Source organism: Poeciliopsis prolifica, unplaced genomic scaffold, assembly GCF_027474105.1.
Source record: "Poeciliopsis prolifica strain line A6 unplaced genomic scaffold, Auburn_PproV2 SCAFFOLD083, whole genome shotgun sequence".
Classification (NCBI taxonomy): Eukaryota; Metazoa; Chordata; class Actinopteri; order Cyprinodontiformes; family Poeciliidae; genus Poeciliopsis; species Poeciliopsis prolifica.
Window position 1 is genome coordinate 1,476,516 of NW_026562458.1, and position 72,089 is coordinate 1,548,604.

At 40.3% G+C, this 72,089-nt stretch overlaps 1 protein-coding gene across 3 annotated transcripts; it reads right to left on the reverse strand.

Moving 5' to 3' along the window:
* Nucleotides 1-29,075: 29,075 nt before the first annotated feature.
* LOC129353022 (nuclear factor 7, ovary-like) lies at nt 29,076-55,542 on the reverse strand. Of its 3 annotated transcripts, none has more exons than XM_055022240.1 (2): nt 55,465-55,507; nt 29,076-31,043 (listed from the first exon to the last, which is right to left on the reverse strand). In XM_055022240.1, exon 2 carries the CDS (start codon nt 31,024-31,026, stop codon nt 29,638-29,640), a length of 1,389 nt encoding a protein of 462 aa, XP_054878215.1. In that variant the 5' UTR covers nt 31,027-31,043; nt 55,465-55,507; the 3' UTR covers nt 29,076-29,637. The 3 variants fall into 3 exon arrangements, 2 of the variants coding, with proteins under 2 accessions (XP_054878215.1, XP_054878214.1); XM_055022239.1 differs by lacking the exon at nt 55,465-55,507 and adding an exon at nt 31,115-31,237; XR_008604968.1 differs by lacking the exon at nt 29,076-31,043 and adding an exon at nt 55,069-55,393 and having other exon boundaries at nt 55,465-55,542.
* Between the last annotated feature and the right edge of the window lie 16,547 nt (nt 55,543-72,089).

The window sequence follows — 72,089 nt, forward strand, 5'->3', positions numbered from 1 at the left end:
CACAGACATACAGTGAACAGTTTGACTCCCTCTAACTAAAGTTACAGAGCCACTAATGTGACGAGAAGCAGTTGATACAAAACAAAAAAGAAAAGGTCATTACTTTAACTATACAGTTGGTGTCGGGCTCCGATGAATGATCCATTTCTTCCAGCATCTGTTGTATTTATAAGTGGCAAGTCTTAATGAAAAGGTCAGTCTCTCCATTCTGTGAATTTCCTCAATTATGTCCTTCCAGTCCGAACATGATGGTGGTTCCACATCAAGCCACCTGCGAGTTACAGCTTTCTTTGCAGCTGCTAATAGCATCAACAGGTGATTTCTATCAGACGTCTTCAGTTCCTGGGTAAATTACCAGGAAAACCACAGGAAACCCACAGCGTCAATTTAAGCCCATTTTAATATGGATTTCTTTCATGACTTCTGACCAGTAGGGGGCGATCTTAATACATTCCCAGGAACATGAAAATGTCCTGCAGACACATTCCCACAGTTCCTCCAGCATTTTGCCTTTTCAGTGTCGTTACAATGTTTGCTTTTAATATCAGGTGCAACAAAAACTCATCATGAATTTCCAGGAAAATTCCTTCCAGGCTGGAACTTGAGGTGTGAATCACAGAATTGCATATATTTAACCAAACATCATCAGTTATCCATATTTTGGCTTCTTTTTCCCATTTAACCTGAAGATATGTTGTTACATTTCCTCTCTGCTTGTAGACATGAGTTGCAGGAGCCAGATACATTACTACTCTGGACTTAAGTAAAGGATACTGGCAGGTGGCACTGGCACCAGAAGCCCGCAAGCTGACTGCATTCAGAACACCATTTGGTATGTATCATTTTAAAGTGATGCCATTTGGCCTGCAGGGAGCGCCTGCCACCTTTCAAAGACTTATGGATCATGTTTTGAGGGATGTGTCTAGTTTTTCAGCAGCTTACTTGGATGATGTGGTTGTGTTCAGTCAAACCTGGAAAGACCACATGTCCCATTTAAAACAAGTGTTAGCATGCATTAGAGCAGCAAATTGAGCTACTGTGAGCTTATGGAGAGTGGGGAGGAAATGTAATGAAGGTCTTCATTATGTGTGTGAAAACATTTTAAATGTATTGAATTGTTTACTTAGATTGGCTTACCTCAGTTCTTTCCTTATAAGGATTCTGGGAGAGACCAAATATAGAGGGGGAGCAAAGCACTGTGACTTTTAGAATTTATTAATTGGATTGATATTTATAAGAGTATTTTTAGAAATGAAATGATTGCTATGAAATGAAGTGTTTAATATTATGTGAAGATGTATTGTCTTGTTTGTGTATATGTATTTTGTTTTATCCTGCTTTTTGGGGGCTGTGAATTGGTGCAGCCAGGGACTATAAAAGCTGACAGGTTGCCCACATGTGGGTGTGGCTGCTGTGGGAATGCATTTTCCCCTTTGTATGCAGGATTGTTTGTTTCAATGTTGGTGATTAAACACTGGTTGGTCTGCACTGCATCTCTCTGCCTCAAGACTCCTATTTTAAAGCCTGCCGCTAAGGGTCATTCTAACACTTCACTATGTTTTAGAAAAATGTCCCATTTTCATAAGCCAAAAACAAATCCTTTTAACAAACCATGCACCTGCTGCACTGTTTCAGAAAGTTATAAATTACGTCATGTTAAAGGACAATCAAATATTTAGAAACATCACATACTTTTAAATAAATCTTGTCACATTTGGACCAATTACTGAATCTGCTGCATTTTTAACAGAATTATAGACATTAACTGACATATCATGAACACATGTTTAAATTGAACAAAATTGTTAAACATTTTAATTGATATTTGCCATGGCTCTGCAACTGACTGTGGCCACTGACATCTGGTCCTTGTTAGTGAGAAGGCTGACATTGCATGCTGTTCACCAGTGCACTGTATTCTGGTGGGTAACTTGACTCTGCAGCTGTGAGTCTTCCAGATGTGCATCAGTGAGGCGTGTTCTGTGTTGGTTCTTCATGAAGTTCATATCAGAAAATGCTGATTCACAGAGAAAGGTTGAACCAAACCGGCTGGCAGCCTTCAAAGCTGCTGTGCGAACACCGCTGTACTTCTCTGTGTCAACAAGGCACCAAAAGTTTGGTGCAGACCTGTGGGCTTTGAGGAGGAGCTCATTTTGCAGTGTTATGATTTCAGTCTCCACCTGTCCAGCATCCAAGCTGAACATTGCACTAAGTTGCTCAGCAAAGCAAGTTGTGTTCACATTCATGAAAGGATTGGAAATAAATGACACACACGTCTCAAGCTGATCAAGCCCATAAAACCTATTCTCAAACTCCTGCCCAAGTCTGTTTATGACTTCACAGAACTTTTCTGCAACTATTTCAAATGTCTTAGATGCAGAAGTGTTGTCTTTCAGCACAGACTGCACAGAGGGAAAGTGCACCACGTTTTTTCTCTGTAAATGACATGTGAAAATGTTGGCTTTAAATGAATTTAAAGCACTTATCATATCAATGACAGTCTTGTCTTTGCCTTGCAGCTCGTAGTTCAAGTGATTCAGTTTCCCAGTAATGTCCGTCAAAAATGCCAGGTCAAGTCTCCACGCTGTGTCCTCCAGCAGTGAGACATCTTCACCTCGGGACTGCATGAACTCTTTGATTTCATCCAAAAGTGACAAAAAACCAATTAAAACTCGCCCCCTGCTGAGCCATCTGATGTCGGTGTGTAGCAGCAAGTCACCATATTCAGCTGACATCTCCTCCAATAGCAACTTGAAAATTCGGTGCTGTTTTGCTTTGGATCGGATGCTATTTATCATTTTTACAATGGGACTCATCACACGCTCAAAGCCGATCACTTTTGCACATAATGGCTGCTGGTGAATGACAGTGATGATGCAGAAATGTGGGAAAGTCTGGGTCACCTTGACAGTGAGCGATGAAACCTGTATGTCGGCCGATCATAGCAGTTCCCCCGTCTGTAGTCAACGCTACCAGCTTTTCCATCGGCACCTTTCTGTGTATGAAAAACTCCTTCACCGTTTTAACAATGTCAGCTCCCCTTGTGGTTGTCTTTAAGGGGAGTAACGTCAGGAGTTCCTCTCTGGTGGAAAAATCTCCAAAGACCATCCGGACGAAAATCAATAGCTGCGCTGTACTGCTGCTGTCCACGGACTCGTCGCACTGGATGCTAAACCACCTGCACCTCGCCAGATCCTGATCCAGCTGATCAGCCAAGTTACCAGACATAACTGACACTCGTCTAGCATCGTAGAGGCCCCCAGTTGTACGTCAGAGAGAGTGGAGATCAGATCGGCTCCATTTCTCTCATCCTTGAGAACAGTGTTAGCAATAATAATCACTGCTTCTTTGACAACTTCTCCGTCTGAAAATGCCTTCTTCTTCTTTATCAGAAAATGTGTAGCTCTGAACGAGGCTTCCGTTGTTTTTTGGGACTTTTTTGTTGGTCTTTTGAAAAAAACGACTGTTGCCTCCCCAAAGCTGCCTTGAGCTCCCGGGGTTTTTCTGTCCGCAATGCGCTTCCGGTGGGTAGTTAGCATTGTAGCTTTTATGACATGTAGTGAAGTGTCTCCACATTGTGCCGCTTCGCCACAGTCGCCCCGCAAATAAGACACACACAGGTTCCCTTCACACACAGTTGTAAAAAAGAACTCCTCCTCCCATTCGTTTTTAAAATGAGAAGTTTTCCTTCTTTTTTCTGCCATCCGACCAAAAAAACAACCAACCAAATCAAAATCTAATCAAATTTTATTTGTATAGCTCATTTCAGCTACAAGGCATTTCATAGTTCTTTACATCATAAACACAAAACACAAAGTCATGCAACATAGAATAAAATGTCAAGTGTTTTTTTTTTTTGTCACGGAATCGAAGCGCCTGTTTTCGCCGAACTCCGCTGTCCGTTTAACCACGGGTATTCGCCGGGCCCCGTTGCCCACAACAGGAAAAAAAAGTACATTGTTACATATTACATTTCAAATAAAGTTCTAGACAGGTGAGTTTTTAGTTGAGATTTAAAAGAAGTCAGGGTTTCTGCTGTTTTACAGTTTTCTGGAAGTTTGTTCCGAATTTTTGATATGTAACCGGATCCGATCTGCGTTGTGCTGGTTTTAAATGATCAGGCCGTGGTTCACCTTTAAAAGGGTTTATTCTGACAAGAATAACAAATAGGAAATAGCCGTGTTACAGGCTGCCCGCTCCAAGCCCTACATAAACAAAAGTACATAACAGAAATTAACTTAATAAATCTATAAATAAACTGGATGTATTTAGATACAAAATAAATAAGACACACCTCTCCCACAGGACAACATGACGAAAGGGGAGGGTCTAAGGGACGCAAACATTTAAAGGCAATACCACAGAGGAAACAAAAGGGGAGGGGCTTCCGTTCTTAAAGTAACACAGTTAAAACAATAACAGAGATTTTCAGTCAGGTAGGAACCCATACAAATAACCAAAGAAAAACATTTTGAGTAATTATAACAACATATAAATTCAACCAGGTTACACTCACGCCCCTAGAATTACACAAAATGAAGGAAGCAGTGGAAAAAAAACTTAATACCAGGACAAAATACTTTTTTTCAACAATGTAACACATCAGCAAAACAGCTACCCTACAGTAGGGTCAGGATACTAGAGATTGCTTGACGCCTAGCAAAATCTCACAATATCCTATGGACAGCAAGAGGTGCCTTTTACACCCCCCCGATACAGAGTAAACATATAGATGGTACTGAAGCTTATACAACCCAGAAAAGAACAATCCTAGCCAGGAATCATTCAGCAAAAATTTGGAAATCACACATCAATAACATTTTGAACATTACTCTTATCATAAAGCGCCTCAATAACAGCCATGGACTCTATCAGTCGACAAACTGGTTTAATAACCCTCCCAAAGCGTGAAGTCAGGCGGCGAACACATCCCCTTCCACACTGTCTGGAGGATGAACAGGACCAGCATCATCAGGATGAGGTAAGGAACCAGCGGTTGCTAGTACTCCAGTTTCCATAGAGGAGTTCTCAGGGTCATGAGGCAGGTCACTAGTCCCACCTGATGGAGCCAAGTACACATCCTGAACCCAAGCAGCAGTACGGTCATCCGCATCACTGCAGGGTAGAGATTCAGGTAGGGAAGGCTCAGCAGGACCAGCATCAGGCGCCTCACTGGAACATTCTGTTCCGTATAAATCAGGAACTGGGGGGACTCTAACCACACTGTCAGTATGGTGGTTCACATTTCCATCCAATGTCATCCCCACAGGTAAAAAGGTCACATCAAGAAGGAGGTTGCGATGCACCACACGCTCATTGCCGTGACGGTCCCTAATATGGTAGATATGGAGAGCAGGTTTAGATGCAACCACCGTGTAGATCACAGGCTCCCATTTATCAGAAAGCTTCCGCTTCCCTCTGGCTCCCTTGTTTGCCACCAAGACCTGATCTCCAACTGACAGAGGGTGACCCTTGGCTCTCTTGTTGTACTGGTCACGTTGATGTCTCTGCTCTTTACTGGTGCTCTTCTCAGCTATTAGCATGGCAGAGCGCAGATCTTCAACCAGTGATTTGACATAAGTGTGGTAGTCACAAATAGTGTCATCATGAAGAACATTTCGAAAAACGAGGTCAACAGGCAGCCTAGGAATCCTCCCAAACATCAGATAGAACGGTGCAAAGCCAGTGGTCTTATGGACTGCAGTTGTAAACAAAAGTCAGAGACTGGATCATCTTAGGCCATTTATGCTTCGAACGTGGAGGAAGAGATCTCAACATGTTGCCCAGGGTGCGATTGAATCTCTCTGCAGTCCCGTTACCCATTGGGTGGTAGGGTGAGGTGTGTGATTTGCTGACACCACTCAACTCCAAAAGCTCAGCAAGCAATTCACTCTCAAAATTTGCGCCTTGGTCCGAGTGAATACGCTGGGGAACCCATACAAATAACCAAAGAAAAACATTTTGAGTAATTATAACAACATATAAATTCAACCAGGTTACAGGTGCATAGATGCTGAAAGCTGCTTCTTCTCTCTTGGTTCTGGTTCTGGGGATGCAAAGCAGAACCAGAACCAGAACCTGAGAGTCTGGCAGGTTGATACAACAACAGCAGATCTTTGATGTATTGTGGTGCTAAACCGTTCAGTGATTTATAAACTAACAACAGTATTTTAAAATCTATTCTTTGAGCTACAGGGAGCCAGTGGAGGGACTTTAAAACTGGTGTTATGTCTCTATCTTCCTGGTTCTAGTGAGAACCAACCAACCAACACTCCCATCTGCGCTGCTCTATAATAATCCTCTAGATGGGAAAAGCCCATCCACCAATTTCTCTTCATAGTTGTAAAGTTTGGAGTTTTACTCTCGGTTTTGTTTAGATCAAATGTCAGATTATTCTGTCCCATTGGAGGAATTGTTTGTCAGGTATCTTTATAGGCAGAGCCTGAAAAAGATAAAGGATCTTTGGTCAAAGGTTCATCTTTATTATATCTATTCCATGATGTAAGTTAATGGGTAACAAAGACCAAGGCTGTAGATCCGCCTTCATCTCTGTTGTCAGTGGGATGTAATTGCATTCAAACAGGTTGCATAACTCTACAGGGACTTTAACTCCCAGATATTTATAGATTTATTGAGCCACTTGAACCGGGACATTTCCTGAATTCTTGGTGACGGTTGATAGTTAAATGAGAGAACTTGTGTTTTCTGTAAATGTGATTTATACCCTGAGTAAGTGCCGAATGTCTTGACCTTCCTATGGTGTTAGGGTCCATATGGACTCGTTTTGAGTTTTGACATGCATAAAAATACTTCATACATTTGTTTTTTGCCTTGAAACTTTTTCACTTTGTAAGGGACTACCATTTAAACAAAATAAAATCAGTTTTTGTTGTTTTTTTAATAAATTATAAAGTGCTCTGGTGGAAAAAAAAAAGACTTTTGTGGTGTTCGGGTCATTTTAGACCCGGTTAAAATTTTTGATTATAAACAAGACAAAATGCCAAAAATGAAATTATAAACACACAATCAACCAACAGCCTCTTCCTCCAACCACTTGAGCTTCATTTAGGGCTTTTCTCTTTGCCTTTTGGAGAACAAACAAAGGGAGACGTGTCCAGGCATGTCAAGCCATTTGAGTGTAGAGGTGGTGACTTGCAGAGAACACATCTCCAATTCACAGGATGCAACAATGAGGATAAGATTCACTGTAAATGAAGCTTTGGATCACATCTTTGCTGCAAATGAGGCAGAGGACACACAGGATTTTAGCGATGGAGATGAGCAGGCCTCTGAGGACGAAGATGATGTGGAGTACCAATTGGAAGAAACGGATGTTAGGCCAAATTGGCCCACAGTCCGTCTTCAACACAAGGGGGAGCAAACAACTCGAAAAACCCAAACAGCGTTGCGGTCAGGTGAAAGGTATTTTAATCAAAAGAGTCACAAGTAGTGGCACAATAAAAACTGTTCTTTATAAATCCAATGTTCCATAAAAAAAGTCACCCGTTGAAGGCCCCAGGTTGGGCTCCGCTTATTTTCTTGTTCGTGGCGGTGATCTATGTGTAGCGCGCACTACAGCCGGCCGCACAGCGCTCCACCACCGCTCCACTCCTCGGCGTGCCACGCCCCCTTACGTTTCGGTCCAACTAGAAGGAAAGAACAGGAAAGCGCCAGCATCCCCGCACCAGAACTCCGTCGGAAGACGTGCTTTTTGCCAGCACTCTGCAGGATCAGCTCGACCAGAAAGGAACTTTACTTACAGGCGCGGGCAGAGGTTACCCTCTGCCCTGATCCTCTGTACTGGGCCGTCTGTCCAACTCTCGATCGCTTGTGCCGGATGAGCGGCTCCGTCTGCTCCCCACAGCGTGTCAGTTCCCGTGGCTGCAGAACCAGTTCTCTCTCTTCTTCTTCTTCTTGTTGTGTTTATTGGCGGTTGGCAACAAACTTAGAGTAGCATTACCGCCACTTACTGGTATGGAGTGTGGCTCGTGTTGGTCTAACGCTCTCTCTGTATATATATACCTATATATATTCATACATACACCTACACAAAAAAAAAAGAAAAAACATATTTATATTTATACCTACACATACATACTTACATCCATATTTATATTCTACTCATCACTATCATCCATACATTAACTCTTATGTCTACTCTATCAAATTCTACTGAATATCTTAGTTTTCTTTAAAAATCAAATAACTATTTGTATATGTTTGCTCTCAAAACTCTTCCTCAAAATATCTATTAATTAAATTTTTCCTTAATACTTTCAAACTCTTTTTTCATATATCTCCTCTCTCTTTCATATTTATCACTTTCTAGAATAACATGTTCTATGTTTCCCATTCTCCACAATACTCACATTTACCAGTTTCATGCTTTTGAATTCTAAAAAGTGAGTAGTTAAGTCCTGTATGCCCAAAACTTATCCTTGTTATCACTCTTTCCTCTTTTCTATTTCTTCTTCCCTTTCTTCTTTCTCCTACCATCTTCTGAATCTTATAAACCATCTTCCTGTTATTTCTTCATCCCACCTTTCCTGCCACTTTTCCCTCAGTTTTTCCTTAACTCTACTCTTTCCTTCAGCTTTACTTGTTTTAACTTTAATGCTAATTGGATTTTGAATTGCCCCTTTTGCTAATTTATCTGCCCTCTCATTTCCTTCTATTCCAATATGTGCTGGAACCAAACAAATTAACTATCACCCCCATATTTTTTATTCTATATAATGTGTGAAATATTTCTAATAAAATGTCCATTCTACTATCCGATTGCTTGTTTTTAATACTTAATAATGCAGATCTTGAATCTGAACAGATTATTGTTTTTAATGGTTTTATCTCTTCTACCCATTGTAAAGATATTAATATTGCCATCATTTCTCCTGTGTTCACTGATAATCGTCTGTAATTCGTTTTCCTATTCTTATATTGAATTCTGGTTCTACAAACGCTATACCTACTTTTCCAGTTATTTTTGATGCATCTGTATAGATTTGAATATACTGATAGTAATTGTTTAAAAGTACCTGCACTGAACTACTATCAATGATGAAAGATTTATCCTGTTTCTTATCCATTATTGTCATATCTACTGTTTTTTCTGGTAGAATCCATGGTGGTTTTACTGATGTTGGTGTTTTATGACTAATTTCCAAACTACTCATGTTAAATTCTTTTATTTTGTTTCAATTGTCCATCCAAGACTCCCCATTTCTTTTGTTTCTTTTCCCAACATGGTTTTAAAATTTTCCTAGCCGGATGATCAATATTATTGCTTTGCAAATTTAACCAATAATTTAATTCCAACCTTAATCTTCTTAAATCTAACGGCATTTCTCCCATCTCTACTTCCATTGCTGCTCTTGCTGTGGTTTTAAATGCTCCAGAACATAATCTTAATGCTTGATGTTGTATTACATCTAATTTAACCAAATGTACTTTCACTGCTGAACCGTAAACAATACAACCAAAATCTATGTTAGCTCTTATCATACCTGTATAAAACTGTCTCAAAGATTGCCTATCTGCTCCCCAGTCACTGCCAGCCAAGCTTCTCAAAATATTTAAGATTTTCTTACTTTTATCGACAACTTTCTGAATATGTACATTCCATTTTAGTTTATCATCAAACCATACTCCTAAAAATTTTATACACTTTACTTGCTCTAATTCTTGACTATATAATTTTAATTTTACTTCCCTGTTTATTTTGTTCCTAGTAAATACCATTACTTTTGTTTTTTCAACTGAAAACTTAAATCCCCATTGCAATGCCCATCTCTCTAGCTCATTAATAACATCTTGTAATTTTTAACAATGAAACCTAAATTTTTCCCTCTTTTCCAAACCGCTCCATCATCCGCAAAGAGTGAACATCCCATTTCTTTATCAATACCTTTAAAATATCATTTATCATATAGAGACAATAAGGGACTTATTATACTCCCCTGTGGTGTTCCATTTTCTACTCTATATACTCCTGATGTTACTTCACCGATTCTAACTTGAATTTTCCTACTTAGTAAAAAGTCTTTAATCCATTGATATATCTTTCCTTTAATGCCCAACCTATATAATTTAATTAATAATGTTAAATTAATTAAATTAATTTAATTAATTTAAATTAATTTAATTTAAATCATATCATACGCTTTTTCTATATCAAAAAATATTGCCACCACATTTTCTTTATTTACTTGTTTCTAATTTCATGCTCTAGACATATTGTTGGATCATTAGTTCTCCTCCCTTTTCGAAATCCACTTTGATAATTTACTATATACCCCTTACTATTTAAATAATATACTAGTCTATTGTTAATCATTTTTTCCATTATTTTACATAAGTTTGATGTTAAAGCTATTGGCCTATAATTTTCTGGTTTTGATTGATCTTTCCCTGGTTTAGCTATTGGTACTATAATTGATTCTTTCCATTCCATTGGTAATTTCCCCTCCTCCCAAATTTTATTATATAATTTCAATATTATCTCTTTAGATTTTTCACTGAGCTGACTTATCATTCTATACCATATTTTATCTTTACCTGTATTTTTAAGTTTTGTAAATGAAGAGTTCAATTCAGCTTTTGTAAATTCAACATTTAACAAGTTATTTGCTTCTTCTTCATTCTGCAACACATCTTTATATTTGAGTTTTGTATTTTCTCTTCCTTTTCTTCCCTCCTCACTAATATTATCTGAACTGTGGATTTTACTGAATGTTCTTGCCAATATTTTTGCTTTATCTTCATCTTTAATTATATTTATATTATCTACTTTTAATATAGGATATTCAAATTCTCTTTTAATGCCATTCATTCTTCTAATCATTCTCCAAATTTTTTCTATTTTTGTTTCCTTCCCTATTGTGCTACAAAGTTTTTTCCAATATTCTCTTTTTGCATTCTTAATTATTCTCCTTACTATTGCTTGCTTTCTTTTATAATCAATTAAATTCTCATATTTTGAATTACCTCTTAATACCTTAAATGCTTTGTTTCTTACTTTTATTGCTTCTTTACATTCATTTGTCCACCATGGTGCTATTTTATTATAATTTTTACAACCTATTTTCTTCATAGATTTATCTGCTGCTTCCAAGATTATCTCACAAATTTTTAAATTTATTTCATCTATATTCATTTCCATATCCACTTTTTCTAATTTTATTTGACTTAAAAATCTGAATTTAATCCAATCTGCTTTATTAAAATCCCATTTTTTATTGACCTTTATATTTTTATTATTTATATTTAATCCTACTCTTATTGTAATGGGATAATGATCGCTACCTATTGTTGTATTTTTATCAATGATCCATTCACAAATACTCGCTAAACCATTTGAAACTATTGTTAAATCAATAACTGATTCCATTCCTGTTCTTACATTAAGTCTAGTTCCATCATTAATACATACAAGATTTTTACTTTCTATTAATTCTTCTATTATTTTCCCATTTCTATCGTTACATTTACCCCATAATGTACTATTAGCATTAAAATCCCCACACCAAATTACTTTTCCTTCCAAATATTCAGTTAATTCATCCATTATTTCAATTGATAATAATTTACATGGATTATAAAAATTTATTATTTTAACTTTACCACCTTGTTCCCAAATTTCAATTATTATATATTCAAGTTCTTTCCCTAAAACCTGATATTGTATCCCTTTTTTTACAAATATTCCACATCCACCTCCTCCTCCCTCCTGCCTATCTCTTCTTACACTACCATATCCGTTAATCTCAAAATCTAACGTTGCTTTTAGCCATGTTTCCTGAATACAAATAATTTCTGGTTTTTCCTCAAGACTATCAATATATCGTTTAAGTTCCTGTCCGTTAGCAATCAAACTTCTTGCATTCCATTGTAATATTAACATGAATTATTTCCACCAGATGTTCCTGGCTTCCCGTCTACCTCCAATTTTTTCTTTATGTTCTCCCATGATCCTTCTTTAAACCCCAGAAACTTTTCAGCTCCCCTCACTATAATTTTAATCTTCTGGGTTTTATTCTTGTCTTGGTCAGTACAGTTGATGACATATGCCATAAATAATATTAGTTTTTCTACTGATATCACAACCTTTTCCTCTGACTGTATCTCACTTTGCAGTGGAATTTGCCTCGTTTTTTCAATCTCTCTTATTTTCTGTTCTTTCACATTTTTAACTGCCTCTGCATAGCTTATATTTTTAGTCATTTTAATCTGTGTGACTTCTTTTGCTTTCTTCCTGACTTCACATCCTCCATATGTAACTCTATGATTCCCTCCACAGTTACAACATTTTTCTTGTACTTCTTCTTTACATTCTTCTAATTTGTGATCTTCTCCACATTTTGGACATCTCTGCTTTCCTTTGCAAACTGCTGCTATGTGTCCATATCTTTGACATTTAAAGCAACGAAGCGGTGGAGGGATATAAGGCCTGACCTGAAAACTGAGATAACCTATTTTGATGTTTAGTGGTAATTCTTTCTCTTCGAATTCCATGAGTATTGACAGACTCCCCACTCTCTCCCCGTTTATTGTTTTGGACAATCTCTTTAAGTTATTCACTTTTGCACCAACTACACTTTTCTTGATTTTATCAAGATCTTCATCTAGAGGGATCCCATAAATCACTCCTCTAGTTTTTTTATTTTCTCCAATGATTCTTTTCTCCAACACATTCTTTTTACAAATATTCTCCACGTTTAGAGCCTTGTTCTTTTGTTCTTCGTTTTTACCAACCACCAACAGATTCCATCTCTCAACATTTTTACCATTTCAACATCTCCAATTTTCTTTTTTATTTCTCTTGACACCACAATGGGGCTGATGTTATCTTGTCCTTCCTCATTTTTAAGTTTTAATATTATTTTAAATTCCTCCCGCACAACTTTCCTCCTAACTATCCTTTCTTCCTCTGAGCTACTTTCTTCCAGTTCTCGTTTACTTCCTTGACTTTCACCAATTTCTTTTCTTTCATCTATTTTGTTTCTTCCATGTTCTCTCCCTCTTCCTCTCCCCACTGGCGTCCACCCATCAAAATCTATATCTTCCTCATCTCCTAACTCCATTACCAACCGAACCATTCACATACCAGTTTATGCTCCATCCGTCTTTTACAATTTCAATTTGTAATTTGTTTTCCGCCTTCTTCCTCCAACCGTCTCCTCCGACCTCGACCTCGTTCTCTCTCTTCTTCCCAGCCAAGCTCCCTTTATTTTGGCTCTAATCAGCCTCTGCTGACACCTGTCTGGGTGGCCAATTAGTGCGCCCCGCCTCCCGAGACAACCACCTTCAGTCCAGGGTGTTTGGATTGTCAAAAGGGGAAAAGGAAAAAGAAAAGCAACAACCCAAAACAATATACATGCAAAGCAAACAAAAAAAGCAAAAATAAACCATAAACGAAAACAATCATTTTCCCCTGTTCAACACGGACACAACTGATGAGTCTGAAGAGGAGGTCGCTGGTGCTGAAGCTGCTCCTGCTGAATCATTCCAATCCAAACGTGGCAACATCCGTTGGAGCACAGTTCCTCCTGATGTGCGTTGAAGGACAGCTGCTGCAAACATCATCAAAATGACCCCTGGGGTCACGAGGTTTGCTGTGACAACAGTAAGTGACATGAAGACGTCCTTTGATCTTTTTTTGCCATTGTCACTAAAAAAAGTCAGAATTGCTATGACAAACCTTGAGGGGAAAAAAGTCTCTGGGATGCATCAACGTCAGAAATATTTTCTGGCCAACAATGTCTATTCGGACCTTTCAGATGATCTCAAGAGTCCTCAGATTTGACAATTGAGACACCAGAGCAAAATCTGACAAGCTTTCTCCCATCAGGGATGTTTGGGAGAGATGGGTGCAACTCCTTCCACTGATGTTCAACCCAAAGTTCTATTGTGTGGGAAAACAAGACTTGTTTTTGCCCTTTTCTTGATGAATATATACGGGTCCAAAATGACCCGCTAAGACCACAGATGGCAGCAGAAAGCTAACACCAGAGGAAGGTTAAGCAAGGAAAGAAGAGGAGGCAGGATGACGTCCGAGCAGTGGCGGAGCCAGAGGGGTGGCTGGGGTGGCACTTGCCACCCCCAACAGACCCCTTGGCACCCCTACTGCCACCCCACTGGAAATGGTCATTTTAAAATATAATACTTATGAGATCCGCAAAGATTTGCCAGGAAAACTGTAATTTCCGACTGTCCGTGAAGGCAGCCCGATGCCCGACGCTGTTCATTGGTTAAACTGACATGTGGTTCCTGCTTGATCCAAAACACATCAACGGCTTTAGAGTTACACCGTCCAGGAGTTTTACAGGTATTTACATTTACCGCTCAGCAGTAACCGCTGTTACCTTCCTAATGAGAGGCGGCACTTGTCATACATTTCTAAAAAGAAACAAAATGGTTGTGCACCGCTGCATAGTGCCTCATTTATTATATTAGCCATGCTAGTGCTGATAGGTCGTGTTTTAGACAGATTCTTTTAACATGTTTTAGTGACATGCTGCCCTGTAATGTTTTATTTCTCCCAGCTCTTGCTTGAAATGTGTGGTAAGAATATGTGAAAAACCATTAAGTTTTATAATGACTGAAATGTAAGTAGGCTATGTCATATGAAACCTAACTAGTTATATTAATTAATTTAATTACTCTATTTTTAATTTAGTATTATTTTAGCGAGCTACAGAAAACTAAAAACTAGTTTAAATAATAGTTAAAATAGTGTCTCTGCCAAACAGTCATGGACTCTAAATACCAGGCTCTTATTTTGTGTAGAGCCCAAATGAAGAGAAAAGGGAAAATCTCCCAGTTCTTCTTAAGAGGCAAACCCAGGACCAGGACCAGGACCAGACCAGGATCAGGACCAGGGCCAGACCAGGACCAGACCAGGACCAGACCAGGGCTAGACCAGGACCAGGACCAGGACCAGGACCAGACCAGAGCAGGACCAGACCAGGGCCAGACCAGGACCAGACCAGAAACCAGACCAGGGCCAGACCAGGACCACGGCCAGACCAGGACCAGACCAGGACCAGACCAGGACCAGACCAGGGCCAGACCAGGACCAAGACCAGGACCAGGACCAGACCAGGGCAAGACCAGGTCATATTCTGGGCTCTGAGTTTACATTTGCATGTTCACTGTTCCATAGAGCCGTTTAACGTCTTGTTTTGGTCATGGCAAATCTTTGTTAAATAAACCATTTTAATTTGAGTGTGAGAGAAAATATTTGTTTCCTTTCGTTCATCATTTTTATATGGACCCGTCTGATAAAGCCTTGCTCACCCTTTGGACTCCCCTTGGAAACAAGTCGAGCTCCGCCACTGGATAAAAGTAAGAAGCTAATTAAATCACTTTGATGTCTCAAACACAAAGTGCAACAATAATGCAAAAATAAAAAAATGAACCAGAAATAATTTTTCATTGGATTCAGAGCAAATCGATCAACATCACCATCTGAAACTGAATTAATAGAAGAAATCACTGATGCAACAGATAGTAAGAAATTATCTGCAGGGTTTTCATGGATCTACAGAAAGATTTTCACACAATAAAACCTCAGAGAAGAAATGAATGGAAATAACATTTATTACAGTTCTGCAGTCATTTCATACATCATCTCCCTAAAAATGGAAAACAAATTATACAGAGATGAAAAGTACAAAACTTCTTCCTCTGTTTTTTGTTTCCAAACAAAAACTAAAGTCAGACTAAAGAATCAGAAATGAAAGATTAACGCTGCCCTCCTGCAACAAGATTCAGTTTCTGCTGCTTCACAAACATCATGTAGAGTTTATCATTGTTCTGAAACCTTTATGGTAACAAACTGGATGATAATCTGGATTATGAAGCTCTGATGAACCAAAGTGTTTGGAACTGAACTGAACAGAAAGTCTCTAGACCAGATTAAAATCTGCTGGGATTAACCATGGACAATATGGACTTGGATTATTATCACAGGATTTTCTGGTATTTACTGGATCATAAAAGTGATGATAGAAAGTATAAACACAGCATTGATCAGGGGAATAGTCAAAGCAACACTAATACACTTAGCAGGAAGTGAAAAGGTCATTTCAGATTCATTCAGTAGTTCAGTTTTATCACTCAGCAGCTAAAAAGACGCATTAATTAAACATGTTGACATTAATTTCTGCTGTCATGGAATCAATAGTTGGAAAGTCAGAGATGAAGAGTCTCCAGATGATCAGATCATCTCCAGTTTCCTCTTTAAAACTCACAGTTTCAATCTGATCAATAAGTTTTGATTTGGATCATCAGAGCTGCTGCTTGATCACTGAGATCTTCATCGGTTCCATCTTTAAAGTTTTATCAGTGGAGAAATATGGAAACATCTTGTGAGTGAAGGTGTGTGTGAAGGTGTGTATGTGTGTTAGTATCCAGATCAGAGAAGGACAGCTTTCCTCTGTCCCAGTCCAGATTCACTCTGATCCTCTGGAGATTCTTCTGGACGGAGAGACGAGTGGAAGGAGCTGGTAGAGAACGTGCTGAATATTCACCTTCATAGAACCATATAAACAACAATCCAGACTCTATGATTCCCTTCCTCTGAACAGATTCTTCTATCACACCAAGTTCCCAGTATGAACTGTCTCCAACATCAACATCCCAGCTGTGGTTCCCTGAGTTAAAACCATCAGAACTCAGAACAGACCAGTAATCATCAAATCTCTCTGGATTATCAGGAAGCTGCTGTTTCTTTCCTCTAGTCAAACTGGTCAGATCTTCAGACAGATGGAGTTTTGACCCAGCCGTGTTTGGGTCCAGAACCAGAGGTGTAGGTCACCATGGTCTCCATGTTGCTCCAGATGTTGAAGGCCAGGTTGCCCAGATGTTTGGCCTGGTCTATCAGAGCTCCTGAGGCAGCTGTGGATCCTCCAGCAGGGGGCAGCGCTGGACTCTTTCCACTGCAGCCTTGTAGTTGTGCAGGAATGAGACGTCTTCAGCTCTCAGCTCCTCCTCTGTGGCTCTGACTGTGTCTGAAAGAGCTGCTATCTCTCTGCTCAGAGCCTCCATCTTCTCCTTCATCATCCCTCTCTTCTGCTCCTCTTCCTCCCTCAGTGCAGCCAGCCTGGCCTCCTCTTCCTCTGCTAGAAACTGATGAAGCTGCTTAAACTGCTCCCTAATCTGCCTCTCTGTGTGTCGGGCCTGGACCTTCAGGTGTTCTGCTGTCTGATCAAACTCCTCCTGAACTTTCTTCCTGAGCTCCAGCTTCTTCTTTAAAGGCTCCAGAGTTTCCTGAAGCTTCTTCTTGTGTTGCTGAGCAGCTTCATCAATGGGTTTAAATCTGTGGCTAATGTGTAAATCTGAATCTCTGCAGACGAGACACACTGGCTGCTGATGGTCCAGACAGAAGAGTTTGAGTTTCTCAGAGTGCAGACTGCAGAGATCCTCTGAAGCTCTCTGCTCTCTCTGCTGTAATACAGATTCAATCAGATTCTTCAGAGCCAGATTGAAAGGTGGTTCATCTCTTGAAGATCTCCTTTTACAAACTGGACACTCTCTTCCTGGTTTCTGTCTCCAGTATTTCTGCAGACACTCCTTACAGAAGCTGTGGCTGCATGACAGAAGAACCGGATCCTTAAATATCTCCAGACAGACCGGACAGCAGAGATCATCGTCTGATCTGGAAGCCATTTTGTCTCACAGTGAAGCTGAAACCACAGCAGACAGAACGTCAAACCAGGAAGTCAGTTTCTCTCCTGTAGAAACTTTCTGAACTTACTTTCACTTTGATCTGCTTGTTGTTCCTCCTGCAGCAGTCTGTTTTCCAGTGTCTAGTTGCTCAGTTCTCTCTCTGTTCTCCTTGTTCAGTTTGATTTCAGTCGGAGACGAAGGCAGCTGTCAGAGTTCATCCTCAGGGTGTTTACTCAATCAGTTTTTCTCTCAACTGTTTCCTGCTCATTTTTTCCAAGACTTCCTGTTGGAATTCCAGTCTGGAGGCAGAGATGTGGCGCCCTCTGGAGGATTTTCTGTACATCTGCAGTTTCACACTGGCTGCTGATGTAAGAATGTGTTTTCCCTTCATTGATGATGGTAGTTTTTGGTAGTGAGTGAAATTCTCATGGCAAAAATAAAATATATTTTTTTGAATGAACTAAATAATAAACACATTCACAGTAAAGCTTTTAGTTCTTTATCAATAATAAAAACCTCACTGTACTTCTGGATATTAATGTTCAATATCAATTTTCTTGCTGATCAATACTGAATAAAATTGATTCTGTATTCAGATTCAACAGCTGTGATTCAAATCTTGGATTCCTTAAAATAATTCATCAATCTAATGTATTCATGTTAAACTCAGAAGTACATTGAGGCGTCATTATCCAGGATATTTTTATCGTTTTAATAGTTTTCCAAGAACACAGACATACAGTGAACAGTTTGACTCCCTCTAACTAAAGTTACAGAGCCACTAATGTGACGAGAAGCAGTTGATACAAGACAAAAAAGAAAAGGTCATTACTTTAACTATACAGTTGGTGTCAGGCTCCGATGAATGATCCATTTCTTCCAGCATCTGTTGTATTTATAAGTGGCAAGTCTTAATGAAAAGGTCAGTCTCTCCATTCTGTGAATTTCCTCAATTATGTCCTTCCAGTCCGAACATGATGGTGGTTCCACATCAAGCCGCCTGCGAGTTACAGCTTTCTTTGCAGCTGCTAATAGCATCAACAGGTGATTTCTATCAGACGTCTTCAGTTCCTGGGTAAATTACCAGGAAAACCACAGGAAACCCACAGCGTCAATTTAAGCCCATTTTAATAAGGATTTCTTTCATGACTTCTGACCAGTAGGGGGCGATCTTAATACATTCCCAAAGACATGAAAATGTCCTGCAGACACATTCCCACAGTTCCTCCAGCATTTTGCCTTTTCAGCGTCGTTACAATGTTTGCTTTTAATATCAGGTGCAACAAAAACTCATCATGAATTTCCAGGAAAATTCCTTCCAGGCTGGAACTTGAGGTGTGAATCACAGAATTGCATATATTTAACCAAACATCATCAGTTATCCATATTTTGGCTTCTTTTCCCCATTTAACCTGAAGATATGTTGTTACATTTCCTCTCTGCTTGTAGACATGAGTATAGTTTGGATATTGTGTTTTGGGAAGTTTTCTGTTGCTTGAGTCTAAAAGGATTTTAAATCTCATCCTCCTGCACAAGTTTATACTTTTATTGTAGTGATGCTTTAGTGAAGATATCTAAAAACGTCACATTTTTCCAGGTTATAGTGATCTTGAAGTGGTTTAAAACTTTTTAATTCTCTATTGCTTGTAAGCTTCCAGTAACTTGTGAAGCCTTTTTGTGACCACTGTGTAAAAATCTCTTATTCATTCTTGCAGAGAGAAAATCTCTATCATAATCAGGCCATCTTAAAATTCCAGCTCTTCTTTCAATCTTTACTTGCTTTAATATTTTCTGCCATGTGTCCAACGGCACTTTTAGCCGTAATGGAATGAGGTCAGAATCTGTTTTTAATAAGGGATTGACGTCCATCTCAAATGTGAGATTATTCTGTCCCATTGGAGGAATTGTTTGTCAGGTATCTTTATAGGCAGAGCCTGAAAAAGATAAAGGATCTTTGGTCAAAGGTTCATCTTTATTATATCTATTCCATGATGTAAGTTAATGGGTAACAAAGACCAAGGCTGTAGATCCGCCTTCATCTCTGTTGTCAGTGGGATGTAATTGCATTCAAACAGGTTGCATAACTCTACAGGGACTTTAACTCCCAGATATTTATAGATTTATTGAGCCACTTGAACCGGGACATTTTCTGAATTCTTGGTGACGGTTGATAGTTAAATGAGAGAACTTGTGTTTTCTGTAAATGTGATTTATACCCTGAGTAAGTGCCGAATGTCTTGAGCAAGGAAAGAAGAGGAGGCAGGATGACTTCCGGGTCAGTTAGAGTTACGAGAACATCGTCAGCGTAGAGGCATATCTTGTGCAATGTGCCTTTAATGGTTGCACCCATAATACTCTGGTGTTCTCTGATGACCTGCGCTGGAGGCTCAATAAAAACCCAACAATGTGGGGCAGAGGGGGCAGCTTTGGCGACAGCCCCTTCCTAATCATATTTAATCTGATAGATCCTCATTAATCCTAATCCTGACAGAGGGAGATTCATACAGAGACCAAAACTATTATAATTTGATTATTAAAGCCAAATCTTTCCAAAACCAAGATATTTCCAACGAACCGAGTCAAACGCCTTTTCTGCATCTGAACTGACGGTTATTGATTCTGTATCTTTCATTGGATCTATGAGGTGAAGAACCGTCTCATGTTGTCTTGGGTTCATATTATTTCAACTCTGAGAAAATTCCTATAAAATAATTAAGGAATCAAAGTTGTTATGCACCTCCCAGCAGATGACGGGAACCAGGACACATTTGTTTCTTTCAAAAAGGTTTATTGATACTTGGGACGTTTTAAAAACATTTCATTTTTACAGTTATACAGAAATCTTTTGCTTTTCTTTTAAAAATTACAATTTCATCAATTAACCTAAAAGCAGATAAGAACAAGATATAAATAAACACAAGCTCTGTGTGGTAAAGTTGAGCAGGTGACTCCCTACCAAGTCCAGAGCCGTCCCGTCCCTCCGATCTGCTGGGGCCCAGAGGGGATCCCCGTCCTGATGCTCCTTCCCGCCTGCCTCACCTTGAGAGCCGGGCCGCCGCTGCCGGGCCCTCCGTCCATGAAACTGCGGCTCCTCCGTCCACGGAGGCGATTCCACTTGATGGCTGTGTCCTCCGCGCCACCTGCAGCTCTTGATGTTTGGCGTCTCGCTGCCGCCATCCGGATCTCAGCCACAGGGGGCATCTGCCTGCGCTGCTCACCAGCAGGTTTCTGGAGGTCCTAATGGCGTCTTTGATGATGACTACGGTGAGCCACATCTCCGCGAAGTCTTTGTTCGCTATTGTCCGGTGGCTCACCCCGTACAGTGTGCATCGAGGACGCCCCCTGCCGCCTAGTGTGGGAATTGCGAGGAGCCGGCCTTTGCCCACAGGTCCACAGCAGCGATGCCTCCCACTGCAGATGCCTCAGCGACTCCGGCGCCTCAAACGGGTCGGGGGCAGATGGACGTCGCAGACGTGTCGCGGGGGCATGACGGCTCTGACCGGGAGGATCCCGGGAGCCGCCGTCCACAGCAGGTCCTGGAGTCCGTTTGGGAGGACGGGATGGTCGCACCAGACTGTGGTGGCGTCTCCGAACAGGAGGCCGCGCACTGGAGTCACTGGTTCCCAGTCCTGCACAACAGAAACGATCAAACGGTGGTTGGTTCAACTCCTGCTCTCCTCTCCTTCCAGTTTAACTTGTTCTAACAATCTCTGTATAAAAGCCGGTGGGAGGTTAAAAGCTGCAGGGCTTCTAAAATCACTTTTTATGAGTTTTAACTTTCTCAAGTATGAGTCGAACCAGAATCTAGTCACTGTGCTGGTTTTTGATCACTGGACATGTTCATGGCTTATTTTAGGGGGATTCTTGTGTCTTGGAGCCTAAAAACCAGTAGAGATCTGGGACTCCTCTCCCTCCTTTCTCCTTTGGTTTCATCATAATGTCTCTGCAGAGTCTCTCCCATTTGGAGTCCCAGATGAAATTAAAAATGGCTCGTTGCAGCTCTAAAAACTCTCCTGGGAAGTTAGTAAAATCTGGTAAAATCACTGCTTGGAGGATTAAAATCTTTCCCTCTATGGTTAAATTTCTCATCCCAGAATCCCAGTCGCTGTTTCACTCTTCCTGTTATTTCTGCCCAGTTTGTCTCTCCTCCTCCGTTTTTATCAAATTTCACCGCCAGTATTTTTAGTTCTTCCTGTTTCCTGAAACTGATGTCCTATTTTTTCACTGTTTCTCCACCATCCATAAAATTGCACTTTTATTTTTCTTTGTTTAATTTTGACCCCGATGAGTTCCCGAACCACCGTGTGAACTGAAACACTCTCTGCACTGATAAAAGATTCGTTCATAAAATGTTAAAATCGTCCGTGTGTTGTCCCCTTTCTCCTCTCCTGTTTGCGTTAGCCATTGAACCTCTTTCTGCTGCGCTTAGATCCCTCTCTTCTTTTCATGGACTTATCCGCTCTGGTGATGAACTTAAACTGTCCTTATATGCAGACGACCTTCTCTTGTATGTTTCGGATCCTTTACATAGTCTTCCTCCAATTTTGGATATTCTTGATAAATTTGAATCTTTCTCTGGCTACAAAATTAATTTTCTTAAAAGTGAATGCTACCCAGTAAATTCATTGGCTTGGGAACTTAGGCATTCTGACATACCTTTTAGACTCAGCCCCTCAGTCAATTTCTACACCTTTTTCACCTGCCTCCATTATCTATTCATCACTACCAATTAAACTACCCTCTGTTATTACAAATCCTATAGTGCTTTCTACACTTAAAATCTGGTCACAATTTAGGTCCCATTTTAAATTTGTCTCCCTCTACTAAGATGCTGTTATTAAAAAATCATATGTTTTCTCCTGCGACCACTAATGTTGGCTACAGAGTTTGGCATGAGAGAGGCATTTGTACAATGAGAGATCTCTACAAAGATGGTCTATTTCTTAGTTTTACAGAGTTGTCTTCAAAATTTAACCTACCTACTTCTCATCTGTTTCTCTATTTCCAAATTAGACATTATGTTTCTTCATTGTTCCCAAATTTTCCAACCCTTCCTGTTGACCCACCATGGGTCAATCTTCTAGTTTTGAAACCCAATCTGAAATCACCCCTTTCTGATATATATGGAAAGTTAATTCATCATGTAAAATCAGAACTCTTTGGGAACGTGAATTGGGAGTTGAACTCTCTGATTCATGGTGGGATAAAGTTATCCTCAATATACGCCAAAGCACACCATGTGCCAGGTTACAGCTTGTGCAGTTTAAAGTAATAAACAGAGACCACTTCTCAAAATCCCGTCTATCTAGAATCTTTCCTTCGGTTTTGGATCAGTGTGATAGATGCCAGACCTCTCCCTGCAACTTAAGTCATATGTTTTTCTTTTGGCCGAGCTTGCAAAAATTTTGGAACTATGTCTTTTCCATACTCTCGGGGGCTTTTGGAGTCCAGATTCGTAGTGATCCACTAATTGCCATTTTTGGAGTTCCAGTGACCTCACTTAATTTGTCGCCCCTGCAGGGGGAGGTCTTGGCTATCTGTTCTCTCCTTGCTAGGCGCTGCATTTTACGTAGCTGGAAATCCCCTATACCTCCATCTACTTCACAATGGCTTAATACTGTAAGATCATGCTTAAGGCTGGAAAAGATTTTGTTAACAGTGAAAGGTAGTTCAGCAAAATTCACTCACAAGTGGGCACTTTTTGTGACATACATAAAATTTCTGCCTTTATAATGTATAGATTGATGTGACTGACCCATCATGTTATGTGACTAAAATTTACAGAATAATCAAGTAAAGTGTTTTTTAGCTTCCCAAGGCTGTCCAACCCCCCCTCAAACTCCCTCTTTTTTTTAAATTTATTTTATTCTATTTAAAAAAAATTTATATATATTTTTTTTATTTATTCATTTTTTTTAATGTAATTATACATACTTGGTTTTGTTTTTGTTATGTCTGTATGGGGATTTATGTTTGCTATGTGTTAAATGGGGAAAAAAATAATACAAAATTGGAGAAGTCATGTAAGCTTTGCAAAATGTATGTAAAATGAATGTATGTTCTCCTTTTAAACAAAAAAAAAAAAAAAAATCATCCATGTGTGAAAGACATTTGACCTCCTGCCCTCCACGTCCCGGTTCACCGACTCCTACAATCTGTGGTTCCTTCTCAGGATCTGCACCAGCAGCTCGATGCAGGCAGATAACGGACAACCCTGAGGAACACCGCAGTTCACTTCCGTTGCTTTTGTCAGAAAGCCATTAACCAGAAATCTGCTGCAGAGTCTCGGTACAGCAGTCCCACCATCGCTACCAACCTCCCGGGAAAACCCATTTCCAGCAGCATCTGGAAGAGGTTCTGGTGCGAGACCCGATCGAAAGCTTTCTCGAAATCTAGATTTAGGACCATCAGCCGATTGTTTCTGTCTCTGGCAAAACAGATGGTGTCTCGGATCAGAACCAGGCTGTCCGTGATCTCCCTCCCCGGCACGGCGCAGGCTGGATCCGGGTGGATTAGATCCCCCAACACTCGGTGCATCCTGGCTGCCAAACATTTACTAAAAAGTTTACCATCCACGTTTAAAAGGGTGATGGGCCTCCAGCTTTAAGATCCGTTTTGTGTTTATATAAAAGCGTCACTGATCCTGTTCTGAAACCACAGGGCAGTTTGTCTAGTTTGCTCAAATCAGGAAAAACCACAATTACATCAGGAGCTAAAATGTCCCAAAATGTTAAATGAAATTCTAAGACAGTCCGTCTGAGCCCGGAGATTTTCCTCTTCTAAAACTTTCCAATGACTGTAGAAGCTCTAAAAGGATCAAATCCTGCTCTAAAAAACTACTTTCTTTTATATTTTCCTCATTTGCTGTTTTTACTGCATATAATTCACCATAAAACTTTCGATCACTTTTTTCTTTTGTTCTATGTTTGAAACAATGTTTCTGTTTTCTAATTTTAGATCAGGGATGAAACTTGGATTATTTATTATTTTCATAAAAAAGCATCTTGTGCATTTCTCTCCTTCTATTTCTCTCTCTGCTTCTTAAAATGACTCCCTTACTCTTTATTTCCGCGAAAATGCTCATTTCTTTCTAACTTCTCTTATTTCTTTTAAATACAAACCTTGTTGATTTAAAATATAATTTCTCTGCAATCTTTTCTGCAGCCCCATCATGCATCTCTGCTCTTTTTCTTTTTCCTGCTTGTTGGAAGAAAGTCTGGGTCCAACCTTTCACCATCTGCCACCACTGTGCTCGTGTGTCATGCAGGTCTTGGAGGGTCTGCCTCTCGCGGTACCGCTCCATGTACTGGCCGACCAGAACCTGATCCTCCAGCAGGGAGCGGTTGAGTTTCCACAGACCTCTCCCGGTCGTCACACCTGAAGGGAGCGAAATCCTGTAGGAAGGAAGGAGATGATGGGAAAAGAAAGCCGATGACAATCCAGCATCGATCAGGGCGCGATTCCTGATAAGAAATAATCGATACGAGAGGCTTTAGAGCCGTCATTGCTGACCCAGGTGACGCCCTCCTGTCCAGGATGCATGTCTCTAAAACAGTCCACTAGTTTACAATCCCAGGAAAGATGGATGAAGGGAACCGGATTCAGATTTAGTTTCCGGGTCATCTGGGTCTGAAGCAGCTTCACATCCGTTCAACCGTTAATTTCCCGTTTTCTTCTCTCTGAATGTTTAATAAACTATTATTAAACCTCCACAGGGTTTCTTTGCCATCATTATCCAGATGAAGTGTCATAAACTCTCTGCATGATCCGATATCTCTCACCATGTCACCATGTATTATTCTGTTATCAACATTTTAATGAAGAAATAATCTAATCTTGATCTGATGAGAATAAGAGAAAAAGGAGTATTTTTATCTTGGGCTGTAAGTTCCTCCATACATCCACCATCACTAGTTCTTTAATCAGACTTTTGATGTTTATTGTTTCTGTCTGAGACTTTGTAATTTTGCCAGATGAGTCCAGAAAAGGTTCCAGTCTCCCCTGCATATCAATATCCCAGATACTTCTGCTGCAATCATGGCAAAAATGTTCCTAATGAGTTGTTTATTGTTTCTGGGTGGTCTATACACATTCAGTAAGGTGACTTCTTTATGGTCTATTAATCCTGTCCGTCTTTGTCTTTAACTTGAGAGGAGAACTTAAAATTCAGCCTATTATATATTAAAACTGCTGCTCCTCTAGATCAGTGTTTCTTAACCTGGTTCGATCGAACCCCAGGGGTTCAATGATTCGATCTCAGGGGTTCGGTGGAGTCTCTGCCGCAGAGGTAAAGACACACTTGTGTAAAGTCGTGATGACGCGCCCTGCTTGACCATCACTTGCTGCAGAGGATCATTGCTTGGCCAATCAGTGCTGCGGGGAATTTAGCGAGCGCAGTAGTCAACGGCTGTCGTAGTCGTATGTCTTGTGGTTTCTTTCTCAGTATTTCAATCCGTACTAAACATGTCGAGCAAAAAAGAAAGCGGTCGGACGAACATGTACAACAGGGAGCTCAAAACGTCTGGAAGGTTTTGAGTGGATATCTGCAGCAGGTGACAAACTGAAGGCCTCCAGGAAGCTGAGACCAGAACTTCCTCTTCTGACAGGCTGATCAAAATATTCACCAAGATCCAAAACGTTTGTAGCAATTCATTGTGTTTTGGTTCCATTAACAGATAAAAAGCGACTCAAAGACAAACTGACAGCAGATCAGGAGTTTAAATGAGCCAATCAGCCGCCGCTGTGTTCATGAGAGGCTCATTAATGATCAATATCAAAATATCAAGCCTGGAAACCTGATATCATAACAAACTGAAGGTTTTTATTGTAATCTCTGCTCGGCTTGCAGGGCGCAGGCGGCTGCCACGGCGCCAGGTGTGTTTAACGATAAAGAAAGAAAGAGAGTAAAAAGGTGCGATTGGTTCTGAGTTGATCACCTGTTCAGGTTGGTTCACCTTGTTTACTTGCTGTGATTCTGATCCATCAATAAACGACAAACTTTGACTAATTACCTCGTTTGTTTGCAGGAAACGTCACAACAAACATCAAACAGGACAAATATATTTTATTAAGGTTTAACAAACAAATGGCTTCCACCACGATAATTATATGAAATTAAATTAATTATATCCCAGATTCAGAAGATTTGCCTTCACCTCTGCAGAGCTCTTTGCTTCCTCCAGTCAGTCTGCAGTTTCTCATATTGACGTCATCAAACCAAAGTTCAGATCGACCAGAACTGACTGGCAGCTGCTGGCCTCAGGTTTGCAACCAGCTTGTGACTGAGAAACCAGTAACCTGCTCCCAGTGTCAGAATCTCACTGAGGAACAAACTGCAGCAGCTTTTCTATCACTTTATCATTTCTGATACAACTGATGGATATTTGTATAGAAAATGAGCCAATAGGGTTTAATTTGCAATTTGTAAATCTTCCTGAGGTAGATCTCAGCTGGTTGGTGAGACAAAAAGTAGAGAAAATAAATATTTTTGAGGGCTGAAATTCTTTTATGGGGCCAAAATGTTTTTTAGGGGCCAGAATGAGATAGAATAATTTGTGGTGAGTTGATGCACTGTGTTGGTTTTATTCTGTGAGCAAGGTGATGTTCATGCATGGCTCATTTTGTGCATCACTAACAAAAACACATCGTTATGTCTTGAATTTGGAAAATAAATATTTTATTTATCACTAAAGGATTCAGTGAATGAACATATGAAACTGGTGGGTTCAGTTCCTCAAAAAAGGTTCAGAACCACTGATTTAGACACGTAAACCCAGATAAAATGGATAATTAATTAACCAGTTTATTGTTATTTCTGATTGATTTATTAATGAGGATCCATCTGAAATATTGTACGAGTTTATGGGGTCAGAGGTCATGAGTTCCTTCCTTCTTCCTGCTCCTTTTCCAGCATGTTAAGATTACTGAGGTACTAAAATATGTCTGTTGCATTCCTTGTTCTTGTGCAGGATTTTATCCGACTATCATGTTGGAAATAAAGTTTCATTCATTCATTTTAACCCTGATGGACGAGAGAGCAGACAGACGGCCACCAAGAAACGGATCAGCATCCGGTCCAGAACCTTCCTGTAACAGAACGGACCTGATCAATATATGGAGAAACAAACATGTTGATTCCAGTGTTTAACATGGAGGAACAGGGACAGATCTCAACAGTCTCACTGAGACTTTTGGCTGATTTCTTTGGATATTGTAGATAAAGTGATGGACTCAGAGATACAAGCTTCTATCCTTACAGACCACAAGGCCATTATTATTAAAATAGATAGAAATTAACCTGCCGCAATCAGAGCAAAGATTACTGGACATTTAATACAACTTGGCAACAAAGCAAAGGATTTACCAACAAGTTGCTCTGAAAGGCCTCAGAACAGGAAGATGAGGGTCTGTGGAGCTACAAGAACCAGGAATCAGACCAAAGCATTGCAGTTATACTTTATATAGGCCATCAGTGAAGGATTCACATGGGAAAAGGATTTAAAAGCCTCATATGTTTAAAAGATCCCAGAACCATGAAAGATGCAGGAACGGCTCGCCTGGGCGCCCCCTGCTGGCTGAACCAAAGACCTTCACATGAAACTAAAATCAGAAGACCAAAGTGGAGTTTGGAGGAGGTTCTGCTATTTGACACAACAGTTTTTTCATTCATTTATTTTATTTTGGTAAACTGTCCACATCACCAGAAACAACAAAGAAATAACAATAAACAATAAATAACCCACAATTTACCAAAAAGGATTAGGCTGAAGCAAAGCTTATTCTTGCCTACCCTATTTTTTGTACCCTTTAACCTACCAGGATATTTTCACAATACATATATAAATCTAAATAATAGCGTAAGATTTTATCATTTTACATCTTAAAGCTCTTTTAAAGTTTACTAAAAAGAACATAACTTAAATTCATCACTTAGTTCGTTCCACAATTTCACACCAATAACTGAAATACATCTAGACTTTATCTGGCTTTTCTCTTTTGCACATTCAAATATAAACAAACCTCGCAAATTGTATTTATTCTCTCTTAACTTAAATAATTTCTGAATACCTGAAGGGAGACTTTTGTTCAATGCTTTAAACATTACTTCCAGTATTTTATATAGACAATATCTTTAAATTTTTAAATATTACTTTGTTTATCCGTTGGTTCCCGGTATCCCACTTTATTAATAAGCCTTACATTTTTTGCAGCTTAACTAATATTTCAATAATTGTTTCACCTGCATTTCCCCAGATTTCTGAGCAATAAGACAAATAAGGCAAAACCAAAGAAGAATAAATAATATGCAAGCCTTTAACATTTATTAAATCTTTTATTTTAAACAATATTCCAATAGTTTTTGCAACTTTGTTTCTAATATATTGTATATGAGGCTTCCAGCTAAGTTTATTGTCTATAATAATTCCTAAAATTTTGTCTCATAGACTCTTTCAACTTCAACTCCATTTATGCATAACTGTACATTATTATAAACCTGATTACCAGAGAACAGCATAAATTTAGTTTTTCCTTCATTTAACAACTTATTATAGTCAAACCATGTTTTCAACTCTACCAACTCTTTTTGTACTATTTTAATTATTTCATCCATATTTTTTCTGAAAAAAATAAATTTGTATCATCCGAAAACATTATAAACTTTAAAATACTAGACACTGCAAAATATTGTTGAAATAAAGTATAAATAATTTAGGTCCAAGAACTGATCCTTGAGGAAGGCCACATGTTACTTTGTGAAAAGGTCATTTCAGATTCATTCAGTAGTTCAGTTTTATCACTCAGCAGCTAAAAATAGACGCATTAATTAAACATGTTGACATTAATTTCTGCTGTCATGGAATCAATAGTTGGAAAGTCAGAGATGAAGAGTCTCCAGATGATCAGATCATCTCCAGTTTCCTCTTTAAAACTCACAGTTTCAATCTGATCAATAAGTTTTGATTTGGATCATCAGAGCTGCTGCTTGATCACTGAGATCTTCATCGGTTCCATCTTTAAGGTTTTAGTAGTTTCAAAATATGGAAACATCTTGTGAGTGAAGGTGTGTGTGAAGGTGTGTATGTGTGTGTTAGTATCCAGATCAGAGAAGGACAGCTTTCCTCTGTCCCAGTCCAGATTCACTCTGATCCTCTGGAGATTCTTCTGGACTGAGAGACGAGTGGAAGGAGCTGGTGGATAAAATGCTGAATATTTATCTTCATTGAACCGTATAAACAACCATCCAGACTTTATGCTTCCCTTCCTCTGAACAGACTCTTCTAACACACCAAGTCTACAGGATGAACTGTCTCCAACATCAACATCCCAGCTGTGGTTCCCTGAGGTAAAACCATCAGAACTCAGAACAGACCAGTAATATTCATCCAATCTCTCTGGATTATCAGGAAGCTGCTGATAATTTCCTCTAGTCAAACTGGTCAGATCTTCAGACAGATGGAGTTCTGATCCAGCCGTATTTGGGTCGAGAACCAGAGGAGTGTAGGTCACCATGGTCTCCATGTTGCTCCAGATGTTGAAGGCCAGGTTGCCCAGATGTTTGGCCTGGTCTATCAGAGCTCCTGAGGGCAGCTGTGGATCCTCCAGCAGGGGGCAGCGCTGGACTCTTTCCACTGCAGCCTTGTAGTTGTGCAGGAATGAGACGTCTTCAGCTCTCAGCTCCTCCTCTGTGGCTCTGACTGTGTCTGAAAGAGCTGCTATCTCTCTGCTCAGAGCCTCCATCTTCTCCTTCATCATCCCTCTCTTCTGCTCCTCTTCCTCCCTCAGTGCAGCCAGCCTGGCCTCCTCTTCCTCTGCTAGAAACTGATGAAGCTGCTTAAACTGCTCCCTAATCTGCCTCTCTGTGTGTCGGGCCTGGACCTTCAGGTGTTCTGCTGTCTGATCAAACTCCTCCTGAACTTTCTTCCTGAGCTCCAGCTTCTTCTTTAAAGGCTCCAGAGTTTCCTGAAGCTTCTTCTTGTGTTGCTGAGCAGCTTCATTGATGGGTTTAAATCTGTGGCTAATGTGTAAATCTGAATGACTGCAGACGACACACACTGGCTGCTGATGGTCCAGACAGAAGAGTTTGAGTTTCTCAGAGTGCAGACTGCAGAGATCCTCTGAAGCTCTCTGCTCTCTCTGCTGTAAGAAAGTCTCACACAGATTCTTCAGAGCCAAATTTAAAGGTGGACAATCTTTAGAAGATCTCCTTTTACAAACTGGACACTCTCTTCCTGGTTTCTCTCTCCAGTATTTCTGCAGACACTCCTTACAGAAGCTGTGGCTGCATGACAGAATAACCGGATCCTTAAATATCTCCAGACAGATCGGACAGCAGAGATCATCGTCTGATCTGGAAGCCATTTTGTCTCACAGTGAAGCTGAAACCACAGCAGACAGAACGTCAAACCAGGAAGTCAGTTTCTCTCCTGTAGAAACTTTCTGAACTTACTTTCACTTTGATCTGCTTGTTGTTCCTCCTGCAGCAGTCTGTGTTCCAGTGTCTAGTTGCCCAGTTCTCTCTCTGTTCTCCTTGTTCAGTTTGATTTCAGTCGGAGACGAAGGCAGGTGTCAGAGTTCTTCCTCAGGGTGTTTACTCAATCAGTTTTATCTCAACTGTTTCCTGCTCATTTTTTTCCAAGACTTCCTGTTGGAATTCCAGTCTGGAGGCAGAGATGTGGCGCCCTCTGCAGGATTTTATGTACATCTGCAGTTTCAGAAAAACAACAATACTGGTGATGATGATAGTTTTTGGTGTTAAGTGAAATTCTCCTGGTAAAAAAAAAAAAGTTTTTTGAATGAACTAATTAATAAACACATTCACAGTAAAGCTTTTAGTTCTTCATCAATAATAAAAACCTCACTGTACTTCTGGATATTAATGATCAATATCAATTTCCTGGCTGATCAATACTGAATAAAATTGATGCTGTATTCAGATTCAACAGCTGCGATTCAAATCTTGGATTCCTTAAAATAATTCATCAATCTAATGTATTCATGTTAAACTCAGAAGTACATTGAGGCGTCATTATCCAGGATATTTTTATCGTTTTAATAGTTTTCCAAGAACACAGACATACAGTGAACAGTTTGACTCCCTCTAACTAAAGTTACAGAGCCACTAATGTGACGAGAAGCAGTTGATACAAAACAAAAAAGAAAAGGTCATTACTTTAACTATACAGTTGGTGTCAGGCTCCGATGAATGATCCATTTCTTCCAGCATCTGTTGTATTTATAAGTGGCAAGTCTTAATGAAAAGGTCAGTCTCTCCATTCTGTGAATTTCCTCAATTATGTCCTTCCAGTCCGAACATGATGGTGGTTCCACATCAAGCCACCTGCGAGTTACAGCTTTCTTTGCAGCTGCTAATAGCATCAACAGGTGATTTCTATCAGACGTCTTCAGTTCCTGGGTAAATTACCAGGAAAACCACAGGAAACCCACAGCGTCAATTTTAGCCCATTTTAATAAGGATTTCTTTCATGACTTCTGACCAGTAGGGGGCGATCTTAATACATTCCCAGAAACATGAAAATGTCCTGCAGACACATTCCCACAGTTCCTCCAGCATTTTGCCTTTTCAGCGTCGTTACAATGTTTGCTTTTAATATCAGGTGCAACAAAAACTCATCATGAATTTCCAGGAAAATTCCTTCCAGGCTGGAACTTGAGGTGTGAATCACAGAATTGCATATATTTAACCAAACATCATCAGTTATCCATATTTTGGCTTCTTTTTCCCATTTAACCTGAAGATATGTTGTTACATTTCCTCTCTGCTTGTAGACATGAGTATAGTTTGGATATTGTGTTTTGGGAGGTTTTCTGTTGCTTGAGTCTAAAAGGATTTTAAGTCTCATCCTCCTGCACAAGTTTATACTTTTATTGTAGTGATGCTTTAGTGAAGATATCTAAAAATGTCACATTTTTCCAGGTCGTAGTGATCTTGAAGTGGTTTAAAACTTTTTAATTCTCTATTGCTTGTAAGCTTCCAGTAACTTGTGAAGCCTTTTTGTGACCACTGTGTAAAAATCTCTTATTCATTCTTGCAGGGAGAAAATCTCTATCATAATCAGGCCATCTTAAAATTCCAGCTCTTCTTTCAATCTTTACTTGCTTTAATATTTTCTGCCATGTGTCCAACGGCACTTTTAGCCGTAATGGAATGAGGTCAGAATCTGTTTTTAATAAGGGATTGACATCCATCTCAAATGTGAGATTATTCTGTCCCATTGGAGGAATTGTTTGTCAGGTATCTTTATAGGCAGAGCCTGAAAAAGATAAAGGATCTTTGGTCAAAGGTTCATCTTTATTATATCTATTCCATGATGTAAGTTAATGGGTAACAAAGACCAAGGCTGTAGATCTGCCTTCATCTCTGTTGTCAGTGGGATGTAATTGCATTCAAACAGGTTGCATAACTCTACAGGGACTTTAACTCCCAGATATTTATAGATTTATTGAGCCACTTGAACCGGGACATTTTCTGAATTCTTGGTGACGGTTGATAGTTAAATGAGAGAACTTGTGTTTCTGTAAATGTGATTTATACCCTGAGTAAGTGCCGAATGTCTTGACCTTCCTATGGTTTAGGGTCCATATGGACCCGTTTTGAGTTTTGACATGCATAAAAATACTTCATACATTTGTTTTTTGCCTTGAAACTTTTTGACTTTGTAAGGGACTACCATTTAAACAAAATAAAATCAGTTTTTTTTTTTTTTTTTTACTAAATTATAAAGTGCTCTGGTGAAAAAAAAAAGACTTTTGTGGTGTTCGGGTCATTTTAGACCCGGTTAAAATTTTTGATTATAAAACAATACAAAATGCCAAAAATGAAATCATAAACACACAATCAACCAACAGCCTCTTCCTCCAACCACTTGAACTTCATTTAGGGGCTTTTCTCTTTGCCTTTTGGAGAACAAACAAAGGGAGACGTGTCCAGGCATGTCAAGCCATTTGAGTGTAGAGGTGGTGACTTGCAGAGAACACATCTCCAATTCACAGGATGCAACAATGAGGAGAAGATTCACTGTAAATGAAGCTTTGGATCACATCTTTGCTGCAAATGAGGCAGAGGACACACAGGATTTAGCGATGGAGATGAGCAGGCCTCTGAGGAGAAGATGATGTGGAGTACCAATTGGAAGAAACGGATGTGAGGCCAAATTGGCCCACAGTCCGTCTTCAACACAAGGGGGAGCAAACAACTCGAAAAACCCAAACAGCGTTGCGGTCAGGTGAAAGGTATTTTAATCAAAAGAGTCACAAGTAGTGGCACAATAAAAACTGTTCTTTATAAAATCCAGTGTTCCATAAAAAAAGTCACCCGTTGAAGGCCACAGGTTGGGCTCCGCTTATTTTCTTGTTCGTGGCGGTGATCTATGTGTAGCGCGCACTACAGCCGGCCGCACAGCGCTCCACCACCGCTCCACTCCTCGGCGTGCCACGCCCCCTTACGTTTCGGTCCAACTAGAAGGAAAGAACAGGAAAGCGCCAGCATCCCCGCACCAGAACTCCGTCGGAAGACGTGCTTTTTGTCAGCACTCTGCAGGATCAGCTCGACCAGAAAGGAACTTTACTTATTCTCTGTACTGGGCCGTCTGTGCAACTCTCGATCGCTTGTGCCGGATGAGCGGGCTCCGTCTGCTCCCCACATCGTGTCAGTTCCCGTGGCTGCAGAACCAGTTCTCTCTCTCTCTCTCTCTCTCTCTCTCTCTCTCTCTCTCTCTCTCTCTCTCTCTCTCTCTCTTCTTCTTCTTCTTCTTTTTCTTCTTGTTGTGTTTATTGGCGGTTGGCAACAAAACTTAGAGTAGCATTACGCCACTTACTGGTATGGAGTGTGGCTCGTGTTGGTCTAACGCTCTCTCTGTATATATATACCTATATATATTCATACATACAAAAAAAAAGAAAAAACATATTTATATTTATACCTACACATACATACTTACATCCATATTTATATTCTACTCATCACTATCATCCATACATTAACTTATGTCTACTCTATCAAATTCTACTGAATATCTTAGTTTTCTTTAAAAATCCAATAACTATTGTATATGTTTGCTCTCAAAACTCTTCCTCAAAATATCTATTAAATTAAATTTTTCCTTAATACTTTCAAACTCTTTTTTCATATATCTCCTCTCTCTTTCATATTTATCACATTCTAGAATAACATGTTCTATGTTTCCCATTCTCCACAATACTCACATTTACCAGTTTCATGCTTTTGAATTCTAAAAAGTGAGTAGTTAAGTCCTGTATGCCCAAATCTTATCCTTGTTATCACTCTTTCCTCTTTTCTATTTCTTCTTCCCTTTCTTCTTTCTCCTACCATCTTCTGAATCTTATAAACCGTCTTCCTGTTATTTCTTCATCCACCTTTCCTGCCACTTTTCCCTCAGTTTTTCCTTAACTATACTCTTTCCTTCAGCTTTACTTGTTTTAACTTTAATGCTAATTGGATTTTGAATTGCCCCATTTGCTAATTTATCTGCCCTCTCATTTCCTTCTATTCCAATATGTGCTGGAACCCAAACAAAATTAACTATCACCCCCATATTTTTTATTCTATATAATGTGTGAAATATTTCTAATAAAATGTCCATTCTACTATCCGATTGCTTGTTTTTAATACTTAATAAGCAGATCTTGAATCTGAACAGATTATTGTTTTTAATGGTTTTATCTCTTCTACCCATTGTAAAGATATTAATGTTGCCATCATTTCTCCTGTGTTCACTGATAATCCGTCTGTAATTTGTTTTCCTATTCTTATATTGAATTCTGGTACTACAACGCTATACCTACTTTCCAGTTATTTTTGATGCATCTGTATAGATTTGAATATACTGATAGTAATTGTTTAAAAGTACCTGCACTGAACTACTATCAATGATGAAAGATTTATCCTGTTTCTTATCCATTATTGTCATATCTACTGTTGCTTCTGGTAGAATCCATGGTGGTTTTACTGATGTTGGTGTTTTATGACTAATTTCCAAACTACTCATGTTAAATTCTTTTATTTTATTTTCAATTGTCCATCCAAACTCCCCATTTCTTTTGTTTCTTTTTCCCAACATGGTTTTAAAATTTCCCTAGCCGGATGATCAATATTATTGCTTTGCAAATTTAACCAATAATTTAATTCCAACCTTAATCTTCTTAAATCTAACTGCATTTCTCCCATCTCTACTTCCATTGCTGCTCTTGCTGTGGTTTTAAATGCTCCAGAACATAATCTTAATGCTTGATGTTGTATTACATCTAATTTAACCAAATGTACTTTCGCTGCTGAACCGTAAACAATACAACCAAAATCTATGTTAGCTCTTATCATACCTGTATAAAACTGTCTCAAAGATTGCCTATCTGCTCCCCAGTCACTGCCAGCCAAGCATCTCAAAATATTTAAGATTTTCTTACTTTTATCGACAACTTTCTGAATATGTACATTCCATTTTAGTTTATCATCAAACCATACTCCTAAAAATTTATACACTTTACTTGCTCTAATCATGACTATATAATTTTAATTTTACTTCCCTGTTTATTTTCTTCCTAGTAAATACCATTACTTTTGTTTTTTCAACTGAAAACTTAAATCCCCATTGCCATGCCCATCTCTCTAGCTCATTAATAACATCTTGTAATTTTTTAACAATAAAACCTAAATTTTTCCCTCTTTTCCAAACGCTCCATCATCCGCAAAGAGTGAACATCCCATTTCTTTATCAATACCTTTAAAAATATCATTTATCATAATAGAGAACAATAAGGGACTTATTATACTCCCCTGTGGTGTTCCATTTTCTACTCTATATACTCCTGATGTTACTTCACCGATTCTAACTTGAATTTTCCTATTTAGTAAAAAGTCTTTAATCCATTGATATATCTTTCCTTTAATGCCCAACCTATATAATTTAATTAATAATGTTAAATTAATTAAAATTAATTAATTTAAATTAATTAATTTAAATCATATCATACGCTTTTTCTATATCAAAAAATATTGCCACCACATTTTCTTTATTTACTTGTTTCTAATTTCTTGCTCTAGACATATTGTTGGATCATTAGTTCTCCTCCCTTTTCGAAATCCACTTGATAATTTACTATATACCCCTTACTATTTAAATAATATACTAGTCTATTGTTAATCATTTTTTCCATTATTTTACATAAGTTTGATGTTAAAGCTATTGGCCTATAATTTTCTGGTTTTGATTGATCTTTCCCTGGTTTAGCTATTGGTACTATAATTGATTCTTTCCATTCCATTGGTAATTTCCCCTCCTCCCAAATTTTATTATATAATTTCAATATTATCTCTTTAGATTTTTCACTGAGCTGACTTATCATTCTATACCATATTTTATCTTTACCTGTAAAGAGTTCAATTCAGCTTTTGTAAATTCAACATTTAACAAGTTATTTGCTTCTTCTTCATTCTGCAACACATCTTTATATTTGAGTTTTGTATTTTCTCTTCTTTTCTTCCCTCCTCACTAATATTATCTGAACTGTGGATTTTACTGAATGTTCTTGCCAATATTTCTGCTTTATCTTCATCTTAATTATATTTATATTATCTACTTTAATATAGGATATTCAAATTTTCTTTTAATGCCATTCATTCTTCTAATCATTCTCCAAATTTTTTCTATTTTTGTTTCCTTCCCTATTGTGCTACAAAATTTTTTCCAATATTCTCTTTTTGCTTTCTTAATTATTCTCCTTACTATTGCTTGCTTTCTTTTATAATCAATTAAATTCTCATATTTTGAATTACCTCTTAATACCTTAAATGCTTTGTTTCTTACTTTTATTGCTTCTTTACATTCATTTGTCCACCATGGTGCTATTTTATTATAATTTTTACACCCTATTTTCTTCATAGATTTATCTGCTGCTTCCAAGATTATCTCACAAATTTTTAAATTTATTTCATCTATATTCATTTCCATATCCACTTTTTCTAATTTTATTTGACTTAAAAATCTGAATTTAATCCAATCTGCTTTATTAAAATCCCATTTTTTATTGACCTTTATATTTTTATTATTTATATTTAATCCTACTTTTATTGTAATGGGATAATGATCGCTACCTATTGTTGTATTTTTATCAATGATCCATTCACAAATACTCGCTAAACATTTGAAACTATTGTTAAATCAATAACTGATTCCATTCCTGTTCTTACATTAAGTCTAGTTCCATCATTAATACATACAAGATTTTTACTTTCTATTAATTCTTCTATTATTTTCCCATTTCTATCGTTACATTTACCCATAATGTACTATTAGCATTAAAATCCCCACACCAAATTACTTTCCTTCCAAATATTCAGTTAATTCATCCATTATTTCAATTGATAAATAATTTACATGGATTATAAAAATTTATTATTTTAACTTTACCACCTTGTTCCCAAATTTCAATTATTATATATTCAAGTTCTTTCCCTTTCCCTAATACCTGATATTGTATCCCTATTTTACAAATATTCCACCTCCTCCTCCCTCCTGTCTATCTCTTCTTACACTACCATATCCGTTAATCTCAAAATCTAACGTTGCTTTTAGCCATGTTTCCTGAATACAAATCATTTCTGGTTTTTCCTCAAGACTATCAATATATCCTTTAAGTTCCTGTCCGTTAGCAATCAAACTTCTTGCATTCCATTGTAATATTAACATGAATTATTTCCACCAGATGTTCCTGGCTTCCCGTCTACCTCCAATTTTTTCTTTATGTTCTCCCATGATCCCTCTTTAAACCCCAAAAACTTTTCCGCTCCCCTCACTATAATTTTAATCTTCTCCGTTTTATTCTTGGCTTGGTCAGTACAGTTGATAACATATGCCATAAATAATATTAGTTTTTCTACTGATATCACAACCTTTTCCTCTGACTGTATCTCACTTTGCAGTGGAATTTGCCTCGTTTTTTCAATCTCTCTTATTTTCTGTTCTTCACATTTTTAACTGCCTCTGCACTTATATTTTTAGTCATTTTAATCTGTGTGACTTCTTTTGCTTTCTTCCTGACTTCACATCCTCCATATGTAACTCTATGATTCCCTCCACAGTTACAACATTTTTCTTGTACTTCTTCTTTACATTCTTCTAATTTGTGATCTTCTCCACATTTTGGACATCTCTGCTTTCCTTTGCAAACTGCTGCTATGTGTCCATATCTTTGACATTTAAAGCAACGAAGCGGTGGAGGGATATAAGGCCTGACCTGAAAAACTGAGATAACCTATTTTGATGTTTAGTGGTAATTCTTTCTCTTCGAATTCCATGAGTATTGACAGACTCCCCACTCTCTCCCCGTTTATTGTTTTGGACAATCTCTTTAAGTTATTCACTTTTGCACCAACTACACTTTTCTTGATTTTATCAAGATCTTCATCTAGAGGGATCCCATAAATCACTCCTCTAGTTTTTTTATTTTCTCCAATGATTCTTTTCTCCAACACATTCTTTTTACAAATATTCTCCACGTTTAGAGCCTTGTTCTTTTGTTCTTTGTTTTTACAAACCACCAACAGATTCCCATCTCTCAACATTTTTACCATTTCAACATCTCCAATTTTCTTTTTTATTTCTCTTGACACCACAATGGGGCTGATGTTATCTTGTCCTTCCTCATTTTTAAGTTTTAATATTATTTTAAATTCCTCCCGCACAACTTTCCTCCTAACTATCCTTTCTTCCTCTGAGCTACTTTCTTCCAGTTCTCGTTTACTTCCTTGACTTTCACCAATTTCTTTTCTTTCATCTATTTTGTTTCTTCCATGTTCTCTCCCTCTTCCTCTCCCACTGGCGTCCACCCATCAAAATCCATGTCTTCCTCATCTCCTAACTCCATTACCAACCGAACCATTCACATACCAGTTTATGCTCAATCCGCCTTTTACAATTTCAATTTGTAATTTGTTTTTCCGCCTTCTTCCTCCAACCGTCTCCTCCGACCTCGACCTCGTTCTCTCTCTTCTTCCCAGCCAAGCTCCCTTTATTTTGGCTCTAATCAGCCTCTGCTGACACCTGTCTGGGTGGCCAATTAGTGCGCCCCGCCTCCCGAGACAACCACCTTCAGTCCAGGGTGTTTGGATTGTCAAAAGGGGAAAAGGAAAAAGAAAAGCAACAACCCAAAACAATATACATGCAAAGCAAACAAAAAAAGCAAAAATAAACCATAAACGAAAACAATCATTTTCCCCTGTTCAACACGGACACAACTGATGAGTCTGAAGAGGAGGTCGCTGGTGCTGAAGCTGCTCCTGCTGAATCCTTCCAATCCAAACGTGGCAACATCCGTTGGAGCACAGTTCCTCCTGATGTGCGTTGAAGGACAGCTGCTGCAAACATCATCAAAATGACCCCTGGGGTCACGAGGTTTGCTGTGACAACAGGAAGTGACATGAAGACGTCCTTTGATCTTTTTTTGCCATTGTCACTGAAAAAAGTCAGAATTGCTATGACAAACCTTGAGGGGAAAAAAGTCTCTGGGATGCATCAACGGGCAGAAACATTTTCTGGCCAACAATGTCTATTCGGACCTTTCAGATGATCTCAAGAGTCCTCAGATTTGACAATCGAGACACCAGAGCAAAATCTGACAAGCTTTCTCCCATCAGGGATGTTTGGAGAGATGGGTGCAACTCCTTCCACTGATGTTCAACCCAAAGTTCTATTGTGTGGGAAAACAAGACTTGTTTTTGCCCTTTTCTTGATGAATATATATACGGGTCCAAAATGACCCGCCAAGACCACAGATGGCAGCAGAAAGCTAACACCAGAGGAAGGTTAAGCAAGAAAAGAAGAGGAGGCAGGATGACGTCCGAGCAGTGGCGGAGCCAGAGGGGTGGCCGGGGTGGCACTTACCACCCCCAACAGAGCCCTGGCCACCCCTACTGCCACCCCACTGGAAATGGTCATTTTAAAATATAATACTTATGAGATCGGCAAAGATTTGCCAGGAAAACTGTAATTTCCGACTGTCCCTGAAAGCTGCCGATGCCCGACGCTGTTCATTGGTTAAACTGACATGTTGGTTCCTGCTTGATCCAAAACACATCAACGGCTTTAGAGTTACACCGTCCAGGAGTTTTGCAGGTATTTCCATTTTACCGCTCAGCAGTAACCGCTGTTACCTTCCTAATGAGAGGCGGCACTTGTCATACATTTCTAAAAAGAAACAAAAATGGTTGTGCACCGCTGCATAGTGCCTCGTTTATTATATTAGCCATGCTAGTGCTAATAGATTGTTTTAGACAGATTCTTTTAACATGTTTTAGTGACATGCTGCCCTCTAATGTTTTATTTCTCCCAGCTCTTGCTTGAAATGTGTGGAAAGAATATGAGAAAAACCATTAAGTTTTATAATGACTGAAATGTAAGTAGGCTATGTCATATGAAACCTAACTAGTTATATTCTTTAATTTAATTACTCTATTTTTAATTTATTATTTTAGTTAGCTACAGAAAACTAAAAACTAGTTTAAATAATAGTTAAAATAGTGTCTCTGCCAAACAGTCATGGAGTCTAAATACCAGGATCTTATTTTGTGTAGAGCCCAAATGAAGAGAAAAGGGAAAATCTCCCAATTCTTCTTAAAGAGTCAAAAACCAGGACCAGGACCAGGACCAGGACCAGACCAGGACCAGACCAGGACCAGGGCCAGACCAGGACCAGGACCAGGACCAGGACCAGGACCAGACCAGGACCAGACCAGACCAGGACCAGACCAGGACCAGACCAGGACCAGACCAGGGCCAGGGCCAGACCAGGACCAGGACCAGGACCGACCAGGACCAGACCAGGACCAGACCAGACCAGGACCAGACCAGGACCAGACCAGGACCAGGACCAGACCAGGACCAACCAGGACTAGGGCCAGACCAGGACCCAGGACCAGACCAGTACCAGACCAGGACCAGACCAGGACCAGACCAGAACCAGACCAGGACCAGTGCCAGACCAGGACCAGGACCAGACCAGAACCAGACCAGGGCCAGACCAGGACCAGGACCAGACCAGGACCAGACCAGGACCAGACCAGGACCAGACCAGGACCAGGACCAGACCAGGACCAGACCAGGAGCAGACCAGGACCAGGGCCAGACCAGGACCAGGACCAGACCAGGACCAGACCAGGAGCAGACCAGGACCAGGGCCAGACCTGGACCAGGACCAGACCAGGGCCAGACCAGGACCAGGGCCAGACCAGGGCCAGGACCAGACCAGGGCCAGACCAGGACCAGGGCCAGACCAGGACCAGGACCAGACCAGGACCAGGACCAGACCAGGGCCAGACCAGGGCCAGACCAGGACCAGACCAGGACCAGGGCCAGACCAGGACCAGGACCAGACCAGGACCAGGACCAGACCAGGGCCAGACCAGGACCAGGGCCAGACCTGGACCAGGACCAGACCAGGGCCAGACCAGGACAGACCAGGACCAGACCAGGACCAGACCAGGACCAGGACCAGACCAGGACCAGACCAGGACCAGACCAGAGCAGGACCAGACCAGGGCCAGACCAGGACCAGACCAGACCAGGACCAGGTCCAGACCAGGACCAGGACCTGGGCCAGACCAGGACCAGACCAGGACCAGACCAGGACCAGACCAGGACCAGGACCAGGGTCCAGACCAGGACCAGACCAGGACCAGACCAGAGCAGGACCAGACCAGGCCAGACCAGACCAGACCAGGACCAGGACCAGGACCAGGACCAGGACCTGGGCCAGACCAGGACCAGACCAGGACCAGACCAGGACCAGGACCAGACAGAACCTTGCAGCAGTGACCAACCTGGAGAATCCAGCCAGGAGACTCCAGGCCCAAACATCACCAGCAGGTTAGAGGCTGTGACAGAGAGTTATTAAGTAGTAAAATCCAATAAGCCTAATTCTAAAGGTTAGCATGATGCTTTTTGCATTTATTGTGTCTGTTTATGCATTTCACAATGAAGCTCCAGAGAGAGATGAGGCTGATACAGATTCAGAGTCAGACTCTGGGGAGGAAGACAGTGAAGCTGATCAAAATCCACCTCAGAACAACTGTGGCTGATGACAGGTTAAGTCATCTTGGCATTCTCAGTGTTGAGTCAAGGAAGGAACAGACCCTCAGCATGGATGACTTTGTAAAACATTTAACTTTTTCCACCAAAATCAGAGAATTATGCTCTCTTGAGTGAATCCTGGCTTTGAGTTTGCAGTATGTTGTTCCCATTCAAAGCTGATTTGACCATAGCAGTGTTTCTCAAACCTTTATAAATACCACCAGGGTAATGCTGGTCAGCTCTGGTGGTATTGTCTTGCAGTTTACTATCTGGAGCCAGTTTATGTATTTATGTTTGAGAATTTGTTTTTGGTCATATTCTGGGCTCTGAGTTTACATTTGCATGTTCACTGTTCCATAGAGCCGTTTAACGTCTTGTTTGGTCATGGCAAATCTTTGTTAAATAAACCATTTTAATTTGAGTGAGAGAAAATATTTGTTTCCTTTCGTTCATCATTTTTTATGGACCGTCTGATAAAGCCTTGCTCACCCTTTGGCCTCCCCTTGGAAAAAAGTCGAGCTCCGCCACTGGATAAAAGTAGCAGCTAATTAAATCACTTTGATGTCTCAAACACAAAGTGCAACAATAATGCAAATAATAAAAAAATAAATGAACCAGAAATAATTTTTCAATGGATTCAGAGCAAATCGATCAACATCACCATCTGAAACTGAATTAATAGAAGAAATCACTGATGCAACAGATAGTAAGAAATTATCTGCAGGGTTTTCATGGATCTACAGAAAGATTTTGACACAATAAAACCTCAGAGAAGAAATGAATGGAAATAACATTTATTACAGTTCTGCAGTCATTTCATACATCATCTCCCTAAAAATGGAAAACAAATTATACAGAGATGAAAAGTACAAAACTTCTTCCTCTGTTTTGTTTCCAAACAAAAACTAAAGTCAGACTAAAGAATCAGAAATGAAAGATTAACGCTGCCCTCCTGCAACAAGATTCAGTTTCTGCTGCTTCACAAACATCATGTAGAGTTTATCATTGTTCTGAAACCTTTATGGTAACAAACTGGATGATAATCTGGATTATGAAGCTCTGATGAACCAAGTGTTTGGAACTGAACTGAACAGAAAGTCTCTAGACCAGATTAAAATGCTGGGATTAACCATGGACAACATGGACTTGGATTATTATCACAGGATTTTCTGGTATTTACTGGATCATAAAAGTGATGATAGAAAGTATAAACACAGCATTGATCAGGGGAATAGTCAAAGCAACACTAATAAACACTTAGCAGGAAGTGAAAAGGTCATTTCAGATTCATTCAGTAGTTCAGTTTTATCACTCAGCAGCTAAAAATAGACGCATTAATTAAACATGTTGACATTAATTTCTGCTGTCATGGAATCAATAGTTGGAAAGTCAGAGATGAAGAGTCTCCAGATGATCAGATCATCTCCAGTTTCCTCTTTAAAACTCACAGTTTCAATCTGATCAATAAGTTTTGATTTGGATCATCAGAGCTGCTGCTTGATCACTGAGATCTTCATCGGTTCCATCTTTAAGGTTTTATTAGTTTCAAAATATGGAAACATCTTGTGAGTGAAGGTGTGTGAAGGTGTGTATGTGTGTGTTAGTATCCAGATCAGAGAAGGACAGCTTTCCTCTGTCCCAGTCCAGATTCACTCTGATCCTCTGGAGATTCTTCTGGACTGAGAGACCAGTGGAAGGAGCTGGTGGAGACTCTGCTGAATATTCACCGAAAAATAATATATAACAACCATCCAGACTTTATGCTTCCCTTCCTCTGAACAGATTCTTCTAACACACCAAGGCTCCAATCTTTACTGTCTCCAACATCAACATCCCAGCTGTGGTTCCCTGAGTTAAAACCATCAGAAACTCAGAACAGACAGTAATAATCAAATCTCTCTGGATTATCAGGAAGCTGCTGTAATTTCCAAAAGTCAAACTGGTCAGATCTTCAGACAGATGGATGAATCAGCCTGTTTGGGTCCAGAACCAGAGGAGTGTAGGTCACCATGGTCTCCATGTTGCTCCAGATGTGAAGGCCAGGTTGCCCAGATGTTTGGCCTGGTCTATCAGAGCTCCTGAGGGCAGCTGTGGATCCTCCAGCAGGGGGCAGCGCTGGACTCTTTCCACTGCAGCCTTGTAGTTGTGCAGGAATGAGACGTCTTCAGCTCTCAGCTCCTCCTCTGTGGCTCTGACTGTGTCTGAAAGAGCTGCTATCTCTCTGCTCAGAGCCTCCATCTTCTCCTTCATCATCCCTCTCTTCTGCTCCTCTTCCTCCCTCAGTGCAGCCAGCCTGGACTCCTCTTCCTCTGCTAGAAACTGATGAAGCTGCTTAAACTGCTCCCTAATCTGCCTCTCTGTGTGTCGGGCCTGGACCTTCATGTGTTCTGCTGTCTGATCAAACTTCTTCTGAACTTTCTTCCTGAGCTCCAGCTTCTCTTTAAAGGCTCCAGAGTTTCCTGAAGCTTCTTCTTGTGTTGCTGAGCAGCTTCATCAATGGGTTTAAATCTGTGGCTAATGTGTAAATCTGAATCTCTGCAGACGAGACACACTGGCTGCTGATGGTCCAGACAGAAGAGTTTGAGTTTCTCAGAGTGCAGACTGCAGAGATCCTCTGAAGCTCTCTGCTCTCTCTGCTGTAAACAGATTCAATCAGATTCTTCAGAGCCAGACTTAAAGGTGATGATCTTTAGAAGATCTCCTTTTACAAACTGGACACTCTCTTCCTGGTTTCTCTCTCCAGTATTTCTGCAGACACTCCTTACAGAAGCTGTGGCTGCATGACAGAAGAACCGGATCCTTAAATATCTCCAGACAGACCGGACAGCAGAGATCATCGTCTGATCTGGAAGCCATTTTGTCTCAGAGTGAAGCTGAAACCACAGCAGACAGAACGTCAAACCAGGAAGTCAGTTTCTCTCCTGTAGAAACTTTCTGAACTTACTTTCACTTTGATCTGCTTGTTGTTCCTCCTGCAGCAGTCTGTGTTCCAGTGTCTAGTTGCTCACTTCTCTCTCTGTTCTCCTTGTTCAGTTTGATTTCAGTCGGAGACGAAGGCAGGTGTCAGAGTTCATCCTCAGGGTGTTACTCAATCAGTTTTTATCTCAACTGTTTCCTGCTCATTTTTTCCAAGACTTCCTGTTGGAATTCCAGTCTGGAGGCAGAGATGTAGCGCCCTCTAGAGGATTTTATGTACATCTGTAGTTTCAGAAAACCAACAATACTGGTGATGATGGTAGTTTTTGGTGTTGAGTGAAATTCTCCTGGCAAAAAAAATGTTTCAGTTTTTCAAACTGAAACTTTAAATCCAAATACTGTGGATGAAAACCAAAATAGAATATATCAGAATAAAAAATTTAAATAAAATCTATTGTTCATGTTTTGTGTGTTGGAGTTTCGTTTTAACATCCGGTTTTGTCTCACATCTCTATGATATTAATTAATCCACTACTTTTGTTACTGTGAGCCTCAAACCATAAAATCTTATGTTATTTCATGGAACTGCAGAGGTCTTCTGTGCCTCCAAAAAGTCAAGTTAGTCATAAATAGGTTGAAAGAAATGGACTCCAAAATCGTGTTTCTTCAGAAAATGCATCTTCTGGATGAGGACGACCTAAAAGTGAGGAGGAGGTGGAGGGGAAATATATATACGGCACCGTTCACATCTCACTCCAGGGGTTCTGACTAATCCATGAATCGTTGCCACTGCAAATTAAACACATTATTAAAGATAACAGAGGAAGGGATCTAATACTTCAAGGCTCCCTAATGTTGGAAACTCTAATTTTAACTAATATTTATGGCCCGAATGTGGATGACAGTAAATTTTACAATCATTTATTCCTCACCCTTTCAACACTTAAAGGATCACACATAATGGGGTGGACTTTAATTGTACATTAAATCCAAACATGGACAGATCAACCGGAATAGATCAGTCGCATAACAACTGTAGAGCTGCAATTCATAGAATGATGAAGGAGCTGAAGTTGCTGGATGTATGGGGAGAGAAAAACCAGCCAGCAAAGCAAACTCCTGTTATCCAAGTACTTTAAAACCCACTCCAGAATCGGCTTCTTTTTACTTTCTATAGAGGCTGGAATCCAGATGGCTCCTATGGCAATATTGTAATTTCAGACCTCGCTCCATGTTGTTTGGTTTATAAAGATGATCAATTAAAGAGAGACCCGCTGAGACGGCAGTTCCAGCATAAATGGTTACAAGACGAAATATTTAGGGAAACAAATTGACACGTTTTTCCAAATTAATACAACAGAAACAGCAGCATGTACAAAATGGGAAGCATTTACGGCCCTCCTGAAAGCACATATTATTAGTTATACAGGGTTTAAAACAAAGAGAAAAAACTAGAATACAATTGGAAGATAAAATAAATTCAAGCTAAAGTAAATAAGAGCAACGACCCAACACTAGAAAAAGATTTATTGATTTTGAGAATATGATCAATATTCAGCTTCAAGAGCTGCAGAATGTCTTTTGCGACTCAGGCAAACATTTTATGAACAAAGCAACAAAGAAGGCAAGTTACTGGCCTGGCAAATAAAACAGAAACTAAACAACCAATCACATCCATAATATCAAATGAACTAATCTTGCAAGATCCGCAAGAAATTAACACAGCCTTTAAGAATTACTGTGAAGAATTGCATAAAGAACAAATAAGCATAAAACTAGAAGACATGAATCAACTTTTTTAAACATTTAAATAGAGCTAAATTCTTAGAGGAAGACGAGGACAATTTGAATCTAGAAATGACAGAAGAAGCGTTGGGGCAAGCCAGAAATCAGGGAAAAGAGCCGGACCAGACGGTCTTCCAATAGATTTATATAAGACCTTTAATAACAAGCTTTTGACCCCATTATTAGCTGTTTAAAGACATTTTCCATTCTAATTATCCCCCCTCAATGAATGATGCCATGATTATCCTTTTGCCAAAGCCAGACAGACCTCCACGTAAATATGAGAACTTTAGGCCGATTAGTTTCCTGAACTCTGATCTGAAAATCATCTCCAAGCTGCCAGCACCACGTTTACAAAAGGTCTTACCAGATACAATCCACCCAGATCAAAACGCATCTATTGGGGAGGCAAGGTTTTTATACCGTGAGGCGAGTGTTAAACATAATTCATGATTATAAAGGAACCTCAGAATCTGCTCTTTTACCATGAGATGCCGAAAAGGCGTTCGATACGGTTCACTGGGAATATCTTTTTCTGCTCAAGGAAAAATCTGACAAATCTGGAAACAATTTTGTAAAATGGGTCAAAATATGATACAATAATCCCTCAGCTGAAATAATAACTAACAGAAACATATCTAAGCCAATAAAGACCAATAGAGGCTGCAGACAGGGCTGCCATTGTGGCCTCTGCTGCTCACTAATAGAGACATTTGCTATTGCTATTCGCTCACAGCCTCGTCTCACTGGAATCAATGCTGGACCCACAGAACACAGGATCTCCTCGTTCGCAGACGATGTGATCTTATTCATATCAAAATTAAGTCCATCAGTACTAATTATTTTGGAAATAAATTATTTAGTGGAATATCTAGATATGAAATAAAAACAAATCCTCAATTCTGTTATTGAATACAAATGAAAGATTTAGCCCAACTTCAGAAGTATTACAGTTTAATATAGTTTCTGAATTTAAATATTTACACATTTCTTCAGATCTTGAACAGGAATCTGCGACTCATTTCAAAGGAAGTGGAGAGTTCATGTGAAAGGTGGATGCCACTACCAATATCTATGATTGGAAGAATACATATAAAAATGAATATGTTGCCAAAGTTACTATATATATTCCAGAATGTTGCTCTTCCGCCTCCTGCTGATTTCTTTTCTCAAATAAAGAAGCAGACGTTACATTTCTTATGGAACAACAGAAGTCCAGAATCCGTTTGTCTTTACTGTCCCTCCCTTGTTCTTGAAAACTGGTATGAGGAGGTGAGATCTGTCCAGGTTCACGCAGAAAACAGATTATAACGAGCCTGAGAGACTGAAGTAATCTGGTATGATTTAGTCTAGATTATGGAAAAATGTATCATGTTGAAGTATTAATGATTATGAAGTGAGTAAATTCTGAAGTTGATTGTTGATGATTAAATAAATCAGTTAAACAATGAATCATAAGTTGAAAGTATAATCTTACTGAATTAAAAGTGAATGAGTATTAAGAAGTTATGATTGAAGAAATGTATTAAAAGTGATTGTGTCGATGAGTTATAAGTTTGTATAACATGTGAAGGACTGAAATCAAATACTAAAGAGTATAGGGAGAGTCTAGGTGCAGAGGCAGGCCTGGACATGTCTTGGTGACGGGTGAGGACATGCCCAGCCTGGACTCTAAAAGAAAAAATCTGGAAACGAGCCAGGGAGCCTAATGTAATCAAGCAAAGCAGAAGGGACAAGTGATGACCAAATATGGAAGAGCATGAAGCCTGGTATGAAGTAATCAAGTACCTGAGAAATCATGTAATGGTGTATCTGCTCCCCATACACAACAGCAAGTGGAAAAGAGTATAAATAAGCGAGAAGCGGAGAGCTTTGGGTTTTTTCCGTCTCCAGCAAGTGGAGCAGGCAGCAGCAGGCCAGAGACCAACAAGAAGCAGCGCCCGGACCCAGAGGGAAGACAAGCCTCCGCTCTGCTGGATGAGAGACGGGACCCGATGCCCAACAGCTCTGGCTCCTGATTCGACCGAGGCTCCACCCTCAACCAAAAAGATCTCAAGAATTACTGCAACGGACTTGGGGATCGGACAAAGATCACATAAGTGATGAAGATTTGGGACGTTTGAAAGATAACTAGCAGCTCTGCTTTGTTCCTGTTCGAAGAAGGATTCGTCAAACCAAAACAAGACTCTGTCCAAGGAGATTCATGTCTCCTGTTGCTGAGATCCTCTATCACCTGGTATGAGTCGCCTGCACCCAAAAAAGCCCAACTTAGTAAATTGATGACACAGTTTAGGGAAAGGAGTTAGGAGAGGTTATGTTGATTTTATTCTAATTTTATTTTCTAATTCTTAGATACTTGTAATCATTGATAATTAATCTGATTGCCATTTACTCCTGCTTAAAGCTTGTTAAATAAATATATTAAAATTCTAATGAGGTTTGTGGACATTGAAATTAATTGAGTCATTTCATTAGTATGGTTCTTCTACTTAATGTAAATTTATATTCATGGTTCTAGAAATGTGGAGGCTCCAGACTTTCCTTTAGTTGACACATAAAATAATGACCCTGGACTCAAAGTCACTGAAACTATTCTAGCCGTTAACAAGTGCTGGTTATCCTTAGAGAGAGGGCTGCCGTTAACAGAAGTGGTTATTGGAGTTATGCAGTTGTGAGGGCTACTCAACTGATTGCTTCTTAACTGAAAAGGGTCATAACTTCTGGATTGTAGGTAGTTAGAGCTAGACGAGTCTCTCTCTGCGCCAGCTTAGACAGATTGTCCCTCTCAGTCCTTCTGCAGGGTAATACCCAGGTCTTAGGGACTTTCCGGACCCGTTAGACGGAGAGCTGGTCAGTATCAGCCCAGAGGAGCGGTGAGGGTTCGGCCGGCTATTGCGTAATAACAAACACCCTTAAGACCAGGGAGGCTTGAAGTGCCCAGATTTCCACTTGTATTACTATGCTGTGCAGTTGAGGTCTATGATGTTTTATTACAGTCATCATTCTCTACATTGGACTGACAGAGACTCAGGATTTAACATCGATTCTCCCTTCATATTTATATTCAATATTAAAGATACTAAAAATCCATTTCTTAGAAATATGATAAGACTATGGAGAGATGTAAAAAATGTTAAATGAACCAAATTGTTTGTCTGTGTTTAGTCCGGTGTGGGGGAACCAATGTTGTGCACCTGGTATGGCTGATTCAACATTAAAGCGTGGAAAGACTCAGGAATCTTTATGTACCAGATTCAGACGAAATAATGAGCTTTCAGGATCTGCAACATAAACTCCACCTGGATAAGAAACACTTCTTTAAATATCTTCAACTCAGAAACTTCATCAGAACGAGTCAAAATAATGAGCTGACAAAACCAAGTTTAGAAAAACTGTTAACAAAGGACAGTTTGAAGAAAGGTATCATAGGAGAGTTTTATCACTCAATGGTGTTACACACATCTGAAGGATCTCATGATAGATGAAGGCTTGGAAAGAAGATTTACTGCTAGAGTTATCTGAGGAAGATTGGCAAACAGCAGGGCAAACTGGCCCACACCAGCTCCATCAACAGCTCCTAAATGGTCCAGTTCAGATGGTTAATGCGGGTTACATGACACCAGTGGAGCTAACTGGTATAACTGGAGATACCTGATGTATGTCTAAAATGTACAGAGGACAGAGGAGCTCTGGCTCACTGTATGTGCTATTGGGGAAAATATATTGTTTTGGAAAGAAGTAAAAATGAGAAAATAATTTCCAAACAAATAATTTTTGATCCAAAGCTGTTTGTGTTTGGACTGAACCCTGGAAAACATAATTATCCTGAAAACAAACTGACATTTATAAACCTGAGTTTGCTCAATGCCAAAAGATGTAAATCATTGTTTTGGAAAAAGACTCATAGAGCGACTATAAACCAATGCAAGATGTTTCTGCCCTCCCGCTGGAAAAGATCACATTAAAGGGAAAACAGGATCTGTTTGAGTTCATCTGGAATCCCTTCATTAAGGATGTCAAGGATCTGAACATGTGGGATGACTGAAGAACATGTTGCAGTTCCCACAGACTATTAGAGGACATACACTGTTGGTTTAATATCTCAATATAAAGATGATATGTGGAATATGTGATGTTGCATTAGAACCAGGATTGTGAGGCATTTTATCTGTTTTTATTTCACCTGAACAAAGCTGCTGCTACTGATCTCACATTATACAAAATGTTTCAAGCTGTTTGTCTAAACTGCTAAAACTCCAATCAAGAGATTTTGAAAATAATAAAATCTATGTATATACTCTGATTTTTCCATATTTAACATATGTTCAGAGGTGTTGGGAATTAATGACTAAGCTCTTTACAGCCACTGAGTTCCTACAGAAACATTAGATCATCCATAATGTTGGTTATTATGAGGCCACAAACCCGTTAGTATTAAAATCTAAAACTCTTAACCTGAAGAGCTGCTGGGTTTTTAAAATTGCTCAAATGATGTTTAAGGCCTGTAATAAACTGCTGCCTGAGCTCATAGAGAGCATGTTTTGGAAGAGAAGAGGATAAAACTTCAACTCAAACTGAAGGATTCGTAGTTTAGCAACAACAAGAAACAGCTTTTGAGTTTCAATTCATGGGGTAAAATTATGAAACAAGTTAAATGAGGAGTTAAAGTCAAGATTTAATACAATTTAAAAGGAAATATAAGGAGGTCATTTTCACACCATATAGAATTATGGGTGATTGTTGGCACTAATGTTTCCGTAAACTGGGCTAATGCATATGTTTGGGTATGGATGTATATATTTAGACATGTAAACCCAGATAAAATGGATAATTATTAACCAGTTATTTTATTTATGATTGATTTATTAATGATGAGGATCCATCTGAAAATATTGTACGAGTTCATGGGGTCAGAGGTCATGAGTTCCTTCTTTCTTCCTGCTCCTTTTCCAGCATGTTAAGATTACTGAGGTACTAAAATATGTCTGTTGCATTCCTTGTTCTTGTGCAGGATTTTATCCGACTATCATGTTGGAAATAAAGTTTCATTCATTCATTTTAACCCTGATGGACGAGAGAGCAGACAGACGGCCACCAAGAACGGATCAGCATCGGTCCAGAACCTTCTGTAACAGAACGGACCTGATCAATATTAGGAGAAACAAACATGTTGATTCCAGTGTTTAACATGGAGGAACAGGACAGATCTCAACAGTCTCACTGAGGACTTTTGGCTGATTTCTTTGGATATTGTAGATAAAGTGATGGACTCAGAGATACAAGCTTCTATCCTTACAGACCACAAGGCCATTATTATTAAAATAGATAGAAATTAACCTGCCGCAATCAGAGCAAAGATTACTGGACATTTAATACAACTTGGCAACAAGCAAAGGATTACCAACAAGTTGCTCTGAAAGGCCTCAGAACAGGAAGATGAGGGTCTGTGGAGCTACAAGAACCAGGAATCAGACCAAAGCATTGCAGTTATACTTTATATAGGCCATCAGTGAAGGATTCACATGGGAAAAGGATTTAAAAGCCTCATATGTTTAAAAGATCCCAGAACCATGAAAGATGCAGGAACGGCTCGCCTGGGCGCCCCCTGCTGGCTGAACCAAAGGCCTTCACATGAAACTAAAACCATCAGAAGAACCAATCTGGAGTTTGGAGGAGGTTCTGCTATTTGACACAACAGTGAATGAATCAGAAATGATTTGATGCTCATTTGATGGATTCCATCACATTCTGACTTTCAAACTGTGGATCCAAACTGAGACTCTAAAAATGACAGGAAGTTCTGTAAATGTAAACCACAATAAAACCTCAGAGAAGAAATGAATGGAAATAACATTTATTACAGTTCTGCAGTCATTTCATACATCATCTCCCTAAAAATGGAAAACAAATTATACAGAGATGAAAAGTACAAAACTTCTTCCTCTGTTTTGTTTCCAAACAAAAACTAAAGTCAGACTAAAGAATCAGAAATGAAAGATTAACGCTGCCCTCCTGCAACAAGATTCAGTTTCTGCTGCTTCACAAACATCATGTAGAGTTTATCATTGTTCTGAAACCTTTATGGTAACAAACTGGATGATAATCTGGATTATGAAGCTCTGATGAACCAAAGTGTTTGGAACTGAACTGAACAGAAAGTCTCTAGACCAGATTAAAATCTGCTGGGATTAACCATGGACAACATGGACTTGGATTATTATCACAGGATTTTCTGGTATTTACTGGATCATAAAAGTGATGATAGAAAGTATAAACACAGCATTGATCAGGGGAATAGTCAAAGCAACACTAATAAACACTTAGCAGGAAGTGAAAAGGTCATTTCAGATTCATTCAGTAGTTCAGTTTTATCACTCAGCAGCTAAAAATAGACGCATTAATTAAACATGTAGACATTAATTTCTGCTGTCATGGAATCAATAGTTGGAAAGTCAGAGATGAAGAGTCTCCAAATGATCAGATCATCTCCAGTTTCCTCTTTAGTTTCAATCTGATCAATAAGTTTTGATTTGGATCATCAGAGCTGCTGCTTGATCACTGAGATCTTCATCGGTTCCATCTTTAAGGTTTTATCAGTGAAGAAATATGGAAACATCTTGTGAGTGAAGGTGTGTGTGAAGGTGTATGTGTGTGTTAGTATCCAGATCAGAGAAGGACAGCTTTCCTCTGTCCCAGTCCAGATTCACTCTGATCCTCTGGAGATTCTTCTGGACTGAGAGACGAGTGGAAGGAGCTGATGGAGACTCTGCATAGCATTGATTTATATACAACAATCCAGGCTTTATGAGTCCCTTCCTCTGAACAGACTCTTCTAAAACACCAAGTTCCCAGTATTTACTGTCTCCAACATCAACATCCCAGCTGTGGTTCCCTGAGTTAAAACCATCAGAACTCAGAACAGACCAGTAATAATCAAATCTCTCTGGATTATCAGGAAGCTGCAGTTTCTCTCCTACAGTCAAACTGGTCAGATCTTCAGACAGATGGAGTTCTGACCAAGCCGTATTTGGGTCGAGAACCAGAGGAGTGTAGGTCACCATGGTCTCCATGTTGCTCCAGATGTTGAAGGCCAGGTTGCCCAGATGTTTGGCCTGGTCTATCAGAGCTCCTGAGGGCAGCTGTGGATCCTCCAGCAGGGGCAGCGCTGGACTCTTTCCACTGCAGCCTTGTAGTTGTGCAGGAATGAGACGTCTTCAGCTCTCAGCTCCTCCTCTGTGGCTCTGACTGTGTCTGAAAGAGCTGCTATCTCTCTGCTCAGAGCCTCCATCTTCTCCTTCATCATCCCTCTCTTCTGCTCCTCTTCCTCCCTCAGTGCAGCCAGCCTGGCCTCCTCTTCCTCTGCTAGAAACTGATGAAGCTGCTTAAACTGCTCCCTAATCTGCCTCTCTGTGTGTCGGGCCTGGACCTTCAGTGTTTGCTGTCTGATCAAACTCCTCCTGAACTTTCTTCCTGAGCTCCAGCTTCTTCTTTAAAGGCTCCCAGAGTTTCCTGAAGCTTCTTCTTGTGTTGCTGAGCAGCTTCATTGATGGGTTTAAATCTGTGGCTGATGTGTAAATCTGAATCTCTACAGACGAGACACACTGGCTGCTGATGGTCCAGACAGAAGAGTTTGAGTTTCTCAGAGTGCAGACTGCAGAGATCCTCTGAAGCTCTCTGCTCTCTCTGCTGTAAGAAAGTCTCACACAGATTCTTCAGAGCTAGATTACAGGGTGGTTCAGCTTTAGAAGATCTCCTTTTACAAACTGGACACTCTCTTCCTGGTTTCTCTCTCCAGTATTTCTGCAGACACTCCTTACAGAAGCTGTGGCTGCATGACAGAAGAACCGGATCCTTAAATATCTCCAGACAGACCGGACAGCAGAGATCATCGTCTGATCTGGAAGCCATTTTGTCTCAGAGTGAAGCTGAAACCACAGCAGACAGAACGTCAAACCAGGAAGTCAGTTTCTCTCCTGTAGAAACTTTCTGAACTTACTTTGACTTTGATCTGCTTGTTGTTCCTCCTGCAGCAGTCTGTGTTCCAGTGTCTAGTTGCTCACTTCTCTCTCTGTTCTTATAACTCCCTCCAGGTAGAAAACGAAACAAGGCGTTCATCGTTGTTACTGGCATTTAATGCTTATGCCGTGAGAACTGTACAAAACACAAAATACATTTTACAGAAAATATTCACATACAAAATAGACGATTATTACACACAAATTAAAACTCAAAAATGCGTACCTCATTGGCCGCTTCAACCTGAAAGGGTTGATACAGAAACTGTAGCGTCTTCTTTATAATTCAGCTACACGAGGCAGTCTCGCCGAACCTTTTATTTTACTGAGACAAAAAAACATGCTGCCCTCTATCGAGTGCCGTGTGTAACAGAAATATGTTCCTAAACGAAACAATCATTAAACATTGGTTCCACTTCAGAAATATTTACACAACTTACAATGAACATAAATATTTTACCACACTTTAACTTATATACACCAAATTAAATTATAAATTAACTCAAACTGTATAGTCTGCTGCTGATGGCAGCCACACTCCCACCAAATCAGAAATGATTTCCTACTAAAACCTGAATACAAAAGAAAAAACAACAAATGTCTGTAATCCAGCAAATCATGTATCCTAGTACTGAGTTACTCAGCTTCGACTAGAGTAACTGTCTTGTGGATGGGTCTCTCCAGATATACTGGCTTGTTAACTCTCTTTCCTTGGTCGTCAAGTGTTGCATCACTCAACAACAATTCGAGTTTCCTAACGAATCCATCTTCACTAGGGAACACCTTAGTGACCTTAGCCAGTTTCCACTCATTTCTGGGTAGACTATTGTCCATCAGAATCACAATGTCATTGATCTTGGCATTTCTCTGTGTCTTGTACCATTTGGTTCTTTGCTGAAGATTCAGCAGGTATTCCTTTTTCCATCTGGTCCAAAATTCATTGGCCAAGTATTGTACCTTACGCCATCTTTTACGAAGATAAAGATCTTCTTTCACAAACTCACCAGGTGGTGGTAAAACCACTGAGGACTTCATGGTCAGAATGTGATTCGGTGTAAGAGGCTGTGGAGAAGTGGGATCACTGAGCAGGTGAGTTGTTAAGGGCCTACTATTTATGATCGCCATAACCTCATAAAGGTATGTACGTAAAGATGAAATGTCAAGTCTTTTGGATGAATGATCCAAAATGGATGTCAACACACTTCTTATTGTCCTGATCTGCCTTTCCCAGGTTCCACCCATATGGCTAGCAGATGCTGGGTTCATAACAAATTCACAACCTAGTTGTTTTAGGCTTTCTTGGTCCATTTTCTTTACAGCTTCCAAAAACTCTCGTCTTGCCCCAACAAAGTTGGTTCCCTGATCTGACCGAAGCTGCCGAACATTTCCACGTATGGCAATCAATGTTCGAAGACTGTTAATGAAAGCGTCAGATGTCATGTCATCAAGTAGCTCTATGTGCACAGCACGCGAGCAAAGGCATGTAAATAGCAGACCGTAGCGTTTAAGTTCCTTTCTTCCCTCCTTAATGTAAAATGGGCCGAAGCAATCCATTCCACAATAGGTAAAGGGAGGTGATGCTTCCACTCTTTCACACGGTAAATCTGCCATTCTTTGTACTTCAGTATTTCTTCTGAACTTTCTACATTTCACACACTTGTAAATGTAAGAAGACACTGTGTGATTGCATCCCAATATCCAGATGCCATTCGATCGGAGCTCGTTCATGGTCATCCCACGACCCTGGTGATGAACTCTTTGATGGAAGTGATCAATGAGCAACTGTGAGATATGGGTTTTGCTTGGCAAGATTGCTGGATGTTTAATGTATGGGTGTAAGAAGAACGTTCCAGCCTACCTCCTACTCTGAGTACACCATGTTCATCTAAGAAAGGATTTAGTTATGCAGTCTGTTTGCACTGTTCTTTGTTATCTCTCCTTTAGATTTTAAGTCTTTGATTTCTTCTGAAAATACTTCCCTTTGGACTGTGGCTATGATGAAACGCTCCGCCTCTTTCTCTCCTCAAGACTGGTGACCTTGTTGGTTCTGGAGAGTGAACCCTTGACCTCTTTAACACATCGTATGAGTCGTGCAATGGCCTTAACCAGTCTTGTCCAGTTTGAGAACCTTAAGAAACGACTGTGCAGAGACTCTTCTGTCGTTAGTGTCTTATGCACAAAGGTTTTTCGTAGCTCTGGATTTTCAGCTTCTAACTCTCCCACCTTAACATCATTAGCAGGAAGTGTGTTATGCCAGAGAAAATCTGGACCAGTGAACCAATTGGAAGTGGTCAGTCCTTTAACTGTCAAACCTCGTGATGCATGATCTGCGGGATTATCTTCAGAGGTCACATATCTCCATTGATCTGGATTGGAACCTTCTTGTATGCGCTGTATGCGATTTGCCACAAATATGTGAAATCGTCTAGCATCGTTGTTAATGTATCCAAGAACAACCTTTGAATCAGTCCAGAAATATTCTTGGGCTTCAACTTCCAACTCCTTTTTAAGCAGGTTACTTGTTCGAACAGCAATAACAGCTGCTGACAGCTCAAGTCTGGGTACTGTGGTGACCTTTGTAGGTGTCACCCTGGCCTTGCCAATAACTAAAGTACAGTAGACTTGATTTGATATACTGATTGCTCTCAAGTAAGAACATTCACCGTATCCTTTAACACTTGCGTCTGAGAAATGATGCAACTCATATCTTTCGACTTCCTCGAAACCCTTTGGGAGATAACATCTTTGAATTTTGATGTTGGATAGATTCTTTAAGTCCAACAGCCAAGACTCCCATCGTGGTTTGAGATCTTCAGATAATGGTTCGTCCCATCCAATCTTATCTCGACACATCTCTTGAAGTATTTGCTTCCCAACCAGAATAAATGGTGCTACAAACCCAAGAGGGTCATAGATGGATGCCACTGTTGATAAAACACCTCTTCTTGAAAGTGGGCGTTCATCCACAATCACTCTGAAATGGAACTGATCCGAAACAACACCATTTAATTCCCAAAGCTCTCTCAATGTGTGACTCTCCAAGAGTCAAGTCACGATTTCTTACTGCATTTGCGCAGTCATCTTCTGGAATGGCTGCAAGTACATCTTGGTTGTTGGAAACAAACTTGTGAAGTCGCAGATTGCCAGCACTACAAAGTTGTCTTGCTTCCTTTACCAACTTATAGCTTCATCCTTGGTTGCAACACTTGTCAGTCCATCATCCACGTAAAAATTTCGTTCAATGAACTGGATGGTTGTTTCACTGTACTGACCTTGACCTTGGGCCGCAACATGTTTCAACCCAAAATTTGCGCAGCCTGGCGATGATACTGCTCCAAATAAATGAACTCGCATACGATAAATGGATGGTTGAGCCTGAAAGTTTCCATCATCCCACCAGAGAAATCTCAAGTAGTCCTTGTCCTCTGTTTTAACATGAAATTGATGGAACATGCGCTCAATATCGCACATTATGCCAACTTGTCCTTTACGAAAACGACAGAGAACACCTATCAGACTGTTTGTTAAGTCTGGCCCACTGAGCAGGTAGTCATTTAATGACACACCTTCGAACCTTGTAGAGCAGTCAAATACGACTCGTATTTTTCCTGGCTTGTGTGGGTGATAGACTCCGTGGTGAGGAATGTACCACACAGAACCTTTATTTATTTCTTCTTCTGGACTCTTTCAGCATCTCCATTTGCTATGATTTGACTCATAAAGTTTGCGTAATCATTTTGGTATTGTTTATCCCTTTCAAATCTCCTTTTCAAGCATCGGAGTCTGTGAACTGCACACACCTTATTATCTGGGAGATGTGGTCGATCCTTCTTGAAAGGAAGTGGCATTTCACAATAACCATCTGCCTTCATTTTGACTCCTTCTTCCATTATGGATAGGAACCGCAAATCCTCCTGAGATAAATTTGCATCTTCAACTCTTCTCTCACTGAAGTCAGACTCAAGCATCCTCAACACATCTGGTGGAGAAATGAACTCCTTAACTTAGAGTCCTACAAATGTATTTCACTTCATTTGTGAGGTTCTTAGATGTATGAGGCTGAGGCTTCACAGACTTCATGATGATCTTATGGCTGCTTCCAATTGCATCACCATAGTCAACACACGGGCTAACACAACCAACTATGCTCCATCCAAGATCTGTTTTTTGAGCAAATGGTTCGTCATCTTTACCCGGCTTCTCGAGGTAACAAAGCCTGTGGACAGTTGTAACCTATGAGTAGTCCTACATCACACTCAATCAATGGAGCAATCTCCTCAGCGAGATGTTCTAGATGTGGCCATGCTCTCGCAGTTTTTGGGGTTGGTATGTGACTTAGATTAGCAGGAATGAACTCTCTTGAATAGGTTACAGGTAGAGAAATCTTCTTTGATGAATAAAACCCTCTCACCTGCAGTCCAACTAATCTCTGACTTGGGATGATTGTATTTCGAGATGAAAGTGTGGAGAGCCTTAACTGCACAGGTTCTCCTTTTGCTTCCAGAACATCTGCCTTATCTTGCATGATGAATGTCGTATCACTTTGGTTATCAAGTAGAGCATAAACGAGAATTTCATTCTCTGGGTTACTTGACGTAGATAACCACACAGGAACAACGGTAGAAGAGTACATGTTGTCCATGTCTCGCACTACTCTGTTTGATGTAGCTTCATTTGAGGGTTCAATATTGTGATTGTGCTCAGCTTTTTCCTTTGAATCTTAATTTCAGAGGTTTTTACATTCTCTGCATGTTCATCATTGCTTTTCTCTTTTCTATTTGCTCTTTCACAATCTTCGTGTAGACACGTTGGATGTTTTCCCTTACATGTTTCACAAAAGCTTCTTCTTTTGCAGTTCTTAGAGTGGTGTCCTGGTTGCAAACATCCAAAACACAATTTTTTTGTCTGGACAAACTTGAGACGTTCCTGAACTGGTTTTTCATTGAATTTCCAGCATTTCTGAATGCCATGATTTTGTTTTTCACAGAAAATGCAACCTTTATATTCTGATCTCTCTTCAGAGTTACTCACAAGCACCTTTGCGCCAACATTTCGTGTCTTTGTTAGGCCCGAGCAGCTAAGCGCTGCGAAGGCCTATTGTTTCTGTACTGTTTCTTATTATTAGGCCCGAGCAGCTAAGCGCTGCGAAGGCCTATTGTTTCTGTACTGTTTCTTTTATTAGGCCCGAGCAGCTAAGCGCTGCGAAGGCCTATTGTTTTCCTATTGTTTATTAGGCCCGAGCAGCTAAGCGCTGCGAAGGCCTATTGTTTTCCTATTGTTTATTATTATTATTATTCTTCCACCCAAATGAATTGGCTTTTTGGGGGCTTTATCATATTCAAAAACTCACCAAACTTGGCGGAGGCCTTAAGCCTGTTTAAAATTTACGTATTTTAAAGTCGTAGCAAAAATTGCAACAGAAATGTCTCTACGGCGCCACCTGGAAATTGGAAAAAACACCCTTTTTTACCCCTGCTATTCACTTACTTTATCGTAGACACATGAAATTTGGTACACTTGTAGAACTCCCCAAGATGCTCAAAATTTACAATTAATGTCATAGTGCAAGTATCACAGGAAGTCAGCCATTTTTGATTGAAGTTCCCATTTTGACCCCATTTTTGCCGATTTTTGCCGTTTACAGCCTTCGTATTTGATCTATCTCCTCCTAGGGATTTTGATTGATTGACTTCAAACTCGGTCAGTCTGTTCATAAGGCATGTCCCATCTAAAGTTATCTAAACGGTGAGTTTTTGAGTATGCTGAAGGGGGGTTAGCAGGGTCAAAGTTCACCTACTCGCCGTAAAAAAATAAACTGATATATCTTACAGAGAAACTCACAGAAGCATCAAAGTTTCTGTGATTGATCATCATCGGGTCTTCTACAATACCCTATGGTCGAATGATGACATCACTTAGGCCACGCCCCCTGAGAACAGGAAGTGTAATGTTTTACTGTGAACTGTCGCTATCTGACCCCTTTGACCTCATCAACATGAAACTGTGCCCAGACACAGAGAACATGTTGGTGTATTGAGGATTCTAACCCAGACCAGCTTCGATGGAGCAGGTGGGCGTGGTGGCGTGGCGAAGTCACCTGTAACGCCATCGCCATACGTTTGGCTCTCAATTCCACATTTTCGGGCCCAGCTGCTGCACACTCATAAGGATGGATCCCCATCACCTCCCCAAAAGGAATCCATCACAATATTTGGTGGGCGTAGCCGAATTTCTCTATAGCGCCCCCTAGAAAACTTTAAATGATCAGCCCCAAGCCATGCTTTAACCTACAATTACGAAAACTTTGTACACATGTGTACCTTGTCAGGACGTACAAAAAAGTCTCTTGGAGCCATGGTCTAAACCCCACAGGAAGTCAGCCATTTTGGATTCAAGTTCGGTTTTTGACCCCATTTTTGCCGTTTACAGCCTTCCTATTTGATCTATCTCCTCCTAGGGATTTCGATTGATCGGCTTCAAACTCGGTCAGTCTGTTCATAAGGCATGTCTCATCTAAAGTTATCTAAACGGTGAGTTTTTGAGTATGCTGAAGGGGGGTTAGCAGGGGTCAAAGTTCACCTACTCGCCATAAAAACATAAACTGCTATATCTCCTACACAGAAACTCACAGAAGCACCAAAGTTTCTGTGATTGATCATCATCGGGTCTCCTACATTACCCTATGGTCGAATGATGACATCACTTAGGCCACGCCCCCTGAGAACAGGAAGTGTAATGTTTTACTGTGAACGTTCGCTATCCGACCCCTTTGACCTCATCAACATGAAACTGTGCCAAGACACAGAACACATGTTGGTGTATTGAGGATTCCAACCCCGACCAGCTACGATAGAGCAGGTGGGCATGGCGGCGTGGCGAAGTTACCTGTAACGCCATCGCCATACGTTTGGCTCTCAATACCACATTTTCGGGCTCAGCTGCTGCAAACTCACAAGGATGAATATTTATCCACTCCCCGACTGGAATCCATCACAATATTGTAGGGCGTGGCCTAATTTCTCTATAGCGCCCCCTAGAAAACAGCAGCCCATAGGTTATGTTGTTATTAATTATTTAAATATACATTATTATAACTTTATATATATATTTAAGTTTATTTTGTGGGTTAAAGTACAAACATTCATTCATTTTTGCTAGAAATAATACAAACAAAGTCATCCAGCAAAACTTATGACACAGCGAAGTAAGAACACACTGGGGTCAGGGTTGATGGAGTACTACTGGCACCTTGGAGAAATACTGGTACTGCTGGTGCAATACCAGTATTGCGACAGCAGGAGGCAGTGGTACTCCATCAATGAGAAAAACAGATCGACGCTACGTAATAACAGTCAGCCGGCGACAGCTGGAGCTGCAAGTTTTCCTGAACATTTTGCTTGCTTTTTGGAGCCACAGAACTGGACTACGCTCAACATTTTGCTTGGATTTTGGAGTTGCAAATACGAACCACGCTTTGGAGCAAGAAGGCTCTGTTGGACCGGAGTTGGAGAAGTTTAATGGGCTATTTGCACCTCAGCTTACACGTTCGGAAAAAACGGCTGAAATGTTTTTCCAAGGTAACAATTAATAATGTACATCGATCCGAAACCCCAACAAGTAAGGCAAAGAAAGGTTTTAAGATGTTCGCCTCGTTATACATTCACAGATATGAAGGTGAGTTTTATTTTCTTTAAACTGCTAGCACAAGCCTGCTAGCTTTCTAGTAAAACTCTGCTATTTAATTATCTAAAGATTTCTCCGCCATTCTAACGGACACTGTTTGTGCCTTATTTTCAAGCATATTATGTGTGTTTATTGTTAACTGGAGAGGGGGTGGGGGGGCAGATTACAGTTCAGAGTTTTTGCTTGAAGTATGAAGAACAAAAACGAGCACAGAGCTTACTCTGGTATCGGAGTTCTAGTTCAGCTGACTGTTCAGATTCAGAGTTATTACTTTTAGAAAAATATGGCCGTGTTGCTTAAGATTTCTGTGTTATTTCATTTATTACTTTTGCATGCTTGTTGTGAAGGGCTCATTAAGACGTGTTTAGAGCAGTGTGTACGGCGTTAGCTTCAAGTGGTAGCTTTAACTTGTAGCAACGAATATTTACAAGCTGTCTTAATTGAGGATGGCTTGGAAATCCATGAAAACTTAAACAAAGTACATAGTATTGTTTTTATTTGTGTCTTAAGTACGACTTTGTCTTTTATAGCAGTCATAGTTTCTGAAAGTGGAAAAAAGAGCCGATTCGGGTATACAGTTGTGACGTCAGCGCGGCAGGTGCAAAGAGCCCATTGCTGTTCGTTTAAACAGTCGTAACTCGCGGTGCGGTGAGTAATTTATTCCTTCCTGCTGGTTCTGGAAGCCGTCATGTTTGGAACAGTTATTCTGAGGAGGATGCTAACCCAATGCCTGAGGCCTGCAACGTTTTTAATGCTAACGAAGCGCTTTACTAATTCAATAAACTGAATAGTGTGTGTGATACATCCAGTTTCATACATTCAGACTTGTTATTATGTATAGAAGATGTTTAAAATGTCGTTTAAAAGAGCTCTGAGAAAATGCTAAGTATCTTTTTACCGATCCAATGGGGTTGTAATATTTAGTTGCAGGACTTCCTGTGATTAATACCTAATTAATGGGTGGGATTGAGCCTGTGCTATTGTTCTAATGTGCTGAAAGTTAACTGTGCTCTCTTAATGTGCATTGCCCTTGGTTTATTACTGAACAGTGCGGTTTATTAAACTGATACATCTTAACCTTCACCATTTCCTGACTCATTTCACAATAACGTCAAAGTTGCACTGCATTTAGATCTCAGTTGTAGTTAACATCAAGCATGTGGGTGTGGCTTAGTGTAAAACTTTCACTATTTACCATGAAACATCAAACATTAAATGACTTCCAAATGCAAGATCACAGCGGAATCATCACACTTCCTCTGTCTTTCTAGAGAACAGCCCTGAACACATTTCCATGGTCACTTGATGACCTCACTGTAGCCCCGCCCACTTTTAAGAGGCAGTCACATGTTTTTTCTGCTGTATGTTTTACTGTTATTCTATAATTTATATGGATTTCATCATGTGAATACTGACTAAAAACGATAACATGATGAACTCTATGAATGCTGGCTGCTGACCGAACCGCATTGGGGTGTAGAAATGACGAAATGCATTACTTCGCCATGTGCATATGATCGGCTCTAAATGACACGTGGATCATCGGACTGGCGCCAAATTGGATACGTATGAACTTTGTTGACCTCTAAAGAGCAAAACAGCATTGAAATGTATTTTGGCTCCACTTCGCCCCTACACTAATCCGCCAGCTATATTTCCTCGCTAAACCAATGAATCTATACCACATTTTTTTGCATCGTGAAGGATAGCCGCCGAAACCACAGATGCGTACCGCCTGGTGGACGGGCGCGGAAACTGCGCAACAACATCTGTCTTAGCACGTGCGCAGCGTTGATGGAAACTGAGCAACAGCTTCCGCGGTGCGGGCGGAGGCGCTGAAAACTGCGTGAGAGCTTCTGTGGTGGCTGGCGTGAGGCGGCGGTTGCTCGTACCCCGCGGTGGCAATAGGCCGGAGCGGCGCTTGGCTGCGAGGGCCGTTCGAGGCTGCTTGCAGCTTTAATTATTATTATTATTCTTCCACCCAAATGAATTGGCTTTTTGGGGGCTTTATCATATTCAAAAACTCACCAAACTTGGCGGAGGGCTTAAGCCTGTTTAAAATTTACGTATTTTAAAGTCGTCGCAAAAATTGCAACAGAAATGGCTCTACTGCGCCACCTAGAAATTGTAAAAACACCCTTTTTTACCCTCTGCTATTCACTTACTTCATCGTACAGACATAAAATTTGGTACACTTGTAGAGCTCCCCAAGACGCTCAAAATTTACAATTAATGTCATAGTGCAAGTATCACAGGAAGTCAGCCATTTTTGATTGAAGTTCCCATTTTGACCCCATTTTTGCCGATTTTTGCCTTTTACAGCCTTCATATTTGATCTATCTCCTCCTAGGGATTTTTATTGATCGACTTCAAACTTGGTCAGTCTGTTCATAAGGCATGTCCCATCTAAAGTTATCTAAACGGTGAGTTTTTGAGTATGCTGAAGGGGGGTTAGCAGGGGTCAAAGTTCACCTACTCGCCGTAAAAAAATAACTGTTATATCTCCTACACAGAAACTCACACAGGTACCAAAATTACTGTTGTTGATCATCATCGGGTCTACTACAATACCCTATGGTCGAATGATGACATCACTTAGGCCACGCCCCCTGAGAACAGGAAGTGTCATGTTTTACTGTCAAAGGTCGCTATCTGACCCCTTTGACCTCATCAACATGAAACTGTGCCCAGACACAGAAAACATGTTGGTGTATTGAGGATTCCAACCCCGACCAGCTTCGATGGAGCAGGTGGGCGTGGCGGCGTGGCGAAGTGACCTGTAACGCCATTGCCATACGTTTGGCTCTCAATTTTATTTTTAAAGTTTTATTTTTTTTAATAATTTTGTTTTGTGGGTTAGATTACAAACATTCATTAATTTTGGCTAGAAATAATACAAACATCGTCATTCAGCAAAACTTTTATTGTGTTACTCAGCCCCGCTGAGTAACACATTCTGGTCAGTGTTGATGGAGTATGACTGGCCCCTGGTGGCGCAATACTGGTACTGCTGGCGCAATACCATTATTGCGCCAGCAGGAGTCAGTGGTACTCCATCAATGAGAAAACAGATCAAGTTTGGTTTTTTTCGGACGGCCGTGAAAACGTTTCCAGCGCGTCTGCCGTGAGATTTCCAAAAGGACAGCGATTACATTTAACCTGAAATGTCATATGTAAGCCCTAAGATAATTTTTGTTGGCTTAAAACACGGAGTAAATGTAGCGTTTTGTTAATGATTGTTATTTCCTACCGCAAGTAAATGCATCATTTCCCTCGTCTCTGCCTTAATGGCCAGTCAAGGGCAAAAACAAATTTAAGCAATTTGATTGGTTGAGAAGGACTGCACGTACTGTAGCTGTGCTAATACTTACTGTAAGTACTGGCAGTCGGCAGGAGACCGTACATGGTTGAGGTTCGGCGCATTACGCTGTGGACTGTACATTTTTTTTGCTAAACTGTTGAGCTGCTAAGTTTTCCTGAACATTATGCCTGGTTTATGGAGCCACAGAACCGGACCACGCTAACGTTTGCTTCGGTTTTGGAGCTGCAGACCCGAATGACGCTCATGAGCCGGAACGGTCTGTTGGAGAGGAGTTTTATTGCCGTTCGTCTTAAAAGTGGTAACTGGAGATGCGGTGAGTGAAGCTCAGTTCACACTACACGATTTTAGAAAAGTCGGCCAATTCTGAAAACGTGAGAGACCACACACTAGCCTATTTAAAATCGTAGGTGTAACGGGTTCGTTCTAAGAGTGTGAGGTTTCACTCGAACACATTCTAATACCAGCTACGAAATACCTTCAAATTAAAATTCTGCACTACCACAGCTGAATTTGGAGTAAACAAACAACATGGACAACGACGTTGAAGTGGTAACTTTAGTTTGCGGACTTATTTTAACCCAAAAAAGACGTAACCAAAAATCAAAGCTTTGGATTAAGAACTGGAGATATCGTAAGCAAGGATTATATTTGTTGCATCGCAACATGGAGGTGAGGTTTTTTTTTCATAAAAAATACTGTTTTCAATGTTTTTAGAAAATCAAATGGGAGTTATCTTTTTCCCCCCCAACTGACCGCAAAAGTTTAACGCAGCCTATTTCAGCTCCTTTAATTGAAACTTATTATATTGTTTAAAATTGTATTATGACTGCAGAATAAAATCAAATGCGCCATTTAAACCAAAGATTGGAATGCGCTTCTCAACCAGATGTACTCTGTGCAATAATTTTATAATTATCTTTCATTAAAAGATAAAAAAAAAAGTCGGAGGAACACCACAGAGATTGGATGAATGAGCAAAGATGATTAAAGACAGTCAATATCCCCGATTTTAGATCGGGTCCGACGTTCCACCGACTGGACCCGATCAGTCGTAACACACCACACACTACAGGATGATCGGTTACGATTGTTGGGAGCGACAATCTTACAACGTTCTGAGTTCTAAGACTGATACATTGGGGTTGTAATATTTACTTGGACCACTTGCTGTGATTAATACCTAATTATTGAGAGAGATTAAACCTGTGCTTTTGTTCTAATGTACTGAAAGTTAACTGTGCTCTCTGAATGTGCATTGCCCTTGGTTTATTACTGATCAGAAGGGTTTATTAAACTGATACATCTTAACCTTTACCATTTTCCTGTCTCATTTTAGGAAAATGTTAAAGTTGCACTGCATTTAGATCTCAGTTGCAGTTAACATCAAAGCATGTGGGTGTGGCTTAGTGTAAAACTTTCACTATTTGCCATGAAACATAAACATTGAAAAAAACTTCCAAATGCAAGATCACAGCTGCATCACACTTCCTGTGTTTCTCTATAGAACAATCCTGAACACATTTCCATGGTCACTTGATGAAATCACCCTAGCCCCGCCCACTTTTCAAAGGCAATCACCAGTTTTTTCTCCTGTGAGTTATCATATATATGGGTTTCATCATGTGAATACTGACTTAAAACGACAAGATGATGAACTCTGTGAATGCTGGCTGCTGACCAAACCACATTGGGGTGTAGAAATGGCAAACTGCAGTTCTTCACCATGTGCATATGATAGGCTCTAAATGATACGTTGATCATCCGACTGGCGCCAAACTGGATATGTATGACCTTTGTTGACCTCTAAACACCCCAACATCATTGAAATGTATTTTGACTCGACTGCGCCAACTACATTAATACGCCAGCTATATCTCCTCGCTATATCAACGAATCTGCACCACATTTTTTGTGCGTCGTCAGGAAGTGCCGCCGAACGCATCGATGCGTACCGCCTGGTGGACGGGCGCGGAAACCGCGCAACGACTTCTGTGTTAGAACGTGGGGAGCGTTGATGGAAACGGAGCAACAGTTTCCGCGGTGCGGGCGGAGGTGCTGAAAACCGCGTGAGAGTATCTGTGGTGGCTGGCGTCAGGCGGCGGTTGCTAGTACCCTGCGGTGGCAATAGGCCGGAGCGGCGCTTGGCTGCGAGGGCCGCTCGAGGCTGCTTGCAGCTTTAATTATTATTATTATTACGATTCTCCCTCCAAATGAATTGGCTTTTTGGGGGCTTTATCATATTCAAAAACTCACCAACTTGGCGGAGGCCTTAAGCCTGTTTCAAATTTACGTATTTTAAAGTCGTCGCAAAAATTCCACAGGAAATGGCTCAATAGCGCCACCTAGAAATTTTCAAAGGACCCTTTGCTATTCACTTACTTTATCCTAGAGACATGAAATTTGGTACACTTGTAGAGCTCCCCAGGACGCTCAAAATTTACAATTAATGTCATAGTGCAAGTATCACAGGAAGTCAGCCATTTTGGATTGAAGGTCAAATTTTCACCCATTTTTGCCGTTTACAGCCTTCGTATTTGATCGAACTCCTCCTAGGGATTTCCATTGACCGGCTTCAAACTCGGTCAGTCTGTTCATAAGGCATGTCCCATCTAAAGTTATCAAAACGGTGAGTTTTTGAGTATGCTGAAGGGGGGTTAGCAGGGGTCAAAGTTCACCTACTCGCCAAAAAAAATAAACTGCTATATCTCCTACACAGAAACTCACAGAGGCACCAAAGTTACTGTGATTGATCATCATCGGCTGCCCTACAATACCCTATGGTCGAATGATGACATCACTTAGGCCACGCCCCCTGAGAACAGGAAGTGTAATGTTTTACTGTGAACTGTCGCTATCTGACCCCTTTGACCTCATCAACATGAAACTGTGCCCAGACACAGAAAACATGTTGGTGTATTGAGGATTCCAACCCCGACCAGCTTCGATGGAGCAGGTGGGCGTGGGGGCGTGGCCAAGTGACCTGTAACGCCATCGCCATACGTTTGGCTCTCAATTCCACATTTTTGGGCCCAGCTGCTCCAATTTCACAAAGATGGACCCTCATCTACTCCCCGACAGGAATCCATCACAATATTTGGTGGGCGTGGCCTAATTTCTCTATAGCGCCCCCTAGAAAACTTTAAATGATCAGCCCCAAGCCATGCTTTAACCTACAATTACGAAACTTTGTACACGTGTGTACCTTGTCAGGACTTACAAAAAAGTCTCTTGGAGCCATGGTCTAAACCCCACAGGAAGTCGGCCATTTTAGATTGAAGTTCGAATTTTGACCCATTTTTGCCGTTTACAGCCTTCGTATTTGATCGAACTTCTCCCTGGGATTTCGATTGATCGGCTTCAAACTCAGTCAGTCTGTTCACAAAGCATGTCCCATCTAAAGTTATCAAAACGGTGAGTTTTTGAGTATGCTAAAGAGGGGTTGGCAGGGGTCAAAGTTCACCTACTCCCCATAAAAGCATAAACTACTATATTTCCTACACAGAAACTCACAGAGGCACCAAAGTTACTGTGATTGATCATCATCGGCTGGCCGACAATACCCTATGGTCGAATGATGACATCACTTAGGCCACGCCCCTGAGAACAGGAAGTGTAATGTTTTACTGCGAACGGTCGCTATCTCACCCCTTTGACCTCATCAACATGAAACTGTGCCCAGACACAGAAGACATGTTGGTGTATTGAGGATTCCAACCCCGACCAGCTTTGATGGAGCAGGTGGGCGTGGCGGCGTGGCGAAGTGACCTGTAATGCCATCGCCATACGTTTGGCTCTCAATTCCACATTTTTAGGCCCAGCTGCTCCACACTCACAAGGATGGATCCTCATCCACTCCCTGACAGGAATCCATCAGAATATTTGGTGGGCGTGGCCTTATGTCTCTATAGCGCCCCCTAGAAAATTTAAAATGATCAGCCCCAAGCCATGCTTTAACCTACAATTACGAAACTTTGTACACATGTGTACCATGTCAGGACTTACAAAAAAGTCTCTTGGAGCCATGGTCTAAACCCCACAGGAAGTCGGCCATTTTACATTGAAGTTCAGATTTTGACCCCATTTTTGGCGTTTATAAACCACTTCAGTAATTCGCCACTTGGGGTCAGTATTGCTCCACAAATGAAACTGCAGATAAACAGGATGAAGAACAATATCAATATTTCGCCAGTAGGTGTCAGTGTTCCTCCACCAATCCACGGGCGGATGAGCGTGAAAACTTTGTGAGAGCGTTGCCGTGAGATTTCTAAAAGGATAGAAATGTCTCAGATAATTTTTGTTGAATTAAATCATGCAGTAAATGTAGCATTTTCTTAGTTCTTACAAACCATTTCAGTAATTCGCCACTCTGAGTAAGTATTACTCCAACAATGAAATAGAGTGCTTTAGAAACACAGCTGAAAATGATGAAAAATGACGAACTGTAGTACTTCGCCATGTGCATATGATCGGCTGTAAATGACACGTGGATCATCCGACTGACGCCAAATTGGATACGTATGACCTTTGTTGACCTCTAAAGAGAACAACAGCATTGAAATATATTTTGACTCCACTGCGCGTCCTACATTAATCCGCCAGCTATATTTCCTCGCTAAAGCAATGAATCTATACCACATTTTTTGCATCGTGAAGGATAGCCGCCGAACGCATAGATGCGTACCGCCTGGTGGACGGGCGCGGAAAGTGCGCAACAACTTCTGTCTTAGCAGCGTGCGCAGCTTTGATGAAAACTGAGCAACAGCTTCCGCGGTGCGGGCGGAGGAGCTGAAAACTGCGTGAGAGCTTCTGTGGTGGCTGACGTGAGGCGGCGGTTCCTCGTACCGCGGTGGCAATAGGCCGGAGCGGCGCTTGGCTGCGAGGGCCGTTCGAGGCTGCTTGCAGCTTTAATTAGGCCCGAGCAGCTAAGCGCTGCGAAGGCCTATTGTTTCTGTACTGTTTCTTATTATTATTATTATTATTATTATTATTCTTCCACCCAAATGAATTGGCTTTTTGAGGGCTTTATCATATTCAAAAACTCACCAAACTTGGCAGACGCGTAAAGGAGTTTCAAAATTTGTATTTTAAGGTCATTGCAAAAATCCCATAAGAAATGGCTCAATAGCGCCACCTAGAAATTTTCAAAGGACCCTTTGCTATTCACTTACTTTATCCTAGAAACATGAAATTTGGTACACTGTAGAGCTCCCCAAGATGCTCAAAATTTACAATTAATGTCATAGTGCAAGTATCACAGGAAGTCGGCCATTTTGGATTGAAGGTCCAATTTTGAGGCCATTTTTGCCGTTTACAGCCTCCGTATTTGATCGAACTCCTCCTAGGGATTTCGATTGATCGCCTTCAAACTCGGTCAGTCTGTTCATAAGGCATGTCCCATCTAAAGTTATCAAAACGGTGAGTTTTTGAGAATGCTGAAGGGGGGTTAGCAGGGTCAAAGTTCACCTACACGCCATAAAAACATAAACTGCTATATCTCCTACAGAGAAACTCACAGAGGCACCAAAGTTACTGTGATTGATCATCATCGGCTGCCCGACAATACCCTATGGTCGAATGATGACATCACTTAGGCCACGCCCC

What these genes read in the sequence shown, in the direction of transcription:
- LOC129353022 (XM_055022240.1), bottom strand. Translation starts at nt 31,026, where the DNA reads ATGGCTTCCAGATCAGACGATGATCTCTGCTGTCCGATCTGTCTGGAG.